Raw genomic sequence first — 67,470 nt, 5'->3', positions numbered from 1 at the left:
ATTATAAATTCCTTACGTAGCATGATGATGGCATGCTATTACCGCCAATTTGTTGTTCGATTTTTGCATTAAATGAGCATTTCCGAAGGCAACAATTGAGTCCAGGCTCTGGGTTAGTTGATGGGGATTCCTGCGAATTGCTCGTTGTGAGGGGTTTGTGTCGATGATGATGACAAGGAGACTTTCCAAGTCGGGATCTGAAACTGAAAATAAAGTGATTTTGATAGTAATTCACCGATAAAGTGAGGAAATTACCTCTTTCTTCGCCGGTATTAGCATCTTGTTGCTTGATTGACATGTTGGTTGTCATCGATTGTTGCGGGTTGTTATGAAAAGGTAATGCAGTTCATGTTTTGTATAACAGTTTCCTATTGTTGAAAGAGGAGCCAGAAGGGAGGATAAATTTTCTTACACACCCGCTACCGGTTGACTGCAACATTGCCGAGCAGCTGATTGGGCTTGGTTATATTTACTTCGTTCCTTGTGAGGATTCTACCTATGGAATTATGTTGAGACAGCGGTCAATATTTTACCTACCACGTCGATTTAAGCACAAGAAGGATCACTGGGTGAGATTCACAAAAAATTCTTCTCCCGAAACTCAGTTCGAATCCTTTCCAGTCAGTGGTTGAGAAGAAGAAACATCCCGTGGACCGGGCACTTAGTAATTTCGATGATTTTTACGGATCAGTATTTGGTAACCGATGGCGAGGGATCCGTGCAGCATTGCTTACAGAGCACAAGTACATCGCGTTAGTTAATAACTTCGGGGACACCGAGAAAACATGTGAAGAGTTGGAATTGGAAGGTGAGTCTGGATCAGTGTCTGGACTAGTAGTTTTATGATAATCCTTGCAATTCCCAGGAGCAATCAATGTCCGGCTATTGTACAATATAACAAAAGAGAGGCTGCCGAACGGACCATCAAGGGAAGTCCCCGAATTGGGTAAAGGAAGTGTTGATACGAAACTCAGAGGGTTCATCCGTCAGCAAGAGGAACAAGAAATTGCCTCGATCTATCCTAAGAGTGCAGAGGAGGTGGCTCCTTCGCTGGCGGAAATACAATTCCGAGATGAGCACCAGACTCAAAACATAGCCCAAGCCGGGGAGCATGTGGATCCGAAGAAATCTCTCACCGAGACTATCAAAGAAGACTCAGAAATCGATTTACAACGAATCGTCGACCCTGAATACGGATCAGGCGCTCTACACGACTTCGTCCCGGCGAATCGCATAAAAGGCATGGAGGACTGGATCCCGGAATCAGAGCACTACAAATACTACTCCAATACCACAGATTTCCCCTTGGCAATAGAACCGGAAGAAGAATTTATATTCCCCGAGAATCTGCAGCTTTACAGTTACGAAAAAGGCAACTGTTCCCTCTTTGCAAAACCAAAGAAAAGCCAAACTGGTGTCCTGACGCATTTTCTCATGGATGGCGCCTCGGTTCTGCCTGCACTCCTCCTCGATGTAAAGTATGGCGAGCGAGTGTTGGACGCCTGTGCAGCTCCTGGTGGGAAATCCTTGCTAATGCTACAAACCCTTCATCCGGACATTGTAATCTGCAACGACATTCAGGAGAGTCGCACGAATCGAATCAAACGAATTATGGACCAATATCTGTTCGACTACGAGGAGAAGTGGCATGGCAAACGCATCCTTATTACCCAAGGAGATGCGAGGGTTCTCGAAGACTATGAGCTCTACGACAAAATCCTAGTGGACGTCCCATGTACGACGGATCGACACTCTCTTATGGAAAACGACAATAATATTTTCAAGCCTTCGCGGGTGAAGGAGCGACTTCGATTACCAGAAATGCAATCAGCGATTTTGACCAATTGTTTGCGTCTTCTGAAACCTGGTGGAAGTTTGATGTATTCCACATGTAGCCTGAGCCCGATTCAGAATGATGGAGTTGTGCATATGTCACTGCAGAAGGTTTTCAGTGAGTACGGAATCACGACGACTGTGAAAGATTTGAGCCGACAGATGAAGTGTTTTGGCCATTTGTTCCGGTTTGAAAATCCAAAGAACTTGAAGTATGGACAAATGGTGCTTCCGTATCTCCCGGCCAATTTCGGTCCAATGTATTTTTGTAAGATAACAAGAAATGAATAGAAAATAAATAGAATTGAATAGTAATCTCTTTGATTTATATATTTTTATTCCATGTAATTAGCATTCACTAAACGGTGGCCGATTTCTTTGAGGGATGATTTTCGGCTTTATCCTCTACTTAATGTTCATCATTATCTCTCTCTGCGTTCACCAAGGAGGCATTGTGGACGCTGCCACGTCGGACATTTGATTTCCAGCGCACTACATACCGATTTGGGCAGATGACATCTTTCTAAAGTCCCACGACAAAGCTGATCTCGAATAACTCATCCAAAAATGGAAAAAACCCATCATGTAGCAGGGTCTGTGGATAAATCTCAAAATAAAAACAGGACTTTTAACGACCCCATTGGGACCGGTATAATTACTGTCACTAACAATGGCCTACCCAGAATTGAACGATTTAAGTATCTCGGATCGGTGTTCTCAGCCAATGATAATTTTTGTTATGAAACTGTTTCGTGTATCAGCGCAATCTGAGTGCACTAGTCCTTCACAACTGGAATCGATAGACGCCCAAAATCGAAAACTTATCGCGCAAACGTGGTTTGTTTCGTTTTCGGTTTTGGGTTATGAATTTCCAGATGACAGCTGATCTTGACTGATTCTGGGTTGACGATGAATTTGGACTATTGACATCGATTGGGGTGGTCGTACGTGGATTTGGCTGTTGTTTGGCAGCAACGAAAAATGACACTCTTATTCGTTGTTGATAAACGAAACTAGGAGGAAGGAAAACACCTTTGATGCTGTGCCATTCTAAACGCAAGATATAGTGGAAAATCCATTGAGGGTCAGCCTACGGAAATCCGAAGAAAACTCAAAATTTTCCTGAACCCCGAGTCGGAAAAATGGGGGAAAATCGAAAATCGTCGGATTTCCGTTGGGGGATATCTCGATCAAAAGGGGAGGCGCCCCAGATTCAGAAAACGCAATAATTTTGATGCTGTGCCATCGCAAACGGAAGATATGGTGGAAAATCCATTGAGGGTGAGCCTGCGGAAAATCGAAGAAAATTGAAAATTTTGCTAATCCCTGGTCGGAAAAATTGGGAAAAATCGAAAATCGTTGGATTTCCGTGGGAGATACCTCGATTGAAAGGGGAGTCGCCCCAGATTCAGAAAATGCAAAAATATTGATGCTGTGCGACCGCAAACAGAAGATATGGTGGAAAATCCTCACTAGGACACGCCACAGAGAAACTCATTATCGACTCAGTAGTTGTACGAACGTTTCATAGCGTCCCGCACACAATTGATTTCTGTCGTCTGTATCGCATTCCTTTTCTATTTTTCTTTTCCTTTTGCCTTTGCCAAAGTCTGATCTGGATGCAGTCCTGAGGCTTTTAAATCCCTATCCAGCGTATCAAGCTACCCTTGCTTCGGCCGGCCTTTTGGTTGTTTACCATCGACTAGAATGTTCAGACCAATTTAATAAAGTTTTTAACGACGGTAATGGCAGGGTGGTATACTACATTCTCAGCTCGTTCATTTGAGGGCCCCAAGGCCTCAGAAACTATCCGCATACTAAAAGGCATCTTCATCAGGTCAGTTATAATATACGGTCTCCCTCCATATTTCTTTTTGTTGGGCATAACGCGGCAACCATGCCTACACGCCATCGTATACGAATTCATCGAGAAACGTCTGAATAATCATCAAAATGAAAGGATCATGATAAGAGGTATCAGGTTGGTCTATGGCAAGGCCCAGAATGAAGGAGGAGTGAAGACGTCCGGCGAAAAAGTGAGTCAGGGGGCACAAGTGATGCCCATTTAAGACATGAGAGCGAAGAGCAGGTGAGAACGCTGAAACTACCAGCGAAACTTATGTCGCTGCAATTCCGAAGGATGAGAGTAGATTTCACAAGGATCATGTGTAAAAAGGGGCACTTCGGGAGGGAAGAGATCGCAGGGAGATAAGACTGGAGGTTATCGCCATCTCCAAACGTGGTGAAGGGCCCTATGCTGCATTCCCCGGTGCTTCCATGCGAAAACCTGGAGAAAGGGCGTACTCCGAAAAAGAAGAGATCACAGGAAGACAAGATGAGATAAACGAGGTCCTATGCTGACCACACCCGGAATTTACCAATTTGCGAGATAACGGATAAATTCTTGAGCCAAATTGGAAAGTCGGTAGGAAAGGAAGCCGACATAAGGGCTACCAGACCGGAGATCACTACAGTCTGAAGGGCAGTTCGACTTTATCAGACTACAAGAGTCAGCGGTAAAAACGCTATGGAAAGCTTACGGTGGAACACAAATTAGCTTGATCAGCCTATCAGTGGAGATAGCACTCAAATCCTTGGAAGCAGGGGGAATAAGCTGTTTTATATGTCTGTTTAGGAAGCAGGTGGTGCTGAAGCGGTGTTTAGATGCCTTGGCTTCGGCCACTTTGCGAGGGCATGCATTATTATTTAGGATAAGTGAGGGATCCTAAGTCCACATCTACTTGATGTTGGACCGGACCAAATGGAGAGCAACTTACTTTCACGACTTTTTGGTCCACGTATGCATGCATTAGTTCGACTGACTGGTTGGAGCAATGTAGGAAATTCTGAATGGAGGGTTATATCAGCAAGGGTTGTGGAGCTGACCCAAATAGCACACTGTGCAAAGGGAAAGAGGGTGCGAATCATAATGCCCGGGGTGTAGGAGACCCCTCAACGTAAACCGCAGATCAGATTATTACAATTCGATTTAAATCACTGCCAGCTGGTACAGGAACTAATCTCGTAAACCATTCACGAGACAGTTTTCGGTGTGGTCTTAATTAGTGAGCCGTATCGAAATCAAGTTGGTGACATTTGGATCAAACACGCCAAGCCTTGTTATGAGTTTACGGAGAAAAAGTCTTCCGTGAAATAATGAACTAATGAATTCATCAGAGCAAAAATGAGAGGAATCCATATATATAGCTGCTGTGCTTCACCAAGCGCAAAATTGGCCCAGTATGGACAGGTGATAAGCGCTCTAGTTCTGGACGCGAAAGGTCATCGAAAATCATGGCAGGAGATTTTAGCGCGTGGATAACGAATATGGGAGGATGGAGCTACGGAGCTAGATGCGGGAATATTGGGAGGATTGGTCCTGGGTTCTTTAGTGAACCTGGCAAACGTGAGCGCCGCTTTAGCCGGAAGATTTACTTGGCAAGTCAGTGAGGACTATACTTACAGTGACCACTGTGATTTTGAAGGAGATATGTTTTCCACAGCACTCGAGCCTCACATACCCCTGGGCGATACGGTCAGAGAAAAAATCACCCGAATCACCCAATGGATGAAGACCACTGCTCCCTAGTAGGCAATCCAACTACTGGCGGAACAATGAAATTGCAACTTTGTGAGTTGGCTGTTTACTCTCGGCCTTACCAGAGATTTAGGGTTCATCTAGGTATCGATCGAGAGGTCGTTTAAAATATATCATTCGGGAAAGCAAAAACAATTGCTTCAACCAGTTTAGCGAGTACGCCAATAGCAACAATTTTGGTGGAGCCTATAGGGTGGTAACGAAAAGGATGTAAATTTACCTCAGGAGACTTATCCGTGCCGTCTGGAAGAGATTGTTGCCACTTTGGTTCTTGACCACCAAAACACCGGAAAGCGAACGATGTCGATGTTGAAATGAGGGCATGGTACCTCGAGCAACCGAGGAGGAATTGGCTATAATTGTTACAAGAAAGCATCTAGAGGATGTGGTTTAGGCGAGGGAGAGCAGTAAAATCTTAGCTAGAAAGAACCGCATTGACTTTGGCGGATGAGAAAATGGAAGCGGTTTTTATTAGAGAATAAGTCAAGGTGGAGGCCTGTGGGCATACCATCGTGTCGAAGCTAGTTGTCAACTACCGAGCGGTGGCAGTTCATGCTGAACTGAGCTTTGGAGGACATCTAGATAATGCATGTTAAAAGGCAGCTAGTGTCACGGTGGTATTTCCAAAAATTTTGTCGAATGCTGGTAGGTTAATACACTGTCGGAGATTGTTTCTAGTTAGAGTGGTGCAAAACCATTCCGCTTGACGCGTGGGTGAAGGTGCAGTTTATCGACTGAGGGCTTTGAGGGTTTGGAGTGCTTTTAGAACCATATCAGATGAAGGAGTATTGGAGGGCATGGTCCCAGCTGACATTCCTGCAAAAGATATGATTGGGCTGACTTAAGGAAGACGTTTGGAGGGGCACACAGGACACAGGAATGCGTCAAGTTGAGTGCCGTATGATCTCTATCAACGCAGATCGGACGGGTATACGAAGGGTTGCTCCACGCACAGATTCATTCCCAACATTAGGGTCTGCTTGAGGGGAAACGCGGGGAGACCAACTATAACATTACACAGTCTCTCGCGGAAGACGGTGGTTAATACAGGCTGCGTAACTTGGAGCTGTGGCAGTGGCATAGCGGAGAATCCAGAGAATGTGAGGCGCAAGGTTCGCGATGGAGGAAGCGGATCTGAACAAAGCGTTGGAAAGGAGCGCGAGCCGGGGGAATATAGTCGCGGAGAAGATGAGGTCGAAGGAGAAGTGGCTTATGCTTTCCTTCGCAATGGTAAAAATACAGAAGGATATGCTGAAGTGATTAAGAAGGAGGAAAGCGAGAGGCGAACCTACTCTGCAAAGTTATAACGAAATGGTGATAGCGCGGGACTAATAATCAAAGTGAAACGTTAATACCGGAGCCCTGAATCAGGATGGGTCCTGTGCATTTCATATATTGTTTTAGTGTCCTTTTCATGTGTTTATACAAACTGGTCTTCAAAGTGAAGTCTTTATGAAAATTGTGCGTTTTGCGACAGTGTTTCACTTATTTCATTTAACATTAAGCTCCTGCAAATAAATGAAGTCAGCCATATAAGAAGCGTGGCATCCAAGGCCATTGTTTATTGTTGATATTAGGGAATTCCAGCCAAAAGTATCTCTAAATTATGCAATACAAAAACACGGATATATTTAGTTCTTCCATATCTGTTTTATTTGTCTTTTTCAGTGGACATAAAATCAGTATTTAAGTCGCTATATCCTACAATGCTTTTCTTCATTTTATTTCGAGACTTTGGTAAGCTTCCTGTACTTACACGTGTATTTATAAAGGTTAGTTCTTTGTTGGTTATTAATTGTAGAAGCACAGTCATATTTACTTTTAAATTCCTAAAATCTTGTTTCATCTTCCTCGAATGAAATTGCTCGTACAAAAAGCATCTTTATCTTTAGATAGTTGATCATCTACGTTGCCTTTGTAGTGAATGGTGATAATGAGTTTAAGGGGAGGGTTAAGTAATTACACCTTAAAATTAGTAATTTCCTTAATTGTACTTGATTTTTATCATTCAAGGGTTATGTTTTGCAGCTAAGCTCTACTGATGTTCAGTTATTCACTGAAAGTAGATAAAAATTCTATCTCAGCAATACGAAAATATTTCATCTCTGGAAACTCAACAAAACTCTTTATATAACCCGTAATACTTCTTTGTCGTTTATTTAATACAAAATGGAAAATTCGTAAAAAAATATAGAAAATTTGATAACGACACACACACGACCATCAATGAACATGTGAGGAACTGAAGAATTTTAATAAAAAAAGGGCTTAAAAGATAAAAACATTGCGACTAACAATGAGTAGCATTTTAAGTATCTGTAATAGTTTTACATATGTATACATATAAAAAAAATTAAGAACTCTGTGCGTTAGGGGTTAACAACTTATGGGCTTACTTCTGAATTTGGGTATTCAGTGGGGTATTCTCGGTGTGTTCTGGCTTTTCTGTGGAATTTAACTCTGTTTTCTCAGGCTCAATCGCTTGCCTGTTCCACGATTGCTCTTCTCCCGACCCAAAGATCATGTAGGCAAGAATTTCAATAACATAGAGTCCAATGGTTACGAAGAATATCACTCGCCAGGCTCCGATGGTTTGCTGCAAAGGATAATGCATATTAGTCCTTCGAAAAACCTCAGCAGAATTATTCTGAGCTAGCTCCCAAGGTCACTTACATTTCCGTGCGTCATGACACCGACAAACACAGGTACGATGATTCCAGGCAGAGTAGCTGAGGTATTTGTGATGGCCATTAGGGTTCCAGCATAGTTTGGTGCAATATCTATGTGATTTGAAAGGAAACCGCAGAACATTCCACCGATTGTTGTAATTCCAATAGCCATGACAGCAACAGCGGCCGCTCGGTTGCACCCGATGTAGCAAAGGATCAGGAGGCACACCATTGGTACTGCTGAAGCGAATAGGGTTCCAATTTTCCGAGCGATGGTTGTAGTGATTTTACCTATCAATAGAATTAGGAATTAGAATGCAGGATATACGCACTGGAACATGAATAACCTACCTTTACCCCTGAGAATGTCGAGGGTCTTACTCAATGCAATACTGAACAACCAGAGAGTGAAGAACGGGATGGCCGTAACGGCAGCGTTTTCTTTAATATTAAATTTGAGCACTTGCTTCATGTAGAATGGAAGTTCAATCAAAAGCATGTACCAGCCCCAGTTGCTGCATGTATGAGCAATCAAGATCGCCAGGAATGGCCCGGAAGTTAAGACTGCTTTCCATGGGATTGGAGGCTTCTTTTCTTCGGTTTCCTTGCCAGTACCCAGTTGTGAAGTGATTAGCTCTCGCTCCTCCAAACTGATCAACGCTTGTTTGCTGGGTGTATCCTGGATGAGCCATAGCCACAGTATGACCCAAGCGCAGCTCAAACCACCCATCACGTAGAACACAGACTCCCATCCTAAATTACCAGCCAATTGTCCTGCCATCAACATTGAAATCACACTACCCAATGCAGTGCCAGCATAAACAATAGCTGACATAATACTTCGTTCGTTTGGTGGGGCCCAGGCAGCTAACATGACATGCATAGCTGGGAATGTCACTCCACCGCCAATACCCTCTCCAATACGCATAGCGATGATGGCTACGTAATGAGCTCTAGCCATGACTGGAGTTAGGAGGGTGCACACAATGTTGATAGCCACCGAGAACAGCATTACCCATTTTGCTGAGAAAAGTTCAGCAATTCGAGCTCCGGGCAACTGCGAGAAGAAGTAGCCCCAGAAATAACAGCTGAGGATCGTGCCTTGAAGAGGTTCACTCCATGTGAATGGGCCGTCCTGGAAAATAAGAAGAAGTTAAATTAGTTTAGGGTGATGAAGGGAGTGAAAAAGTTACATTATGGGTAGGTAGGTAGGTAAATATCAGTGGCCGCTCCGAGGAGCCCAATTAGCGCATTGATGCGCCGTTTTGATGCCACAAACTCCTAAGACCGCGACTGTTGTTATAGGAACAGGGAAGCAAAGTCCAGCTGGCTCGGATCTTCAGAGCCAGCCCGTAGCATTCACGAAGGAAAGCAGCTCTCCGACCCTCTCACTGAGGTTCCCAAAGAATGGTTTACCCAGTGTCCGCAGCCTGTCTCGAGCTAGAGCTGGGCAATCGCAGAGAAAGTGCATGAGGGTTTCCCTTCCTTCTCCGCAGCTTTGGCAATGCGAGTTGTAGGGTAAGCCGAGCCTAGCGGCATGGTCCCCTATGGGCCAGTGCCCCGTGTAGACCGCCGTAATCTTGAATGCATTTGCACGCGTCTGGCACAGGAGCTCTCGTGATCGGGCTATGTTATAAGCGGGCCAAATTCTCCTTGATTTGGCACAGCTTGTAAGCCTTCGCCATCTCAGGCCCACGGCTGCTAGGTCGTGCGAGTATACTCGGCCCCCGACAGAAGGCAGCGGAACACCGACTGTATTCTCCGAGGGACTGCCAAGAGCAGAGCCTTGCCTGACCAATCCGTCAGCCCGCTCATTCCCCTCTATGTTCCTATGCCCGGGAACCCAGAGAAGAGTGATCTTGAGCGTGCCGCCCAGACGGTTGAGCGTGTCTCTGTACTGCCCCACCAACCGGGAAGATGTCGTCGTTGAGTACAAGGCTTTGATGGCCGCTTGGCTGTCGGTCAGAATGGCTATGTTACGCTTGGGGCTCGAATCACGCTCCAGCCATCGACAGACTTCCAATCCGCCTGGAATACACTGGTGAAACCTGGGAAACCATACGACTTGGATACACCGTGTGTATTCGAGAAAACCCCCGCGCCGACTCCATAGGCCATCTTTGATCCGTCCGTAAAGAATACCGTGTCATAGTCTTGCAACACGCCGCCGGTTTTCCACTTTGCCCTGGTTGGAAGGTCCACAGCAAAGTTTCTCGTGAAGTTCAGCTTGCGTGTAACATAGTCCGTGGGGGATGCCCAGATTTCTCGAGGTATTTCATCTAGAATGTTGCTGTGGTCGTAGGACTTCGGTGCCCAGCATCCGGACTCACGTAGTCTGACGGAACTGCACGCTGCAACATATTTGATGTAGAGGTATAGGGGGAGGAGATACAGGAGTACATTGAGAGCATCTGCCGGGCAGGACTGCAGAGCCCCCGTAGCACCTGCACACGCGGTTCTCTGAATCCTATTAAGCTTCGTTCTATTGTATTTCTTCTTCAAAGCCTGCCACCATACAATAGATCCGTACGTCAGGATCGGACGCACTACAGCGGTGTACATCCAGAGAACCATCCTCGGCCGGAGACCTCATTTCTTCGCAAATGTTCTCTTACAGGCATAGAAGGCTATACAGGCCTTCTTAACCCTCAGTTCTATGTTCAACCTCCAATTTAGCTTAGGATCCAGGATTACACCCAGATACTTTACATTAGAGAAAAGAACCAATCTTTGGTCATTCAGCCGTGGTAGTGAATAGCATCAGTTGCGTTTTGGTTGGGTTTATGCTGAGTTCGCATCTTGCGGCCAACAGGCACACCTTTCACAACGCTCTTTCCATGATATCGCTCATAATGGACAGAAACATCCCTGATACTAATATCACTAAGCCGTCGGCATACGCCACCACCTACACCCCGCTACTGTCCAATGTACGTAAAATTTTGTCCATTACTATTAACCAGAGCACCGGTGAGATGGCACCACCCTGGGGCGTGCCTCTGTTCACAGCTCTGGTCAAGTGGTTGCCTCCCAGATCGGACTGGATTATGCTGGTACTCAGCATGGATATAATCCAATGCGTGAGATACACCTCCAATCCAATACCGGTCAAGGCTTCCTTGATGGCGTTGGTACTGACGTTGTTGAAGGCAGCAAGGGTATACTGCTTGTACTGCAGCGACCGCTCAACCGTGCCAATTACCTCGTGGAGGGCGGTTTCTGTGGATTTTCCTTTGAGGTAGGCATGCTGGGACTTAGAGAAAGGCGTTCTCTCCATAATCGTCCTTAAGTGAATGTCCAGGACGCGTTCTAGGGTCTTCAGCACGAAAGAGGTCAGGCTGACTGGCCGAAAGTCCTTCGCGGACTCAAGACCTCGCCTGCCGGCTTTCGGTATGAAAACCACCCGTGCGCGCCTCCAGGACTGCGGTACGTATCCTAAAGTGATGCAGCTCCGGTAAATTTCAACAAGCCACGGCACAACCCTTTCCTGCTGCTTCTGTAGCATGACTGGCATTATGCCATCTGGGCCTGGAGATTTGTATGCGGAGAAGCTGTTTATAGCCCAGCCGATCCTATCCCCGGTAATTACCGATTTGATAGTCTCGCACAGCTGGGGTTGCCGCAAACCCTCCAAGCGAGGTTCTGACTCACAGTCCTCCTCGCTGGAGGGAAAGTGCGTTTGAACCAGCAGCTCCAAGGTTTCACTAGAAGATTCCGTCCAGGAGCCTTCCGACTTTTTAAGGAAGGATGGACTCTTATGTTCCTTGGACAAAATCTTATTGAGCTTCTCGGATTCACTAGTGCTTTCAATGCTCTGACAATAGTCTAGCCAAGACCGCCTCTTGGCGGTCCTGATGGCCGACTTGTGCTTCTTTAGGCAGTCCTTATATGGCTGCCAGTATTTTTGCCTGTAGCAGATGTTGAAGATTTCTCTGGTCAGCTTGCTGAGACTAGAGAGATCTTCGTTCCACCACGGTGGCAAGGTCTTTTTGCTGTACTTAGCAGGGCACGAGACTTTGAAGGCGGTATCAAAAGCCTTCTCCAGAGCCCCGACCTTTGACTCCAATTCGTCTGTCGTGCCAATCCTACCAATTTGCGCACCGGAGAGTTTGTTCTTAATTACCTGACCAAACTTTCTTCAGTCGATCCTCCGGGGGTCTCTAAATGGATTGGAGACCTCTGCGGCGAGATCTAGACTGAAGAGTATCCAACTGTGGTCAGAGTTACATTATAAACACCAAATTTATGCAAGCTTTAAGAGTCATAACAAGGATAAAAGAACTTATTAGTATAATAGTCCCATTTCAACTAGGAGAATGGTAACTATTTCACCTCCCGCGCATCTGAAGGTAGTAATTCTCTGCCGGCTCACGAATTCGTCAAACCCGCAGTTGCACAAGTTGTTCACTGAATTGAAGCTTGACAACAGGAAGCCCTCACATCTCCGCAGACAAATGTGTGCCCTCGTAGGTTGGGCTATCAGAGAAAGCATACCACCGGCGAAGTGGCTGGACTTGCTTCCACCTATTCTGCCCAGACTACTGGAAGTACTCAAGGCTTCCAACTTCGACGAGCAGTCAATAATCGCAGAATAGCTCGTTTTCTCCGAGCCTTCCTTCTTCGCCGTCTGTGCTTGCCAACCACACCCCTCATCCGTGTTTCTGGTAGATGTCTACCATATAGCAAAAGAATTAGCGACGATACGATTTATACTACACCAACTGACCTGACCAAGTAGCAAGGCCCAACTATCGACCAGCCAACCCTCACTAGTGCTGTAGGTCTGTCGTCAAGAGGAAGAAGTTCCAGCATCAACCACTAACTCTTCATGCAGCCAACGCTTCGCTGATCGCCATGTTTGGTACACACATTGATATTGAATCTTTGTACTCCTCACAGCTCAACATTGCAGACGTACATGGACGCTATAGCTATCATCGGCGCAAACTTCAGGACTCAACATAGACTTTATTCTTTGTGTTTCCATCATTTTGGAAGTTGCCATGCTTTTGGTAGGACTCAGACGTTGTCAAACGATTCTCCTAGAAGAATCCGAGGACATCTGCTCTTCACAGAGCATACCTATCTTATAAACTTCTCTATGATCTTTGGACACCCACCGGTCGGTCAACCTCCCCTCCCCACTCCGGCACGAAGCGATTTCGCGGTTTACAGGAAGAGGACACCATTTGACCATCCTAAAACCAGTGGACCAGCTTGCTCCTCTCGTCTCAAAAGCAGATGGCACATGGCAGATCACCAGCGGCTACAGGTGTCTGAAGGCTAAACTATCATCGAAGACTTACTACACGAGGGGAGCGGTAAGGTTTGTCTGTTTCGGCATTTGACGTGCACCGCATCGGTTGTCTTTTCCTTTAAGCATGTCCAAGAGGTTTTGGGTGTTTTCTTGAATCGGGCAGAGAGCAACAGGTATGCCCATCTGAAGGCAATAATATGCAACTACCTCATGGGTTCATCGAATTCGTCAGATAAATGTGCGCACTCGTAGGGTCGGCTATCAGGGATGACGCGTTACTGGTGAAGTGGCCGGACTTGATGCTAACGTGAGTGTATTGCCGAAAGTACCAAGGCTTCCAGTCTAGTCAAGCAGTCAATACTCGCAAACGAGTTCGTTTTTTTTCGAAACCGCTATTGGTATGGTAGAAAAAGAAGACGAGGCAGGCCCTGCCTAAGATGGAGCGATGGCATAGGTAAGGACACCAGACAGCTTTTGGTGGACCTCGGCGCAAAACCGGGGTGTCTGGAGTTCCTTATTAAGGCAGGCCTAGACCGGATACCGATTGTTGCGCCATTGATGATGATGCTATTGGTATGCACCCTTTATCCGCTTTTCCAGTAGATATCGGTCTTTTGGTATCTTCAACATTAGTAACCTTGGAAACTCGTAAATCCGCCTCCGACTTAGATGATAGAGAGCGGCGCTACTGCTTCCGCAGAAAACCGCAACACGTGCATCAAATGTTCAATCGACTCAGGTTCTGTAATTTCAAAGGCTGTCGGCAAGAAGAAGATGCTCCAGCGCTAGTCTTTAACTCTTCACGCAGTCAAGGTTTCGCCGACCTTCACGTTCGGCACATATACGATGATATTGAATCAGGGCTTGTTTTGGCCGTACTGCTGACAATTCATCGTCGCAGACGTGCAATTATCAATCATCGGTGGAAGTGACCATGTTTTCCGAAGAGCTTGGATGTCGTTACATGGCTTTCCCAGAAGAATCGCCTCCCTACAAAGCACAGTCATCTCGCTTTTGGATCTCCCAATGAATCATGAAATGTATACAACGGGCCGCCCTATTTTCGAAATTCCACGCAGGCTCGTTGGATCCTGCTTCGAAGTCGTCAAGCAAAAATTTCGTGACTTATAGGAGCGGTGCATCAGTGAGCTATCGTCCAGCCAGTGGGCCGGCCTGCTTCGCCTTGTTTTAAAGGCAGATAGTCCCGGCAAATCATCGGCCCCACTGGCATCTGAACTCTGGCACGATCGCGTATCATTACCCGCTACTTATCATCGAAGATTTGACAGGTATGGTCCTTTTTGTTATTGACCTTGGCAAGGCCTTTCACAACATTCCGATCGCAGAAAGGAGATTCCGATGACGGCGATTATAACCCGATTTTGCCCGTTCGAATTCATCCCCTTAAGCAAATATCACAAGGATTTTTGCTCTACTACAAGTAACCAGTACAACCGCCGAACCCTCTCGATTTCTAGGGATGGTTAATTAATTTTTCCTTATTTGTTAGCCCAACTAAAGGAGCTTCTAGAGGGACCTTCCACCAAGGATTAGAAGTCCCACCTAGTCTTTAAGTTGGAAATAGTAGTTGTATTTCGAAACAGCAAAATAACACTCGCCGATACGATGGCAACCTGGTTCTTTTCGCTGAACGCAACACTACTCGTGAGTATGGGCGTATCGAACATCGCCATTGACCCCTCCCTCGAGCTGGAATTTCCTTGTGGTACCTGTTGCCTTCTGGGTGTCTTCTCCAGCCGTTTGTTCGACAAATGGCTGCCAAAGACAATTCAGGTGATTACCATGCATTGTCTTCGACTTCCATTCATCGATCCGCTCTTGGTCTGACTTCACCCCATTCAAAGGATTAAAAAATCGATCCTTCAAGTTAAGTGGAGTCAGTCCACAGTCTGCCTAACAGACAGCCGCATGCAAGGGACTCGCCTATTCTCTGCTGTAAAAATAAGCGCACAGCGAGTCGACTTGGTGGTTATGTTGTGCCGTCACGTCAACCACGCCCCTACTTCCGATGTTACGAGACAGGTTCATCCGTTCCACGGCAGAGTTTGGATACTGCATTCGGAATTTGGACACAGTTGTCCATATCCGCCACTGGACGTTTTCCAGATCGGTTTTCGTTCACGACGATATCCCGAATGCATAAGCCAGTAAAGGGATAGCGAATACATTGCAAGAATGCATCAACCGAACACTTTGATAGAGCTTCTGTATTTGCGGACACACCTCAACGATCAATTACCCAATTTATTTTAGGTTTTGGTATAGCTCTCCCCTCTAGGTTGTCGTCGGTCACTCAGGATGGCTGTCTGATCCTAATCTCGTTAGTTCATTACAGATGTTTGCATTTCTAGATTTTAGACAGGGCAGCGAAAGCGGGTCTACCGGTAGGGCAACCTTCAGTTCAGTGCCACCGTCGGTAGAAATTATGCTTTCTAGATATACATATTGATCGAAGCCTTCGATGCTCCTCCCATTAATGCAGATAGGGACAGTAAGATGACTTATCAGATTGTTGGCGCTTATCTTCAGTCCAACTCTACTTGCCGCTCTTTCCAAATCCGGAGCTCTTTGGTCAAGGTCCTTGATCCGGTGAAAGAGCAAACAGATGTCATCAGTGTAGTAGAGGTGTTTGAGGGAAGATGTCAGAGTCCGTTGAATTCTTCCACGTCCTCCGGAACGCCACCGATAACAAGAATAAATATTATCGGTGACACGATGCAACTCTGGGGGACTCCGTTTTCTACCACAAAAACCTTCGAGATTTTACCTCGATGCAGAACATAATATTTTGCGTCATCATATGTCGCTCTGATAATAGCTAGTAGTTTCTCCGAAATGCCCTTCCTGCGTAGAACATCCGAGATACATTTTCTGTTCACGTTATCAGCTGTCTCGAAATCGATGAAGAGCAGGTGAAAGTAGGATCTAAACTCCGCTCACTACTCTAAGAGGAGGATCTGGAACGGAAATTAGCCCTTGCTCTCTGTCAATCAATCTTTTGAGATGTTCTTTGATGCGTTCCAGGATTTTTTATTGGTTTTGGAACGGCAGGGAGCACGCAGATTCCCCTCCAATTGTCACAGTCAAAACGGGCACCTTTCTTTGAAATCGTAATCCCCTTCTTCCACTCTCTGGGGAGGGTCTTGGATCACCAAGATTTCTGTACGAGTGGGAGTAGTAGATATGTAACAACAGCAGACAGGTGCAGCTGTAAATAACTTTGCGGGGAAAGTGTCAAGCCGAATGATTTCTCTTCTGCTTGGGGGAATAGTCCCTATCCGTATATTACGGTGATAAGTGATTTCATTTACAAGATTCGGAACTTCATCGGATGTGACACGGCTAGGGACCTTAGTAAAGTGTTCTTTCCATTCCTTCTGACGCTCTTCATAGTGGGTTAGAATTTGACCGTTGACGCTCTTCATAAGCAAACTCTTTCGTGATGCGATTCAATTTACCCAGTACCCAGCTACTATCAACATACATAGTTGGGTACCTAGTCCGAAAGCCATTTCAAGGTGATTCCCAATCAAATAACGAAACTGTCACCTTGAATACATTTATTTAGGAACAAAGAATTCCAAGTTTTATTGGCGTAAATTGGTCTCAAAATCTCAATACGTATCTGTACCGTTCCAATTAAATATCATTACTCAATCTAAAATTGGCTTTCGTAATAACTTGATTTTATGATATATAGATACCACAGATTTATCATAGATTCTACAGATACTTATATATTGGGTTGGGGAAAAAGTAATGTCGTATTTGTGATCGAATATTAACGCTTTATTTAACATACTTAGAATTACCCGATTCAAATATGCGCCGTTTTGTTCGCAAAATGGTTGCCATTTAGAAGGTAACTCCATTATCCCCCTCTTATAAAAACCCCTCTCCTTATTTGCAAAAAACTCAGACAGCCAGGTTTCGCAAGCCTCTTTTGAGGCGAACTTAGGAGCACCAAGAGCGTTTTGCATGAACCGGAAGAGATCGTAATCACTTGGTGCCGGATCCGGACTATACGGTGGGTGCGATAGGACATCCCATCCGAGCTCCCGTAGCTTCTGGCGGGTCATCAAAGATGTGAGAGGCCGAGCGTTGTCCTGGTGGAACACAACACGATTTCTATTGACCAATTCTGGCCGCTTCTGCTCAATCACCTGCTTCTAACGGTCGAGTTGCTCACAATAGAGCACCGAATTGAGGGTCTGGCCATAGTTGAGCAGCTCATCGTGGATGACTCCCTTCCAATCCCATCAAACACACAGAAAAACCGTTAATCCGGGCTTGGCGATGGTTTGGGCCGCGCTTCGACCACGAACTTTTTCGCTTGAGATGTTCGTGCGTGATGCACTTTCCGTCACCAGTCACCATCCGCTTCAAAAATGGGTCGAATTCGTTCCGCTTCAACAGTGCATCGCAGGCGTTGATTCGGTCCAAGAGATTTTTTTCGTGAACTCGTGTGGTACCCAAACCACAGTAGATTTACTATAGGCAGTACCCACACTAAAATGACCCCACTTGCGAATGTGCTTGCAGAAGCTTATCTGTACATATTAGAGACGCTAAACAAGGAGAAGGCATAATCTTCGGCAAATCGTATTGGTAAGTGAGAGATCGGTGAGCTTTTGCTATTCTGATACTACGGCGCGCTCACCCATATAGCAAAAAGTTGTTTCACGTATTCACTTATACATAAGCAAAAACTTGCCGATCTCACCAATACATTGGCAAGTCCGGGCGGTATGTCAAACACAGCTGATCGAATTTTCGTTACATCTCGCTCATGCTCAAAGGCAAAACAAAGGCCCCTTGAGGGGCGAGGGGGAGTGTGGTAGCTGTCTAGTATCTAACTGTGACCCAAACATCCAGCTTTTTTTGAAATCCAATCTTCTGCAAATGGTTCCAAACGGTTTTATGGTTCTTACCCAGTTCCTGGCCAATCCAGTAAATGCTCACATGCCGGTCTACTTGGATGATTTCGACGATTTTATCGGTTTCTACGACGATTGGCCTACCAATACGGGGTGTATCTTCGACATCCACTACACCAGAACGAAATCCGTCGAACCAACGCTGTGCTGTGTGAATCGTTACAGTATCGGACCCATAAACTTCACAAATTTTTTTGGCCGCCTTTGTTGCATTTTTACCTCTCAGGTGGTAAAAATGTAAAATATGACGAATTTCTTCCTTGGTGGACTCCATCTTTGACACGCTACAACTTGAGACTGAAACGTACAATCATAAAACTGTCAAAGAGACACCTGTAGCCCAGATTGTCGTCTTCAAATCGCTGTATAGTATGACCCGATGCGATACAGATACACAAGATATGTTTAAGTGCCTTTATTACTTTGTCATTACTTTTTACTCAACCTAATCTATCTTTAGATATGTATGTGTATAATTTATTATACATACACTGATCCGCTTTCCACTTTACATAAATGAATAATTATGCAAAATTTCTTATTCTTTTTTATTTTCAGATGAAGCGTGGTCATGGTTGTCTCTGAATTATTCTCAAATTTATTTTAGTCCTCCCGCTAAGTGAAGCTCACAATACAATCCTAATTTAGGATAATATCTTACCCAAACAATTTTTCAAAAATGCTAAAAATTTACCCAAATATACCCAAAAAGTTCTAATAAGTATCTTCTACCATTGTATGTATCTTGAAACAATTTAGATATTCCATCTATGACGTCTTAACCCTGCTAATCAAGGTATCTACATAATTTCCTCCCAAAAAACTGGCCCATCTTCAAATAGGCACTCACGAGTAGGAACCTCTGTCATGGTATCCACGCGACTTTGGCAAATTGCCTCCGCAAAATAGTATAAATTCCATAAAATGTCCATTATTCAATTAAAGTCGTCAAATTAAAATATTTAAATAATTCCAATGGAAAAGTATCATCAGAAACGGTTTAACTGAAATGTATGACGATGAAAAGAACAACCCGAATGGAGTCATGTAATTTGCGCGTGCACCAAACTATTAAATGGTCAAATTATTATTTGATGAAATTCTTTTTGATCGTTTGGTCATTGGCTGGGATCTTTCACGCTTGGTGTTGTTGGTTTTTTTGGGACTTGATCAATTTGAGGAATACACGAAACTATTAAGGCAACAATTTGGCGTTACTATGTGTGTTAGACGCCTGGCTCAATAATTGGTTCGTTGTATCTGAAATTGATATTAAATGGTTCATTAATGGGGAGAATAATAAATGTGGAAAGACCACAAAACCTGTTTCACAATAGTTGTAGGGTTCTATTGGAATTTCATTTTTTAGTCTGGTTACATATAGTTTAGCTCATTCTCCTGCAAGTATCTCTCAATTATTGAAGGTCAGAGGCCAGCCCCGTGCACACGAAGAGGTTTTGAGGCTCTCCCATTAGGGTCGCTCGCCCCTTTATTGATATGAGTAATGGGCTGGGAATTTGTAACTGCGAAAGTAGTGAATTGAGATTTAGAGCTCAATTTTGAATGTGTCAAAAGCTGTTAAAATGTTTGAACCAGATCCACTTGCGCTCCTACCGGTTGAAAGGTTTTCATAGACACTATACAACTTTTGAGTGCCTTTTTTGGGGGGTTGAAGTGAAAATCTTAAAAAGACACTGCTGCGCCAGCTTGCAGCATTGTATGGGGGCTGTGGTTTACACCAGCATGAATAAGGCACGGTTCCATCGTTGAGGACGTCGTTTAAACTTCCTCTTTCAATAACGAATCTCAGACAATGGAACATAACATGGTCCAGGTCCTCGTGTGTAGGAGCATATTTGGGACAGTGGGGGGGGGACCTATCTAGTTCGAAGCGATGCAAGTACTTCCTGTGTTCACCGTGTGCCGTAAGGATGTGAAACAGTGTTCCAAATTCGCTAGGAGACCCAAGGGAATCATCCCGTGATGACACACACTGTCCCGCCGGATACTATCCTATATGCGTTGCACACTTTCAGCACGATTGGTCAGTACGCCGATTTTAACCTACTTTGGTTCACCGTGTGATCCAATGCTCCCGCACAGACAAGAACCGTGTATAACAGAATGAGTTTTACCACCACTGCGACCACTAGATTTTGGCCCTCTGATATTAGGTATCATCCTTGCTTCGCGCGCATAGTCCAGGTGCGCCTTGAAGCTCAACTTGGCATCGATCGTTACCCCCAGGTATCTAACACATCGTTCAATAAGTCCCGGGACTAGCGTAGAGATGTCGCTAATAATGCCATTTATATACCAACGTTCAGAAGTACCAACCTTCAGATAAGATGTGTCAAAATTTGATGTAATTCGAAACATAACCAAGAAAGCTATAGTGGTTAAAGTGACGCTATCTTTGCAATCGTGAAAAAAATGGACCGTGTGTTGATAAAACATTGTTTTCTAATGGGAAAAAACACTGTTCAAGCTCAGCAATGGCTTGAAAAACGTTATCCGGACTCTACTCTGTCGAAAACAACCATTTGTCGGTGCTATGTTGACTTGAAACGCAGTCGTGCTGATACAAATGATGCGGAACGTTCGGGTCGGCCAAATGAGGCAGTAACTTCCGAAAACACCAAGCAAGTATTGCAAATCGTGATGGGTGACCGCATAATGAAAGTGCGCGAGATAGCTAAGATGGTGAACATATTTACTATTTTGCACCAAAAATTGGCTATGAAAAAGGTTTTTTCCAAATGGGTGCCGCGTTTGCTCGCAACGGAACAAAAGCAACAACGAATCAATGATTCGGAGAGCTGTTTGGCACTGTTTACTCGCAATAAACAGGATTTTTTGCGTCTATATGTGACAGTGGATGAAACATGGATTCACCATTTCATTCCGGAGTCAAGTCGGCAGTCAGCTGAATGGCGTACGACCGGTGAAAGCCGCACGAAGCGTGCCAAGACACAACAGTCGGCCACCAAAGTGATGGCGTCCGTATTCTGGGATGCGAATGGTATAATTTTCATTGACTACCTCAAAAAAGGAAAAACCATCAATAACGACGTCTACATAGTGTTATTGGATCGTTTGAAGGCCGAAATAGCGAAAAAACGCCCACACATGAAGAAGAAGAAAGTCATCTTTCATCAAGACAACGCACCGTGCCACAAGTCAATCAAAACGATGACCAAATTCAACGAATTAGGCTTCCAACTGCTTCCTCATCCTCCGTACTCGCCGGATCTGGCCCCCAGGCTGATGCATATCATCTACCCCATACCGTATAAAAGAGAGTTAGGGCAATATGAAGAAAGTGCGCCAGGTGGTTTTTGGAGCTTCGGTGGCAGAACCAACCTCTGCCTTTTATATTGAGAAACCTTCCTTGCACCATGCATTTTATTAGCCAACTTCAGGGCTTTGTTTGAAATCGCGTCCAATTCTGTTGCACTATTATCCCCAGTTCGTTCACAAATTTCTCGTTGTTTCTCCTCGGCCACCCCGGGGATTGAGAAGACGTCCTGTTGAACCGGTGGGTGAGGTCCACTTTCGGGAAAAAGATTGCGATTATTTTGAACAAGTGTTGCAGGCACTTCACTTGAGACGATTTTTCTCCACGAATCTTGCTCATTACCATTAACCTGAACGCACAACCGCTTGTAGCAATTTCGCTTACTTTTCCGTATAGCCTTCTTAAGGCTACTTCTAAGGTCTTCTTCTAAGACTACAAATATTCTGGCTTTTCTCCCGTCTTCTCCCAAAGCTTCCTCGCTCGCAGACACGATGTTCTCAACAGCGGGATTTCTTGGTTCCACCAGTAGTTTTGTTTGGCCCAGCTGTCTTCTTAACGAAGAGCCGCTTGGTGGGTACCAGGCCTTATGTTCAGAACGGGTTACCTGTGTCTCCCGCTCAACTTTGCTACATGGCGTTTGACGTTTTTCTCCTCCATCGCCATAATATAGGACAACTTAATGTCCGGTATCAGAGCCCTGATATTTTGGGGGATGCGTTCTCCAGTGAAACAAACGCTCTTGCAGTTTACTGCCTTCTAAGATCGTCTTTTACAACATCAGTAATTATTTCGTTCCTTTTCGATTCCACAACAAATCCCGACTGCCCAGGGGTAATTCGCCCTCGAGGTCGATCTTCCAGGTTTTGGGCTCTTGCAAAAGGATCCGGTGTGGATTTCTATTTCCACTCCTCTAAGATCTTTTGTAGCATTAGATGTTTCCCACTAAGGTATTGTGGTCGCTGGATAGTCGAAAGCTCGCTTGTCCACTCCCAAAAACCGCCGGTACTGGGTAGCCCTGTACCTTCCTTCCTTCCTTTCTCGCTCTCCATATTTGGTTTGATTTTTGGGTATCCCCCATAGTCAATTTTTATCCACATAAGTATGCCCGTTCACGCACGTCTCCTGATGTATGTATGCAGCATGTAATTGGGCAAGGACAATTAGAATTTCCTTGGTGAATCGTTCGAACAGAATCTCTAGGTATCACATAGTAAGAGCCTTAATACACTTCACATGTATTCAATGGCAACTCACTCGACAGTTTTACTTAATCAGTACCTTCAAACCCTAGAAGTGTCATATAAGCCTAATAACCTTATTCGATATACAGTCCAGGCCTCAAGCCAGTCCTATTCAACTGCAGATTTCTAGCAACTCGTCTTCCGTTACTGTGGAAATTATGATCGTAGCTAGAAATCCCTAATCATCGTAAATTCCGGCGATTTAAACTGCTTCAAAAACCTTGGTACCCCAAACTGCCATTTTCTTGTGAAAACGGTACGAATGGTACGAAGATAGAAGCAGGGGATTCCCTGCCTCAAGCCTCGTTGAAAAATTGCGACGCTCCCTTAAAAAGTAATGGCGCTTCGAATATGGGGTATTTTGATATCATCATGGTAAAGTTTGATTTGCCAGCACCATCCTTGGAGAAGGGTGTCAAGCCGGTTAGCGAAACAATGGCCCAGCAAACTTTTGTAGAGGTATGGATAAGTCAGGTGCCTGCGCAGGGAGAGCTCTCTCAGTACTGAGATGATGTACCTTCTTCAGCACAAAACCTATCTTTTAGTGAAACCCCTCAACGTGGTCTACTAACACCGGTTCAATGCACACTTCCCGACCAGGGTCCCGAAGGGGGCTGGCTCCTGATACACGTCGCAACTACCACCTTGGCAGAGCTACGCTCACATCACCCCGTCGACGCCGACAAAGAGTTGTCGACGACTCCGGAGACTCCCAGTGTGTCCCGAAGTGTACCGGTCATTCGCGGTTCGCTCTTCACCGAGAAGCTTTTTCGAGGTTACTACCTAGGACGCAGGTATGCTGCCAGCTAGGGGGCAGAACTACTTACTCGGGCACCTCGGGGACGTCACACCCCGTATCGTAAGCGACCCGTTTAAAAATCGCTAACGAACCCTGAGGGGGTGAACTGTCCAACCTTTATTCGGGTTGCCAGCGAATGGAACTATTCTTCAAAGGGTGATAGATAAGACTTATTAGGAAGAAAAAAAAAACAAGTTTGTAAAAAAGAAACGTCAGAATAGTTGCTTAGCGAAGTAAAGGAGGCTCTTAAAAGGAATGTGTTTAGAGACTATTTGATGGGTTTCTAGAGTGTTGTTAAAGGTTCACTCAAATTGCGTATTGCCTCAGTAAAGGGGGGATCTCAATTGCAAATTTTTAAGGTCGCGGTAATGACAAAGCCGGAGACGTTTGTTAGTTGCATTGAGCATGCGATGCAGAGGATATGCTCCCAGGATTTTGGAATTGACAGAAGGTTATATTGGTGTCGAAAAATCGAAAACCTTCCTTCGTTTGGTTTAAAATAAGTAGACGTGAAAAATGCATCTAAGTAGGCCAACTGCGGTCTAATTAAGAGGTCCTTGTTGTCTTGCTGCTTTTGTCGACAGCTGCTCAGAACAAAGACAGTTCAGGACCGACACTGATGATAGACTCGAAGGATATTACATACAACTATATTTTTTTGTTGTATACGGAGGTGGAAAATCTTAGAAAGACATGTGTGGGATTTGCACCCGCTAAAAGAAACCACCTCCGGTCTCTCCGGACCTAGCCCCGCGGGACCAATATTTTGGTATTACTTCGGAGGGTAGGTTTACCTTTAGGCACTTACGATCCTTGTGCTTTGAGCTTTCCTCCTCCTTCCTTCCTCCGCCAGCTCATTTTGTATTTTTATAATTGCGGGGGAAACCGTAAGCCAGTTCTTCTTTGACCTCAGGATCTCTGCAGATATACTTTCCCGGCTCACGTTTCTTCATAGCGGTTGGTTTAGGTTTCATCTTTCCATCGCTATGATGCTGGATCTCCAGGTGGCTTACCGGGTTTGGGAAGCAACACCAACTTTTACTTCCTCCACTGGTCAGGGAGTATTCCTTCTTTTTGGCATGCCTCGAAGGTGCTGGCGAAAAGATCGGGACTGGTCTTCAATGCCAGCTTCATAGCTCGATTAGGGATGCCATCCAAACCTGGGGCCCTATTATCACCGATCCTACCATGTACTTGCGTAGATTCTTCTCGATAACTGGAGGTATCAAGCACTCGTTGACCTGGGCCACCGTTTGTCTTCCGCTGTCTTCGTGGTGAGGAAATACAGTCGTAACAATTTGTTTCAGGAGGCGCGGACAGGTCGCCTGGGGTGATCTCCGTAGCTTTTTCATTACTACCCTGTGGGCCCCTCGCCTTCGCACAACTATTTGAAGTAGTTCCTTTTACTTTTACGAATTGTCTCCTTTAGTGGTCACGCAGTTGTCTATGCGTCCCCTCTGGATCTTCGCTACTGGGTTTTCCTTTGAGTTTCTGGTAGAGCCTCCTTGCCTGAAAATATGCGGCTCGCAAACTTGCTATTTCGTTGTTCTACCGGTAGTTGGGCTGCCTACTGGAAAGCAGTCGCCTTCTGGGCATAATGGCATCACATGCTTCCATCACCCGTTGGGTGTTCTGGGTGGATTTTTCTATGGTCGTACCAATCAGAGATATATCAGAATCCCGCAGAAAACGTGTCCCCCTCGAAAGCTTCCGCTGTCTAACTCGGCAATTTACCCGGCATTTTGTGGAGCTCTTCTGACTAAAGCGGCCCTCACGAATGTCCAGGTACCAGGCCCTTTCCCTTGAAAGTATATGAATTCGCAACATTCGCGAGTATCACGTCTAGTTCCGCGAATGCTTCGAGCAAAACACGTCCTTTCACATTCGTTGTCCGGTTGCTCCATTACAGAGCCCACGCATCTGGCATCCAGCATCAAAGCACTGAGCATTTGCTTATACTCGTCAAGTGTAGCGCTGGGTGAAGCATGGCAGCTCTATATGTGGACTCCTTTTATTTTCGCTCCGATGAAGCCTTCTTCCCGGTATTCCATTGTTTCCTCGAAGGCTCGTTCTCCGCAAGTCAATAACGCTGCTTGGCCCGCTTGATCCTTGACCCAAAAGCTACCACCGTGATTTCGATATGGCTCATTAATTATGGCCACATCGAGATTTTTTTCTCGCGGATGGTTTGCGAGAGTAGATCCTGCGCCACTTCGCAATGGTTGAGGTTGATTTGTATCAACTTCATCTGCGGCTTGTGTTGAGGGCTCTCCTGTATTCCGGGCACCAGTTGCTGACTGTAATGTGCCGATGGTCCACTCCCTCCTTCCGTGTGCACAGTAGGCAATTCGCTGCTTCGACCTGTCGTCTAAAGCACTGTTTCAGCGGAGGTGGTTCCACGTATTCGTGGAACACCATTCATCCTGCACATTGACGTGAATGCGGTGTTCCATATGTGGCACAGCAGTGTAGATCTTGTCACTGCGTGCAATACATATGGGAATAGTATTGTCTGAAACATTGTTGAAGGACGATTTGTTCTGTTTAAATTTCCCGTCAAATGTTTATACGTTCGAGAGCTCCAGGGGTGTCAGTGATATTGACCATACGTGTGTCAATTTTGCAGCAAAGGCGTTTGGCTAGTCATGGAGATTGTTGGATGTGAGTGACCATGCTCCGATTGAGGTTGCACTGGTGAAAAGGGGTGTAAATGTGAGCGTCCATCCCCCACTTACGCCGGCTCGTTGGAATATGCGTGGGTGTCAATGATTGAAATATTTTGTTTGGATGGACGAGCTAGCCGGTCGTTATCCCCTCTCTGAGTTTGTGCGGATGAGGATGCTAAATGAGACGGACGGACGTATTCCGTGAATGATGTTATGCTGAGGAAGCCCAAACGGAGGGCCTCAAATTATGTCACATGGTGGACGAATATTCCTGGTATTAACTAAAGAAGGAGGCACGCCGTTAATGTAAAATTGGTTGATGTTGACCAATTTAGACTCGTTAACATGCCTATCGTTTTACAAGGAGCTTTTTAGGCAGTTTAAGAACGATGATTGCAGGCATGATTCATCGATGAGCACAGCGATGACCCTTGGGGAAGGCTCTACCGGATATGCAAAGGGAAACGAAGTGTCGACATTGCCGGTATCAAGGTGAACGGCGAGCCTATGCTGACACGGCGTGATAGTGTTTTTTCCTTCCAGGGTGAATTATTTCCGCGATTTGTGTTTTCGGTGTCTCCCGACGATGGCGCTAAGAGGGAGGGGAGGGATTCCATCCCTGAGGTGTTGTGAGATTGAGGAGAGAATGACGAGGTTCAAGTCTCTGAAGTCGCCTGGCTGGGATGAGTTGAGATGACTGGCGAGATGTGAACTGGCCATCTCATCTTATGTCCACTGTTTATGCGACAACTCTCAGAGTCCTGCAGAGGATTATGGTCCAGCGATTGGGAGTGAAAACATCCCATTTGGTGTTTGACAGACAGTATGATTTCCTAATTCACAGGCATACCGACGACGCTTTAATGCATGTGAAAAACTTTAAATCTTTGTAGACTTCAAAGACACATTTGACTACCTGAGCCGGTCGTCTGTATTGTCGAAACTTCATGAGTATGACTGCCAGGAATTAGCTCGGTGGAAGAGATATTTCCATGGTAGGGAAGCATTGGTCCCATTCCATGGTAGGAAAGCATTCGTTGCCAACGAATGCCTGTGGGTGAATGTGAAGCGCGGCTGCACATAGGGATCTATCACAGGTCCATTTATATGAAACCTGATGATGGATGAATTGTTAGGTGAGCTAATTTATTTTTAGGGATTGAGTAGTCCTAAGTCCGCATCCATTTAATGGCGGACCGGACCAAATGGAGAGCAACTTGCTGCCACCCTTCATGGTCCACGAACTCCTTTTTTTGGTTTAACACCCAAAGTTCAGAACTGAAAAGATGGACGACGGCAGCTGCGGTTTCGTACGAGGGCAGAGGCAACTCATTAGACGCTGCCGCACCCCTGCCCTAGGAGCAGCGTGACCGAAGCGGCTGCAGGTGTTGTACGCTCCCTTTTATAATTCGTAAAACACAACAAGGGTACGAATTATATTCAGCAAGCCCTTTTGGTCACGCTGCTCTCTGCCTCTGTCCTGGTGCGAAACCGTAGCCGCCTTCGTCCATTTTTCCATGTTAGCTGAGGTTAACTCGGTGCTTGAATGCATTGCCTACGTGGATGATCTCCTTAATATTCTTGAAGGGAGCAGTGAAATTGGGCTTGAGCAGCGGGGTACTGAGTGTATGCGTATCGTAAACGTGCAGTCTCTTAAAGTCAGTGCCGTGGTCTCAACGGAGAAAACCGTGGCAGAGTTGCTGAAAGGCAAGTTACGTCGTCCGCCCGTAATAAAATCGAATGGAGTAAATTTGAAATGCCGGCAGAACGTGACATAATCCCAGAACACATGCGCTTAACCAAATTAGTGTTTATGTTGAGGCGTGCGATGAAGTGTGAATGGGGTCTCAACAGGAGAGCTGCTAGACCCATATATGAGACGAGACTTCTATGCATGTTCTACGAACGGGTCCTTTCTGTTGTATGAGTTTGTGATGATGGGACAGGACCGGAAACTTCCGTGTCTTCTTGTACGTCGCGGTCGTGGTGGACAGCCACCAGCCTATTTTTTTGTGTTAGTGTCATCTTGTGACGTTTTATGTGTGGAAAAGTTTCGTTGCGGTTCTTCGCATCCAGCTGATTCTGGCTAACTCATTGGGGAGTGCTGCCCCCATGTACTTGAGGAGGGTGATCAGACCCGAGCTTGCCAAGAGATATCACTTTCAGCCGAACTAGGTTCGATTATTTCAATCCTGTTGAAGCAAAAACGAGAAATAGTTACAAGATTAGCTATGCATATTCATTTTACATTCCTGACACTAGACACATTCATTTTCCATTAAGTTTCTACTTCATCATCATCATCATCATCATCATCAATGGCGCAACAACCGGTATCCGGTCTAGGCCTGCCTTAATAAGGAACTCTAGACATCCCGCTTTTGCGCCGAGGTCCACCAATTCGATATCCCTAAAAGCTGTCTGGAGTCCTGACCTACGCCATCGCTCCATCTTAGGCAGGGTCTGCCTCGTCTTCTTTTTCTACCATAGATATTGCCCTTATAGATTTTCCGGGTGGGATCATCCTCATCCATACGGATTAAGTGACCCGCCCACCGTAACCTATTGAGCCGGATTTTATCCACAACCGGACGGTCATGGTATGCTCATAGATTTCGTCATTGTGTAGGCTACGGAATCGTCCATCCTCATGTAGGGGGCCAAAAATTCTTCGGAGGATTCTTCTCTCGAACGCGGCCAAGAGTTCGCAATTTTTCTTGCTAAGAACCCAGTGTGTGAATTTTGCAGCAAAGGCGTTTGTCTAGTCATGGAGATTGTTGGATAGATACAATGTGAGTGACCCCACTCCTATTGAGGTCGTGCTGGTCAAAAGGGGTGTGAATGTGAGTGTTGATCCCCAACTAACGCCAACTCGTTGGAATACGCATAGGTATAACTGGGTGGAATATGTTGCTCGAATGGACGAGCTAGCCGGCCGCTATCCCCTCTCTGAGTTTGGACTTTTGTCAGAGCTAGAACCGTGCAAGTAGGGGACGAATATTAAGCAGAGGGAAGTCCGTCGCCTAAGGACGATCCCCTTGTTCACGTCGACCAATTTAAACTCGCTTACAGCCGAGGTGTATCGTCTTATTAGGTACTTTTGAGGCAGTTTAAGGAAGATGGAAGCATTTTGTCGGTGAGCATAGCGATGAGCTTTGGGGAAAGGTCTATCATATATGAAAAGGGAAACGAAGTCACGAGTGCGGGTATCAAAGTGAACGGGTGAGCCTATTCTGACCCGGCATGATAGTGTTTTTGCCTCGGTGGGTAAATTATTTCCGAGATCCGAGCCTTCAGTGTCCTCCGACGATGGCGCTGAGGAAGGGGGGGGGGGGCGGAATTCCATCCCTGAGGTGTTGTGAGATCGGGGAGAGCATGGCGAGGCTCAGGTCTCAGAAGTCGTCTGGCTGGGATGGGATGACTGGCGAGATATGTAAAGCCATCTGGCCAATCATCCTATCTTATGTCCAGTGTTTGTATCATTATTTTCTACGGGAGGGCTATGTCTCTGTTTTCTGAAAGACTGTCAAAGAAGGATAAGTCACCAGAGAAAGATAAGAGTAATCCTCGGTCATACAGAGCCATATTTATTCCCCCGGCCCTTGGCAAGGTTCTGGGAAGAATTATTGTCCAGCGATTGGGGGTAAAAACATCCCAGCTGGCGTCTGACCGGCAGTATGCCTTCCGAATTAACAGGTGAAAAACTTTATTATGCGTCCTTGGAATCTATGTAGATTCAAAGGCACGTTTGACTACTTGAGTTTGTCATCTGTGTTGTAGAATCTTCGTGTGTGTGACTGCCAGGAATTAGCTCTTTGGAAAAGATACTTCATGGTAGGACAACATTCACTCCATTCCATGGTAGGAAAGCATTCGTTGCGGCTGCCCACAGGGGTCTATCGTAGGTCCACTTTTATGAAACCTGGTGACTGTTAGGTGAGCTTAATTCATTGGTTGAATGTGTTGCTTATTTGGATGACCTCCTCATTATTGTTGAGGGGAACAGTCAGCTTGAGCTTGCGTAGCGGGGTACTGTGTGCATGCTTGTGATAAGGTGTGAATGGGGTTTAAGCAGGAGAGCGGCTAGATCTACATGAGTATATATGGGACACTTCCCAGCATGTTCTACGTACGGGTTTTTTCTGTCGTATGAGGACTTTCGATGACGGGACAGAGCCGGAAACTGCCATACGCTTGTCAGGGAGTGGTGTTGTTAGCATGTCTTCCTGTATGTCGCACGCTTTCGACCGACTGTATCTATGATTTTAGCCAATGCATTGCTAGCAGTGATACGATACGATGTGCCAATGGATACTCGCGTACCGCCTTTCGACGAAGGAAAGGGTTCCTTGACGCTGCTTCATCAGCATTTTAGTTGGCAAATAGCCATAGTGGGCGTGGGGGATAGTTAAGATCCTCATCTGTTTTGTGTTAGTGTCATCCTGTGGAGTCTTATGGGTTGTATTGTACGCAGAGCGGTGGTTGACTGGTGGAAAGGTTTCGTTGCGGTTCTTCACATTGAACTGATTCCAGCTAATCCATTGGGGAGTCCTGTAAGTACGATACATGGTACTTGAGGAGGGTGATCAGATCCGAACCTGTATGTTCAAGGAGGTACTTCTAGATGACACATTATTATCGGGAAGCGCACAAGAAAAAGCTTTACAGCTCGCGGAAAAATTGCAGCGGGCATGCGATGCCTCTATGCCACGGCGTAGCGCTTTCCGAAAACGAAATCCCAATTTCTGGTGGAATTCAGAAATTGAGGAATGTCGGAAAAACTGCCTCAGAGCTAGGAGATGCTCCCAGCGCAGGAGAAATCAACCTGAATTCGTTGACTACACATGCAATACAAGAACGCGAGGAAAAAATTGCAAGTAGCTATCACGAAGAGCAAATCCGAACATTTCAAGCGGATGTGTACCGAAGCTCATTCTGATCCATGGGGTGGCGCCTACAGGTCTCTAATGTCATCACTGAAAGGCAAGCGCTTCCCACCGATTACCTGTCCAAAATTACTACAAAACATAGCGGACACTCTCTTCCCAGAGGATGTGAACTACACAAATCTGCCTAAAGTTCATGTAAACCCCGACGAAATTCCTGAAGTGTTAGAAGAGGAAATTTTTGATGCAGCAAGGAAGTTCGCTGAAAATAAGACCCCAGGACCAGATGGAATCCCGAATATCGCCCTGAAAGTGGCAGTCAGGTCAGTACCAGGTATGTTTGCCAAAGTTTTTACGGCATGCCTTAGAGAAGGAGAATTCCCCGAGAAATGGAAACTGCAAAAGTTGATACTTGTTCCGAAGCCAGGTAAACCATTGGGAGACCCCTCCTCATATCGACCGATATGTTTGGTCAATACCATTGGTAAACTATTTGAACGACTATTATACAACAGGCTGCTCGCTGTTGCGGAAAAGGAAGGAGGCCTATCCGATAAGCAATTCGGGTTTCGTAAGGGGAGATCAACCATCGATGCAATCAAAATGGTGACTGGCCTGGCACGCGCTGCAATACAAGATGACAAATGCTGTGCAGTGGTGACACTCGATGTAAAAAATGCATTCAACACTGCAAAGTGGACGAAAATCGTAGAGGCTCTAACCAAACTACAGGCTCCAAAGTACATTGTACGCATCGTTGTTGCATTTCTTCTTGGAAGAAGATTAGACGTGCGGCGTACCACAGGGGTCTGTCTTAGGTCCCCTACTGTGGTTAATTATGTACAATATCGGGGTAACAATAGTGGCAAAACGCTTAGACGAGATCGAAATCTATGCAAATGAAGCGATATGGGAGATCAATTCCTGGTTGAAAAAGTCCGGTCTATCACTTGAAGAAGGAAAGACAGGACCGCGAAAATTAAAGTTGGTGAAAAAACAATTTACTCCCAGGAGTCCCAGGAGTGATTGACAAAAGACTCAATTTTAAAAAACACATTGAGTGCGCTGCAACTAAAGCATCTTCCATCGCTGTAACGATCTCGAGGATACTACCGAACATTGGTGGACCAAGACAAAGTCAACGTCGTCTTATTTCAAGGGTAGTTAGTTCCGTGTTACTCTACGCAGCTCCAGTTTGGGCAACCGTTCTGGAAAACAAATCAAACTGCGGAAAACTAGGAATGGCGTATCGACTAAGTGCACTCCGGGTATGCAGTGCTTATCGAACGACATCAGGAGAAGCAGCATATGTACTGGCAGGGACAATCCCCATAGACATCTTGGCGGATGAAGGTCGGCGTCTCTACGACAATATGTATGCAATCGGTGAGTCTATTGTACTTCGACGGTAACTAGCATGGCGAGAATCCATCGCAAAATGGCAAAAGAGATGGAACGAGGCACAAACTGGCCGTAGGACCTACCGTATCATTCCACACATTCGAAGATGGATGGAAAGGAATCACGGGGAACTAAGCTACGAGCTAACACAGTTTTTAAGTGGACATGGAGGTTATCGGGCTTATCTTTATCGATTTGGACACGACGAGTCACCATGGTGCCCAAGATGTGGTAACGTGGCTGAGAATGCGGAGCATGTTGTATTTGAGTGTCCAAGGTTTACAGCACACCGAACTAGGCTGGAGGCGATAGCAGACAGGCGCTTAATACCAGGAAACATAACGAGGTTTATGTTGGAATCAACGGAGGCTTGGAATCAAGTGGTAATTGAGCTGAAAATGATTCATCAACAGCTAACGCATGAAGAACTGCGAAGAAAGCAAGAAAGGGAGCGAACAATAATGCGCCGCAGTTAAGAACTGATCCAGCCCCACGATGCAATGCTTATGGCAGTCCCGTGGGGAGAGTGGAAGAAGAAGGAGGTGGTTTTAGTGAGTAGAAATCTCACATAACTGTATGGCAGGAGCCAGCAGTAGGTTTCCACCTTCCAACGATGAAAAAAAAATCCGAACCTGTACACGAGAGTCTCATGGTGATTGCGCCTATATAGCGTTCAGAGATTCTTGTGGGCGGTACAATTTGGGCGCCTTAGATAGGTCCCGAATCCACTGATATGAACGCGGAGTTTTCACTTAGCATAAACCAGTGCCACTGTCCCGGTCAATATGGGTCTTTTCAGAATAATAGGACTATCAGTTATCATTATCCTGATAATGAAATTCTTTTAGCGTAATCGCATCTTGTGTATTTTGATTGAAATTTATGAGCCCTGGTCGAACCAAATAAATAACTAAGTGTCTACTTCAAAGATCATAATTAATTCTTAGTAGGGTCAGACAGACCCACAGCACAGGACTCTTTTCTACTCTTTAGTTAGTTAGTTTAGTTAAATGGGGGGAGTCGTAGCTCCGAGCACTCAGGCCATTATTAGGCCCATTGTACTATCCCCGTAAGCCGCCTATTAAATGGCTTCCCGCCTAAGGTGTTCGCAGGCTTTAGCGAATCTGAGAATATTCTCAAGAGGCAGAGAGTGTGCAGATTCGTCATTGAAGAAAATCTTGCCAAGGTGTCTTCGTCTGAGATCTGAGGATGCCGGGCAGCTGCATAAAAAGTGCAGGACTGTCTCCTCCTCCTCCTCAAATTGGCTGCACACAGCCGAAACCACTACCCCAATCTTTTCCATATGGTAGTTTAAGGGGCAGTGTCCCGTCAAAAGCCCTACTAGGGTTTTCATGTCCCACTTCCTAAGGGACAACAAAAATGCCGCTCTCGTGGCCCTAGGCTCTTTCACAAGGATTTTCGCTTGCCGGCAAGAGTCCAAATTTCTCCACTCGGTTGCGTGAATCCTTGCAATTTCACCCTTCAGAGTAGACTTGACAGTAGATGGTCGGATTCCAAGAGCTGGTTCTGGCCCCACCATTGTGGATCCAGACACTCGGCGAGCCAGTCTATCAGCCTCCTCATTACCGGCGATGTTAGAATGCCCCGCCACCCACATCAGGAATGTTTCGTTCAGTCGGCCAAGTTTCAGCAGCACCTGATGACAACTCCACACCAACTGGCTTGATATGTTGTTGCCATCTAGCGCTGATAATGCCGCCCGACTGTCGGAACAGATTCGAATGGTGTGACCCCTCCATTTTTGTGGCAGACATTCTTCTGCTGCCAATGAAATGGCATATATCTCCGCCTGGAATATGGTCGTCATTTTTCCGAGGGGTCGGGCCAGTTCTATAATCGGATTCTCCGAGAACACACCTGCACCCGATCCATCCTCCGTGAGTGACCTGTCGGTGAAGATTATTAGGTCTGTAATCTGAAAAGACTCATGGCCACTTGTCGACCATTCTTCTCTTTCGGTGATTACGACAGTGTATGTCTTTTCAAAGACGAATCTGGCAACCATATGATCGGTCGGCATCAGGGCTACCGGATGTTTTTCAAGGAATTTCCAGATAGACGCATGCCCGTTGGATTGGCCGCCTTTCCACGCCCTAATGGTATCGAGCCTATATGCGTCGCTGGCTGCTTTCCGTTTCACCTCCAAGTGAATGGGGGTAAATTTAGGATAGCTTCAAGTGTCGCAGTCGGCGTAGTACTCATTGTTCCAGTAATACTTAGGCAACCAAGTCTCTGAATCCGCGTTAGCAGCTTCCTGCTGTTAGCAAAGTTCAGTCTTGGCCACCAGACGATGCATGCATACATCAAAATGGGTTTTATTATGGATGTATACATCCAGTACACCCATTTGCGTGAAAGTCCTCAGGTCTTACCTATCGAATTTCTACAGCACCAGAGCAATCAGCAGGATTTCTGGTATTGTTCCTGGATATGATGCTTCCACGTTAACTTGGAGTCGAAATGTACTCCTAAGTACGTGACTGTTTGTGCCAGCTGGATTTCCGCCCCTGCTAAGGTGGGTAGCGTATAGCTGCCCCACCTGACGTTCCTAGTGAACATAACTAGTCCAGTCTTCCTAGCGTTCACCGTGAGTCCGTTGCGGAGGCACCAGCTGTGGATTACATGCAGAGTTGCATTCAAGCGGTCACATACTGTGTCCGCAAACTTGCCGGTAATTATTACGGCTAGGTCGTCCGCAAATGATTGCGCGAAGACTTTTTTGTCCTCTGGGAGCCACAGCAGGGTATCCATCACCAAGAGCCATAACAATGGAGAGAGAACCCCTCCCTGTGGACAGCCCCTGAGACATCCTGCTTCAATAGACTTCTGGCCGACCGATATGTGGATTTTTCTCCACTCTAGCATGTGAAGGATCCAACTGATTAGCAGCGGTTCGATTCCATGCTGTCTTGCCGCATCACAAATTGCCGCAAATGAGGCATAATTGAAGGCACCTTCGATGTCAATGAATGCACCTAAGGCGTATTCTTTATCGGACATCGCCTTTTCAATTTTTGCCGTAAGTTCATGGAGTGCTGTCTCCGTGGATTTGCCTTTCTGGTAGGCGTGTTGCCTATGGTCAAGTGGCCATTTAGGAATGTGTGTATCCCTTATGAACCGATCTACTAATCTTTCTAGTCCTTTTAGCAGAAAGGACGTTAGGCTGATCGGTCGAAAGCTTTTTCCGTCTGTGTAGGTGGGTTTTCCTGGTTTGGGAATGAACAACACCTTCACATCCCGCCATTTAATTGGAATATAACCGTGTGCTAGGCATGCACGATATATATTCCGAATGTGTAGACCCAGGGCATCCATTCCTTCTATTACTAGCGCAGGGATGATGCCATCCGGACCTGCAGACTTTTATCTATGGAACGAGTTAAATGCCCATTTCACTCGCTCCAGTGATACTACTTTGCATGCCAGATTCCAGTCTCTCGGTTGAGGGCTGTATGCACCTGTTGGCCCCGAGATTAGATTTTGGATGCTGCCTGGGAAGTGTACTTCAAGCAAATGATTTGCCGTTTCTTCATCGCTTTCTGTGTACTTCCCATTCTGTAAACGTAAATAACCCAGTTTCTGGATATGTTCTTTGACCAGAATCCGCTTCAGCTTTGAGGTTGCCTCAAGAGAGTTAGTCTCTTCGCAAAAGCGTCTCCAAGATGATCGTTATGTCGATCTTGTGCTCTTCTTAAGAGCCTTCTGTGCCTCTTTATAGCGATTCCAGCTAGTGCTTGATTCACCCTTCAGAGCACGATTAAGGAGCATCCTTGTCGTTCTCCTCTGTTTTACCAAATCCGAGTTCCACCATGGTGTTTTACCCTTCTTTGGGATCTTGAGTGGACGGCTTTCTTCGAAAGCTTCTCTCATGCTAGTTGTGATCATCTGGGTTGTCTTCTCAATTCCAGCAATGGATTTGGTGCGCTTCCCAGGGATCGTGTCTTGGGCGCTCAATTCTGTTTGATACATTACCCAATCTGTCTTCCTCAGATTCCGAAATGGAGTGGGTGGAGGTGGATCCATGCCCATAACGAAATCAATGCGTCTGTGATCCGAGAGTGTGATATCGTTTGATACTCTCCACTCTTCGATCAGAGCCGCGGTGTCAGGAGATGCCACCGTGATGTCGATGACCTCTCGCCTGATCACGTTGAAGAAAGTGGGTTCATTACCCACATTTAGGATCTGCAAATCGGTTCCTACTAGATCCTCTTTTGACTTTTTATGATTAGCTTAGCCGATGTGGTGTCGCCAGCACATAGGTCGTTAACCAGGTTAGCCTGGAAGTCTTTGGAGACTACCATGCAGGTGCGGGGTCGATCGCTTCCATTTGCATACAATAGGTCAGCATGTTGGAAGTTTAGGCCCCTGACTGCCCCACCAACAACCCACGGTTCTTGTATGAGGTATATATATTTCTACTCTTACTCTTCGGTGTAAAACTTTTTCATTAATCCAACCTTTTGGATTTCCTGAATTATTATATTAGAAAATAATTGTTGCTTTCGACATCTCAATTCTTAACTTATTTTTTTTTACTTTTCACTATTCACTTACCTCCAACATTTCCGGTCCTCCACTTCCTTGACAAACTTCATCCTGTGGAGCACTGGCCGTTGCATTACTGCTTGTATCGGCATGATGTTCACCTAATTGCCCAATGGCAGTGTGATTCAGCATAGCAACCATAGCAACACTCAAATTCACCTTTAGGCCGTAAATAATGGCCATAGCTATGGAGCCCATAACGGCCAGAATATATCGTGCCGGGACCAGGCCTGAAACAAAGAAAGAACAATATTTGTTATCGAAATTCACACGAACCGATCTGAAGGGAATGCGTTAAGTCATGGTTCAAAGAAGTAGCACTTGTCCGTGGTCCCCTAGTCTAATCAAAGGACTGCGCTCCAGGAAGTGTAGCGATGCGTAAGACAAGCCGGAAGGTGATGTATTCGTTGACGCTGGTCAGTGGCTCTTATCATGATCATTATGATCTTTCATACGTAACGATGGGTAAACTTCAACATGTTTCCTTTAGGACTCTAAACAATAAACTCAACACGCCGTGACCGACTTGTTAGTCATACCCATCATGGCCTATCGGAATATGATACCACCAGGACCATTCCCCTTACATCTGTTAACACTTTTCTGTGTAAACAGCAGAATTTTACCAACAATTTATTCACTCATAACTGGTGAGGGTTTTGCGATGTTTGCTTGCTAAACTTGGCCCAATATTGATCTTTCTTCATAGTCACTCGTATCTTTTACAAATACGTATGTCTGGGCGTGATAAGCGCTGGGACGTTAGCCATTCACCAAAATAACGAAGTAAAGCGTAAACAACGGGGGGGTTAGCAAAATATGTAGATTTCGCTCGCCTGCTTGTTCGGTTGAATTGGTTTTGGTTTAATTTCCATTTAATTATTCAGATAATGTCGCGATCATCGCAATCGATTATGTATATCAGCCGAGAAAATTGGCCAACTACACGTAAATTGAGGTGATAAGTGGATTCCCCCGAAAATCTGGTGAATTATGTTTATGACGCAGACTATCTGAAAGGTCTTCTGGTCTATCTGAAACTTGTTTCGTTTTGATTTCATTAAATGCAATTGGCTATTGTTGTCTTGATGATACCAGAACAATGGGAATTGGACAGGGGTGATGGCTGCACTCTGCGTTTTCAGACAAAATAACAAATTGATTGACTAAATGCAAGAATCATACGCCTAATAATTTTGGACTCAATTCAGTTTGCAGACCCGGTTCAATGCCTTAGCGGACTGAATTTCAGGTCAACACTCAATTTTAGCTGGATCGACATTTCATTCTTTTTATTGCAACACATCAAATCCACTATAAATAGAAGAAATTTAGATACAAACGCACTGGATGTGTGGACATGATATTGGGAGATGGCGTCTATGGCGCTCCAAAAGCACTGGCTTGTGCTTTACTGGTCTAAATAAAAACGAATTTATTGAGTTTTGAATAATTTGCAGTTCAATTTGGATAATATGAATATTTGGCGAAAACAGAGAAAACTGACTTATTCTATCGACATACATATATCACGTTTATTACCCGGTAACAGTGAGAATTGTTCTCATCTCCTCACTCGAAAATGTCCCCTCTAAGAACACTTAATTAATTATCTTAAATTACTTGAAATTTTCTGTGAAATGCTAGCGGTCTTCATTTTTAACCGAGCGAAACGGCATGAACCGTTCCTGATTGGTCCCTGATCTGCCCTTCAACCGTATCCTTCCGGTACATATCGCCGACAATTCTGCCCCCGCAAGCTGCTGCTGCATCGAGCACCAGCGTAGTCTCAGCTCCTGAGATGCCGCTGACTGGCTTTGCTTATACCTCGCCGGCGACTGCAGCCAACAAAACTGGCGCCATACCTAAGTCGCCCCGGTTGACTAATTCTAATTCTCTGCCTCTATCTGCCACGCACTATTCCAGTGTGTCCATAAAAGATGGTATCAACCCGATGACGTCCGCTAGCCAACTGAAAAATCGTCCTCCATCCGAGGGACAAGTTCCCTAGCGTACTTCACCACACCCGACGAAATTCTGGCCTATATCAGAAGCAAAACCAACTCAACTTTGTCACCACTTTCCTGTGTGAAGCTGACGAAGGATGGCTCTCCTGACCGAGTGATAGCTTCCTTCAAAGTGACATATCCCCATGACTTCCTTTTGGCCACAGGGGGTCTCCGTTAAGCCTTATCGGAGGTCTAAGCTTCGTGAAAATTTCCGGCCCGCCCGCCGGCCTCGCCGAACTTGAATGATTCCAATAACTATACGCTATTTTATCAAAATGTAAAGCTGTCGGATTTCAAACTGTCTGCCTTAGCATTCCAACATCATGTCATCTGCATTTCTGAAACCTGGCTGGATGACAGGATTTTAGATTTTGAGCTCCTCGAAGGTTACTTTATATTTCGTCGTGACAGAGACTGCGTTGCGCTTGGCAAGACAACTGGCGGAGGTGCCCTAATAGCTGTTAAGTCCCCTCTCCGTGCCGAAATCATCTTTTCCTCCTCCTCCTACGATTCAGTTACCATACGTGTCCTTCCGCCTAACGTATGTTCCTTTATCATATCGTGTGTATATTTTCCCTGCCTAAGCCCGCCTTCTCTGCACGAGGATTTTTTCGACAGATTATCAGAGGCCCTAATCGTTTTGTTTCCCTCACTTCCTTTCATCCTCTGTGGCGACTTTAATCTTCCTATGCTTTCCTGGCCTTCTCTCCCTCCCTAATAACTCGACCCAACTGTCCCTTCCTCTATCCACTTTCATGTACACTTAGATCGCACTCTTGACCATGTCCTCTCTAATCTTCCTGTACGTTATCTTTCCCAATCCCTTCATGCTCCGTCTTACGTTGCCCCTGACGCCCATCATCCTGCTCTCGAATTCGATGTTCAGATATCCCGACTCCGCTCTCCTGTCGCTAACAAGCCTACCAAGTTCAACTTTCGTAAGGCGAACTTCGAAGGTCTGAACTCAGCCCTGGCGTCAATCAACTGGGTCCCCCTCCTCTCGCCATTTACGTGTGACCAAGCTACTTTCTATACTATTTTATTTGATCTTCCTCCTTGTTACGTTCCCTCCTCTCCTAAGCGCTTACGCTCTTACCCCGTCTGATTCACCACTGAAATTCACAAAAAACTACGTCAAAAAGAGACTGCGAGAAAGAAGTTCCTGTCTTCTAGAATCGTTGCTGACTTAGTTTTTTTCAAATCCCTTCGTTCCTCGGTCAAATCCTTAATACGTAAGTCCAGAAACGAATATTTGTCAAGCGTGGAAGACTCATTAAAGCGCGGAAACCTGAAACCTTTCTGGTTCCACATTCACAACTCCCGCTGCCCTGCCCAGTTATCCCCTCCGTCCATTAAATTCTCTGGCTTCTCAGCTAACTCCCCCCATCTCCCTTCTCCTATCTCTTATTTTCAACAAAAGCCTCGAAGAGAATCATTTTCCCAGCTTGTGGAAAGAGGCTCTCATTATCCCCTTTCACAAAAGTGGCGATCGTTCGCTTGCCGAGAATTACCGTCCCATTTCCCTCATCTCCTCCTGTTCCAAAATCCTGGCAAGATATGTCAGCGACTGGTTGTCCGCCCACTTTGGCCAACACATAGTGAAAGAGCAACACGGTTTCGTTAAACGTAGGTCCACTGCCTCCAAATTGCTTGACTTTACCAACTTTGTCGCTAAATTCACGGCAAAAAGTGCATACCATTTACACTGACTTCGCGAAAGCCTTCGACACTGTAAATCACAAGATACTTCTATCCAAACTCTCGTCCCTAAACGTTCCCATACCACTTGTTTTATGGCTTGACTCTTACCTTTCCAACCGATCCTGCCGCATCTCTTTTGACGGCTGTACTTCCCGCTTCTTTTCCCCTTCTTCTGGCGTCCCACAGGGGTCTATTCTGGGTCGTTTACTATTTTTATTTTTTATTAATGACCTTCCTCCCCTCCTTACTTGTCCCTGTTTGCTCTATGCAGACAACCTTAAGCTGTTTTCCGCTATATCGTCGCCTATGGATTGTGTTTCCCTTCAATCTAACTTAGATACTCTGGTTCGTTGGTGCTCGACTAATGGTTTAGCGCTAAACGTCAGAAAGTGTCACTCTATGTGCTACTCCCTAAAATCCTCACCCACTTCTTTCTCCTACTCGCTTAACGGACATTCCTTATCCTGCTTAAATTCAACTCAAGACCTTGGAGTCACTTTCGACAATAAGCTTCGCTTTGACACCCATTGCCTCGATGTCATCAATCGAGCAGCAAAATTGTCAGGTTTTATTCTTCGCTCTTCCTCTGATTTTGACTCCATCCAACCCTCCTTAGCTCTCTTCAATTCCCTCGTGAGGAATATCCTCGAGTATTGCTCCGTGATCTGGTGACCCTCCCGTAACTGTGATTGTCTTGCCCTTGAAAATGTGTAACGTAAATTCACCCGTTCCCTCTTCTTTAAGAAAAGCTTCCCTCGTGTGGATTACCCCTTCCGCCTCCGCTTTCTGAACCTTCCCTTCCTACAACAGCGTAGATCCTACCTGGATCTATGCACATTCTTTAAACTTTCCTCGGGTCTGATGGACTGCTCTGCCGCTGACGAGATCACCTGCCGTCCTGCCTCTTATAACACACGTAACGCAGACATTTTCAACGTGCGCTTCGCAGAGCTCGAAGTCTACTTTCATTCCCCGATTCCTAGGCTTTGCCGAAATTATAATGCAGAACAGCTTGGTCCTTTTAACTTCCCTACTTTAAGTAGTTTTAAACGTAGGATAAGTTTTTTGCTTTCTCCTCCTCCTGAGGACAATAATTAATTGGAATTTTCTCTCATTGTTGTCCGTAAATTAAATAAATAAATAAATAAACATCAACGGCGCAACACCCGATATCCGGTCCAGGTCTGCTTTAGTAGGGGTCTCGAGATATCCCGGTTTTGCGCCGAGGTTCACCAATTCGATATCCCTAAAAGCTTTCTGATGTTCTTGCCTACACCATCCTCCATCTGAGGCAGTGGCTTCCATATCATCTTTTTCTACTATAGATATTGCCTTGATAGACTTTCCGGGCTGCATCATCCTCATCCATAGAGATTAAGTGCCCCCCCCATCGTAACCTGTTGAGACGGACTTTATACATAACAAGGCGGTCGCAGTAACGCTCATCGGTATAGTGGGTACTGCGTTGTCTATCCTTAAGTGGGGGGGTCAAAAATTCTTCGGCGGATTCTTCTCTTGAACATGATGTGCCTTGAGGTCGTCGACGAGGAGCAACAATCCAGATTCTTTCAACTTCATCTGTCGGCGGAGAAACCCCAAAAAGCAACAGGTGACGGCTAAAAGTGTAAGTGTTCCCCAAGTGGCTAATCTGCTACTGCCTGAAAGCCCAAAAAGCCAAATTTTTTTTCGCTTATTAAAGAACAGGGGCTTAGTCACCACAAGAACCCCTCCATCCCTTAGAACTCAGTCCATAATTATCTGCGGTCTCTACAGGGAAATTATAGCCGAATTCACTCCAGAGTACCGATTTCTGAAAGTTCGCTCGGTTGCACACTTTGCGACTAAACAAGATAAGGTCCACCACAAGATGAATCCTTCGCTCCCTATCAAATTACAATCTGGTCTTTTTGTAGCCAACTTTGAGTCCTCCCAAGAGCTAAGTGAAGTTTTCAAGACGAAGTACATTCTTCATCAAAAGATTACCTCCGAAAAGGTCAAACCAGTGGAGGAAGTGTAGCGTTACAACTGCCAAAACTTCGGGCATATTGCCTAAAATTTCTCGATAGTGCCATCCGCGGGGGGAACGCTCAAGACCCATGATGGAAGTTCTGCACTGCTGTAACTGTGACCTAACTGAGCACCTTGCAAGTTATCGTGGGTGTCCAGCTTATAAAGAGTCTGGCTACCATCAGACGCGAAGTTGTCAAAACCCGGAAAGTAACTGAGAAATCTTCAATCAAGCAACCAGTTACTAAACTTTCACAGAGTTTGACCAGTCCAGGCGGGTCATACGCGCAAGCTTCTAAGAAATATCTTCCCAAAGCAGCGAATCAAACAAATGTCAAGCAGAAAAACAAGGGTTTGCGAGAATTAGTGGGAGCTCTCGCTTCTTCGCCTAGCAACGAGCAGCGTTAATTTGCTGCGATTAAACTTATCCTTAACTTAAAACATTAGTATTATCACATTCAACTCCACGTCCTTGATCTTACAGGCACAACGTGCCACTGCCCAATTGTTAATCGACACTCTGAGGGCAGATTTTTAATGCATTTCGGAGACTTACCTTAAAAGCAGGCATAACATAAACTAGTTCTTACTTGCCAGTCTTGCAAGAAAAATTGCGAACTCCTGGTCGCGTTCGAGAGAAGAATCCTTTGAAGAATTTTAAGCCCCCCTACATGAAGATGGACGATTCCGTAGCCTACATAATGACGAAATCGATGAGCTAAACCATGACCGTCAAGTTGTGGATAAAATCCGGCTCAATAGGTTCATCCGTATGGATGAGGATGATCCAGCGCGAAAAGTGTATAAGGGCAATATCTACGGTAGAAAAAGAAGACGTGGCAGACCCTGCCTGAGATGAAGCGACGGTATAGGTCAGGACGCTAGACAGCTTTTAGGGATATCGAATTGGGGGACCTCGGCGTAAAACCAGGATGTCTGGGGTTCCTTATTAAGGCCGGCCTGGACCGGATACCGGTTGTTGCGCCGTTGATGATAGTGAAAAACCCTATATACCTATTGCCAATGAGATAAGTTTCTTTGGTCAAAAGTACCCAGGAAAATTCATCAGATACTTTTAAATCACCCAATGAGAAAATGTCTATTCTGACCATAACTGTTGCCAATATCGCGTCTTTAGCCGGGAAACACAGTACTATGCCCTTTAGGAGAGTACAACAACTAGAAAATACGATTTAAACAAAAGTTTGAGCATTCTAATGAGCAAAGGTCAATAGAAATTGGAGACCAGTCTTTATCTTACAGTGAAGGAAATGGTATCCATAGCTCCAATTAAGAGTTGCTTGATATCATCATACCCCCGCGGTAGCCTAAAAAAATCAATTTCAAAGGATGCAGCTTGGCGTCAGTGACTTTCGAAAAATCAGTTTTCTGGCTCCAGCCTATTTGGGCCTAGATAGCTACTAAAGAGGTATCAAAGTTCAACCGTCGACCATTTGGGCTACCAAGATATCATCTACGAGGAAACTTCTCTTGCTTTTCCATAGTTCCACTGTCCGTTCAGAGAATGAAGACTACACGCAGGAGCTTCGTTCGTTGCATGGTAGAAAAAAAACCATTGCGCATGCTACGGTACGTGCGCGAGAAAAATTTCGTGCATTAGCTCTGGTGTTAGTGCCGCGTATGCGATGCAGTGCATTGGTGTGTGGCCACGTGGTTGCGGGCACATGGCTGGAAGCATGTGGTATTACACAGCTGTTTATGGCTTGCTGCATGAGATGGGGAAATACATACAAGAAATCCATCTAAGCGCCATCGATACGCTCTAGTCTGAGCATCGTCATTGAAGCTAGAAGCAAATTGGAGAAAAACGCAGTCCCACATCGATTGAGTGCACTGCGAACGTCGTGCGCTTACTGTATGACATCAGACGAACCAGCATGGGTGATAGCAGGCATGGTCCCCATCGACATCTTGGTGAACGAGGGTCGACGTCTCTAAGACCCATCATATGCAATTGGCGAGTCCTGTAACTAACGTCGGCAATTAACATGAAGTGAAACTATTTTGAAGTGGCAAAAAGGATGGGAGGTGTCTCAAAAGGAGGGTACCGTGCATACCTTTATCGCTTCCGGCGTGACGACCCCATATTGCCCGACATGCGAGATAATTCCGAAGGAAGGAAATTGACGCCGGGATGAGGTTGTCACCCGAGAATATCATGGACCAAATGCTAGCTTCTGAGATAGCTTGGAGGGCGACGGAAAAATTAATGAAGGCAATACACCTTCGGAGGAAAGTAGCAAATAACAACACGAGCTGCAGTATATAACTGATCCTGCCCCGCGACGTAATACCGAAATGGCAGACCCGGAGGCTAAACGAAGGAGGTGGTTTTAATGAGTAAAAGTCCCGCATGGTAGGAACCAGCGGTGGGTTTTGAAGGTTTTGAACCTTTTCACCTTCTAGAGAGTGACGAGCTCTATACTGCTAGATACAGCACCAGTTCGGGAATTGCAGTGCATACAATATACAACGCTTAAAAAATTGGTGCGGTTTACAATAGGACCACCTTAAGAGTGTGCTATGGCTTTAGAACTGTCTACGGCCTACGCGGTAACCGTAAATATGCCAAACGACATTTTGGTGGACGAGTTGATGCGTATCTACGATGGGCTCTGTTCCTTCTTGGATCGGCGTGTGAATAACACTGAAAGGCGGGAGTCATTAAGCAACGATGAGAATTGGGGAAAAGGGGTCGATAGCGTCCTAGGTACGACGATATTTCGGAGGACCCATGTCTTCTTCCATTGAAGAATTCAGAGGAGACATTGGGAAGAACAGGGGCGTCAAATAAAAAGGTTTTCTGGTCCTAGCGTCTGATGTTGCGTTCATGCGTGGGGAGTCTGCCTGTCCGGTGGTTGGTCCGGATGGGACGTAAGCCTCACGTGTTTCTTCGGATGTTAGTTCGGTTTTGGCAGCTGAACTTTTTGCCATGCTTCAGGCTATCAAGGATGGGTAAGGAGAAGGTTGCTATCATTACAGACTTTCTCCATACTTGTAAATTGCTCAAACAAACTACGCCATCGCATCACCTAGCGGGTAAAATACATGCCCTTGCTTCAGACTCCGTTTTTAAGTCTTTAAAAGTTCTATATTGCCCGGCGCATGCGGGACACTCATTGAAGGTATTCGCCAATGCAGAGTAAGGACAAATGTAACACTTGCATGGACTAACGAACACATACAGAAACGCCAGCCAGTGACTTCCAATCATTGATTTTGATTAACGTGAACCTCATTCATCTGTAAGGTTTTCTGATCTCCCATATACCAACCATTTGTTTGCACTTTCTTCCAGAGAGTGTGAGCGGTTCTGCAGGACTCAGTAACATTTTGATCAAAGATACTTTTCTTGAAAAATCAGAGGGTACCTGAACGGAATCTTCTGGCGAGGCCATTGAGCTGCGAATCCAAACATACTCTCCTACTAGCGTACCTAACTTGGAGGTTATGTAACCGCCCATGTCTGGGAATATCGAATGAGAAATCACCGAGGGTATTATACAAATCTCAGATATGTTCCAGAGGCAGCCAGAAAGGGTTGGTCCGTGGTTTGTAGGGATTTGTAGCAACTTTCATATCGAAAACGGACAGGAACCTTGACCTCTTTCGTGTTGAAGAAACTAAAGCACCTGCGTTTAAACATCATAATGGAGAGTCGCCCCTTTCTAAATCTAGCGCATTTCAAGGGTAACTCGAAAGAGATCGTTATTAACGAGGTAATTAGAACAGCCGAGTGGTCGTTACACTACAAGGACCATACCTTAGTTACCTTTTCGGACCAAAGGCATTACATATCGAGTAAATCTTTTTGGCTTATCAAGGTTTATCCAAATAAACCTCAATGATTGCAGAGTTGCTCGGTATTTACTTGAGCAAACCACGTTTGAATCTGAGATGGAAATCGCCATCATGAATGAACCACATAGAAGCCGTCACGGTGGCATATGGGTCACTGATTCGACTGATGGAGTGGTTTCGTGTGGGCGAAAATAAGTGGTGGATATGTGTATACAGCTGCTACGCCCTACCAAGTTTGACACTGTTAGAATTCGAGCAAATGCTTGATAATCTTGTTCTCGACGCAAGGGAACGAAGTCCAAAGGTGATTGCTGGTGATTTTACCGCTTGGGCTCTTGAGTGGAGTAGCAGAGAATCAAATACAAGGGGGCGGAGTTTCTTAGAAGCTTTTGTGCAAATGGACATAGTTTTGGCTAACGAAGGTAAGTTGTCAACACTTTTCAGAAAGGGAGGTCAGACTCGATTGTAGACCTGATCTTTGTGAGCCCTGCGCTGGCGCATGGTATGCTCTGGTGCGTCAGCGAACACTACACTCACAGCGACCAAGAAAGATTTCAGGCTGATCTGTGAAAGCTTTGGATGAGCAGACCTTCATAGAGGTGTGGTTAGATCAACTTGATAAGGCAGGCACCTTTACGGAAAGAGCCGTCCATGCATCACCAAATCATGTAACGCGTCCGTGCCTAGGAGGTGCTCATTCCCAGGTAGAAGATCAAACTACTGGTGGAATGATGACCTGATCAGCCTTTGATCAGCCTTCCACCGAGCCAGAAGAGCGGCTCAAAGGGTGGTAGGTAGAGTCGATCAGAGGCAAAAAGGGTGCAAAACCCTCAAGTCCGTCATCTAGCGAAGCAAAACGGGATGCTTTAAGGAGCTCTACTCAGAAGTAAACGTAAACCCGTGGGGGAGTGCTTATGCAATCGTGATGGGACGGCTCAGAGGCTGTTCATCTCTGCAGATCACATGTCCTACCCTCTTGCTGAATATTATCTAGGGGTTATTCCCCCAGCAAGAGGAAGGCATCGACACATTCCAGCCACCTCTGAATGTGACGGCAATTCCGCCAGTCACCAGGGGCGAGATGCTGCAGATCTGTGGTAGATTAGGAGACAATAAAACGCCGGGCCAGGACGGAGTACCGAATGTGGCCTTTAAGTTTGCCGTGAAATCCACACCGGACATGTTCGCTGAGTTGTTCGAAGCGTGCGTGTCCGAGGGGATATTACCAGTTGGTACTTCTGGCTAAGCCTGGTAAACCGCCAGGAGAACCATATTTATACAGACCCATATGTCTTTTGGACACTGTGGAGATAATGTTAGAGGAAGATTACTCCGGGTTGTTGAGAGCCAAGGTAGCCTTTCAGAATGGTAGTGTGGGTTCCGTAAACCCAGATCAACGATTGATGCCATCAAATTGGTTACTGGCTTGGCCGAAGAAGCAATTCACAGAAAGGCAGAAAATATTGCGTGCTAATAACCTTGAACGTGAAAAATGCAGTCAATTCGGCCAATTTGAACCTAATACGGAAATTCCTAGCAAAGGTTGGTATTCCCGCATAACTCGCTGCTATCGTTGATAGTTATTTAGCTGAAAGGAGGGTCTGGTATGACACCGATGACGGACCCCGGGAGTACTTTGTTTCTGCGGACGATGCTGAACGTGGGAGGGCTACGTTATACTTCTAGGTTGCGTGGTGACTTCGATCATGATCTATGCGACCCTAGTTTCGAAGGAGCCATTGCGGATGTCAGTTAACAAAAACACACTGAGTGCAGTCTACAGGAGAACAGCCCTGAGGGTGAGTTCGGGAATGATACCGATTGATATCTTGGCAGATAAGATGATGATGATGAAGAACGCTGAGAGGAAGAGATCTATAAATAGATGGCAAGAGCAGTGGGAGCGATTGGGAAAGGGTCGGTGAGCTCACAGGCTCATTTCTGCCATTAAGGAGTGGTTGGAGAGACGACACGGTGGGATTAATTATAATTTCACCCAGTTTCTCACGGGGCACGGAGGATACCGTGAATACCTGTGCAGGTTTAAATACCCGACTGTCCAAATTGCGATGGCGTCCCAGAGGTCTCAAACCATGTATTCTTTCACTGTCTGCGATTTGTGGAAGAAACGGGGAATCTAGAGGAGACTCTAGGAGAGGTGTTGGTACCAGGAAATCTGATCTGATTGGGAGTCGACTTTAATAAGGTTTTGCTTTACACAAAAAAAGGGTTTGCAGCACTAAGACTCGAATAAAATTTTTGGGATATTGATTGAGCTCTTTAGTTGATAATTCAATATGTAGTTTGGAATCAGAAAATGAGCCCACGTTGGGCGCCATTTGTAAAAAGCTGAAGTTTGTAAGGGTTTGTGGTTCCAGTTTTTGAAGAGATGATCTAAAGACTTGGCGTTTGATTATACACTGTCAATATTACAGTATAATGGGTCATCAGTTTACCCAACGACATCAGGCTCAGTTTTTCATGACAATTCCAAGAATCTTTTCCTTTCTTTTTTCATCGAATTAATGCGGGACCACAAGGGTCTTTTGATAGCTACAAGCATAAGGAGGTGAGAGTTAATCCTAGTTAATATTATTATACCGTGGCTTCTATGTCCTAGATGTTTATCTAGTTGGGTTCTACCGCTGCAAGGTTTTGGACGAATATGAAGACTGAGCGTGTGTCAACACTTTTGGTATGGTTGCGCAGTACCAAATAGTCGTAGGATCCCTGTCGCATTCGGAGACTTCACGGGGGCCCGAAATAGAAATTTCAATGAAAAAAAAATAACGCCGGGCCGGGATTTTCTTCTACAGCCCTGAGAATAAGATGAGGGAACTCACAGTTGATCTCTCATACAGAGACGTTGTCTTAGTAGATCGTTCGTACTCAAAACGGTGGAGAAGGTCATAGACAACTATATTAGAACTAACGTTCTAAAGCGTAATCCTCTACATTACTGTCAGCACGCTTACCGCACAGGACGGTCAACTGAAACTGCTCTGTATCAGCTGACAGAGGTACTACGGGACAGATACAGTATGCCCTGAGCCGCAAAGGAGTGGGGAACACCCTGGCATTCTGGATGGGCAAAATGTTAGAAAGCAGGCAAATGGAAGTACCCACAGGTAGAAATTCTATTGTCATGAACACTACTCAAGGCTGTCCACAGGGTGGGGTACTATCGCCGCTGATGTGGAGTATGATAGTGGATGAACTCCTGGATGTGTTAACAAATACTGGAATACAAGTCCAGGATTACGCGGACGACATTGTTTTAATCTGTAGGGGCAAATATGAAGATAAACTATGTGATAGAATACAAACTGGACTAAGGGTTACTAGTGCCTGGTGCAGGAAGGTGGGACTGCGGATCAACCCAGCCAAAACCACCATAGTACCATTCACTAGGAGGCGTAAGCTTGAACACCTGAGAGCCATAACATTACATGATATGGAGGTGAAACGAGAAACAGAGGTCAAATATTTGGGAATTACACTAGACCAAAAATTACTCTGGAAGACACATGTCGGAAACACTTGTCGGTAAGCCACGAGGGCTCCGGTGACTTGCAGGAAAAAATGGGGTTGCAGCCCGAAGATACTACTTTGGATATATACTGCAATAGTAAGGCCAATGATTACCTATGGAGCGGTAATCTGGGTAGAAAGAACCGAACTCAGCACACAAGTCAGGGAATTACATAAGCTCCAAACGCTGGCTTGCGTCTGTATCAGTGGGGCAATGAGGACATGCCCAACGGCATCCCTGGAGGTCCTTCTGGAATTAAGCCCTCTCCATCTGCACATACAGATGCAGGCAAGGAGGGCAATATTCAGGATGGCCGGTAGTATGAGTGAGGCGGGGAGCTGCCTTAATCGAAGGAAGATTGATATTCTTTCTAGGCGGTATCCCGAATTACTGATACCAAGGGATAACCTGACAACGGGGTTTCGATAAGAAGTTTGTAACACGTTGGAGTAACAAGACAAACTGGGAGAGCGTGGCTGCGTCATACGGCTTAAACCATCAACTGATTACTTGGTGCGCTGACGGATCCCTCACCACAGAGGGAGCGGGTGCCGATGTCATTGATCCAAAGAAAATGTACTTTGAGCCAATGGGCAGGTACACTAGCATATTTCAGGCGGAAATATACACCATAGACTAATGTGCCTCCTTTAATCTGCAAAGAAACTACAAGGGGCAGAACATAACTATTCTCACCGATAGCCAAACAACGATCAAGGCACTTAGGTCCAACCAGGTGAACTATAAATTGGTGTGGGAATGCCTTGAGAGACTGAATACACTCGGCTTGTCCAACAAGGTCTGGATACTTTGGGTTCCAGGCCATGCTGGGTTGGAAGACAAAGAGGCAGCGGACGTACTAGCCGAGAAGGGAGCAGGGACGCCTTTATACGGGCCAGAACCCTTCTGTGGAATCGGAAACGGTTTTATGACTATGAATCTAAAAAATGAAGAGGAACGGTTGAGGGAACTACACTGGGCGGGCCTACCAGGCATAGAGCAGTCCAGGGTGCTTATTGGGGGATACGAACTCATACGCACAAAGGATTGCTTAAACCTCACCAAAAAGAACCTCCGAATCATAGTGAGAATTCTCACTGGTCATTGTTGGCTGAACTATCACCTAGGGAAGCTAGGGATATTTACGGACACTGCCTGCATGTTTTGTGAGGAGGAGGACGAAATCTCTATACACGTCCTGGGACAATGTCTGGCACTGGTGCAGAGTAGGTCGAGGCATCTGGGAGAACACTTAGACCAACCAACTGTCCTAGGTAAGGCGATATTTCGGGAGACCCGGAGCATGTCTTCTTCTATTGAAGAGTTCAGAGGAGACATCGGGGAGAACAGTAGAATTGGAAACTCTAATTGAAGAAATGCTTGTGTGCCAGGAGAACTGGAATACAGTTAATGACCTGATGAGCGAATTCAGTGTAGGTTGAGAAAGGCAGAGAGGGATTGATGGGCAAAAATCATGTCTACCCTGCGATGTAGTTAGGGGGTAGTTTCAGTAAGTAAAAATCCCACATGCTGGAACATGGACCAGTGTCTTTTGAAGATTTTGTTTTCCACAAAATGTTAAAAAGGAGCTTGGGGAGCTAAGACTTGAACAAAATTTTGGGATATGGGTTGAGATTTTTATTTGATAGTTCAAAATGAACCAGAGTAGATTACCTTCATAAGCCCACATTGGGCGCCATTTGTAAAGAGGTGGAATTTGTAATGGTTTTTGGTTACGATTTTTAAATAACTGAACAAAGGACTTGGTGTTTGACTATGCACTGCCTCTATTACAGCATAATATGTGATTTTCAGTTTGAGAACTTTCTGACGTATACACATTCTTTCTAGCCCCCTGAGAAGCCCATTGGTATTGGAGATATCATCAGTTTGCCCGATGACGTTATGCTCAGTTTTTGATGACAACTTCAGGAATCGTTTCCTTCAAACTTCTTCAAATTAATGTAGGACCACATGGGTCTTTTGATAGCTACAAGTATAACCAGGTGAGAGCTAAGCCTAGTCAATATTATTGTACCGTGGGGCTGGACTTCTATGTCCTAGATGTTTGTCTAGTTGGGTTCACCCACTGCAAGGTTTTGTACGAATATGAAGACTGAGCGGGAGTTAAGGCTTCTGGTATGGTTACGCGGTTCCAAATAGTTATAGGCATCCGTTTTATACACCCTTGATTCTGAAGGGTAAAACATATTAGAGTAGAAATTTTCTATTAAGGATAAGCAGGTCTGATGAGAGCTGGGTCGAAGGCGATTCCTACCGGACCTGGAGTTTTCAGGGGGGCTCGGAATATAAATTTCAATGAGAAAAAGAGAGATAACAGATGGACTTGCCTAATTTTCACTCTAGACTTGCATGATCTCCACCCTGGGCCCGGTTTTCCACATAATTTTCACGCCTGGCGGAGATTTTCTCCCTACGGCCTTGAGAATAAGATGAGGGAATTCATAGTTGATCTCTTATACAGAGACGTTGTCTTAGTAGATAGTGACTAGTCTGCACACTTTTTACCAATGCCGTGGGGATATTTCTGTTAAAGGAAGTGAGTTCTTGAGATAAGAACATTTTTCTTGCAATTTTCCCAGCAATTAATATCAAATTCAATAAAATATGTCTGGGGCGCCTGTGAATAATGGGTTGAGTATCTTTTTGTGAATTGTAAAACGCGCCAGCTATATGTATGTGCATGTTTGAGAACAATCGTTGTTTTGGTCATCGATCACCATTAAGAGTATGATAAACATGAGTTTCTATCAGTTTTTCCAAATGCTATCTTCGCACTCAACTCACTATCCACGGGTGACACAGATATGATCCCAACTGAGTACTCAATCGGCTCCACACATGTTTCCATGAAATAATTAAACGCAAAACCAGCTATGTCCATAGTAATACGCATAAAGCACCCCCATGTAATATGCAACAGGTGGTGCAAATCCTCCTCGGAAGATAGGTAGTCCCCCAGCGTTGCCCCCAACAACACAAACTGACCCGCATTCCAGACGCACTCGCAAAAAGCCCCGATGAAAGTCGCGGGAATAAACACAAATTCTGAGGCACATTGCCCACTTTCAATGCTCGTTTGATCACAAATTAATGCCGCGAATCTATTATTACATTTGTGAAAATCCAGCAGCAGCCATTTCTCATTTGTTGACAAAAAGCATTCCTTCCATATGATGAAGACTGAGCTCAGTGTGTCGTGACTTCTATTCGACCTTGTCGCCGGTCGCCGCCACCCGGGAGGGTGGGTGATGCTTGGTACACGCAATTCAGGATTTGCGATGTGCAAGAAGGAATTGTAAAGGTCACTGAGCCTGTTTGCAAATAAATAGATGTCCGACAGGAATCCCTAGTTTTCTGGTGTAACATATGCTTTGTATCTGAAACGGAGAAGATAGGATGGGCATGGGGTACTTACTTCCTAGGACATTTCCCTTGGCGGGCACTGCTTCGACCATCTTGAACACCGGATTTTACAGGAACTCTTGATATCTTTAGATTGAATAGTTCGGATAGTAACAGTCGCACTTTAAGTTTTCACATTTAACACCTTAACTGCCTCAACTTCGCGGTTATCCGGAGGAATTCCAGGAGAACCTCCTTAGACTGAATTTTATCTGCGATTCTCGTCGTTACTTCGCGAAAACTCCAGGAAAATCCTAATACGAAATGGAATTGCTTCCTCTTTTATCCTTAACTTCTCCACGCACTTGTATCTTTGCGAAACGGCAGAACGAGCCGAGAGCCGGTTGAAAGCTTGGAGCTAGTGCTCGCTTCTAGCTTCCGCCTTGGGTGTCTGTAAATTGTGGACTATCGCAACTGAAACGGATGGCGGGCCTCGATGGCTGCTTCAGTTGATATCGTACTGCGAATACGTTTTTTGGGTGGAAGAAGACTTTCCCGTGTAAGCACGGTGGAAATGTAAAGGTCTTTTGGATTGTGCGGCGTCTATTTGCGATGGGGTTGCCGCTCACACAAAACGCGCAACTGAGGCATTGTTGGGAAAAGCCTAAATTCAACAAAGTTTTCATTGTGACGTGAAAAATGAGTGAGGAGTTGAGTACTTACGGAGTCGTACTTATTTAGAGCTATCGTATCTATTTAGAGATATCACATCTTTAGTTTGAATGTTTGTTGAGATGGATTGGTCTTTAACAGGCGCCACTTTAGTAAGCTTACATCCAATACATTGGATGGGGTCGTTGAAGATAAGTGTTTCAGTACACATGGAAAGTGGCAGAAGATATGAGGAAGGGTTTAAAAATTAGCAGCATTGCATGACTTTTGTTAGTAAATAAAGTAACTATGAAGGTGACTGGTTTCACTAGAAAATAATGTAAAGAAAAGCTTTGATAGTTACTATAGTGTTCTAAAATTAGTATCTTCTGTTAATACTCCAATAGATACTTATATAAATAAACAAATTTACATTTTGGAGGACAGACGTGCCCCAGCCCACACCCATTAGGAATAGCTTCATTGCTCCATTTATAGATGATGGAACGAATTGAATAATAATTAGTGCGGAATAGTTGAAAAGTATACGAATGAGTTCTAACGCTACTGGAAGTCCGATAATACGGTAAGGTAATCGAACTTGGGACTATGTAGAGCTGATCCTCTATCTCTAATTTATTTTTTCGAGAGGTTGTAATGACAAAATATAATTGTCGATGGTCAAACCAAAAAAAAAAAAAAGAAGTCGGGAAACCGGAAGCTGGACGCTTCAGGTATGAAAGGTTTTGTGTATTTCTTAGTACGTAGCACGTAATATATCCATATATTATGTGAGAGTATCCACTTTCGGGTGATATTGACATTCATAGTCTTCAATTTTCAAAGAAGCAACAAATTTGAGGTATTGTAACTTTGTTAGTAATAGCGCGATTCCCACCAAACTTGGTGAGATCATGCTCTATATTATAGCCTATATCACTTTCATGGTACTAGGATGAACTTAAGGGAGGTTTCTAACTAATTACAAAAAATTGTAGTAATATACTATTATTAACTTTATTTAAATAGATATCGGCATGGACGGTATTTCGGAGCCCAGGCACCATATAGTGGCAGCCTCCTGATTTTTTTCAGATTTTTCGGTTCGGTAGTTTCTGAGAATGGCCCCCTTAAAGAAGTGATCACTTTCAACCCCCCGCACTCCCCACCCTTCCAACGAATGTCAAAACTAAGATCGGCTTTGAAAAGTACTAATCGAGACCTTTAATTTGGTACCCCACATGACTATATTTGATGAAAAAAAATTTTACACCCCCCTTTTGTATGTATGGGGACCCCCCCCCCTTAAATTCGGCGTAAAAGGATGTAATTCACTGTATGCGTGAGCGTTCACAGTTCCTACTTTCTACCAAATTTGGTGTCAATCGCTATAACCGTCTCCGCGAAAAATGCGTGTGACGGACAGACCGACAGACGGACTGCCGGGACTTATAGGAAGTAGAGTCCCGATCCGGAGGAATTACCCTTCACCCAGCTTGGGGCAAAAATAGTTGAGCTGTCCGAGTTTATCAAGGACAAGCACAACGTGCACCAAGCCATAAAGAATATGGTGAGGGCTATTAGAGTCCTCTATAATAGATCACAGATGGAGGAAAAGAATAATAAGGTCACGCCGAACCCCGCTGTTCCAACAGTATCACAAGCGACCCAAGTGACGCTTAACCGTACTACCATCGAATCCCAGCGAAATAAGCGAGTACATGAAAAAGAGGGGGAGCCTTTCCATAATCAGCAGGCGACTAAGAGAAAAAAAGGCGGACAGGACATCCTGAAAACCAACACCAACAGCTCAGAAGGAGGAAAGCATACAGCGAATCTAGGAAACTCGACCAGCGTTGCGAAGCCCAAGGTGAACGAAAACGATGGATGGACTAAAGTTACCAACAAAAAAGCGAAACGAAAAGTAAAAGTGCGAACTCGTCCAGATGTGATTGTTATCTCCAGTAAGGGCAATCTGTCCTACGCGAAGATACTCAAAAAGGTCAAAGCTGATCCCGACCTAAAAGATCTGAGCGGAAATGTGAACAGAATCCAAAGAACCCAGAAAGGGGATCTCATGTTCGAGCTGAAAAGATCCAGCGGTGGCAAAACTGATAACTTTCGAACTCAAGTTAAAAACTCACTTGGAGAGAATGCCGCAGTGCGTGCCCAAAAACATACATATACAATGTAAGGATCTCGATGAAGTTACATCGAAAGGAGAAATTTGGACTGCTCTGAAGGAGCAATTCAAGTTGAAAGAACTTACAGAGGAGTCTGTTGTCGGTTTACGGAAAGCCTATGGTGGTACTCATACGAGTACCAGCGGAGGCAGCACAGATGTTGTTAGCTGCCGGAAGGGTTCGGATTGGATGGGTTGTCTGCCGCTTAACGGAGCAAACTTCACTGAAGAGGTGCTTTAAATGCCTCATGTTTGGGCACTTCGCGAAGGCATGCACCAGCAGCATTGATCAATCCGATCGATGCAGAAGGTGTGGGGAGAAGGGCCATATTGCCAGAGAGTGCAGTAGGGACCCCAAATGCCTATTGTGCGAAGCAAAAGAGGGACAGGATAACCGGCACATTGCCGGAAGTTTCAAATGTCTGGAATTTAGGAAGGCGCTGACTGCAATGAGAAAATGAGGTTTATTCAAATAAACCTCAATCTTTGCAGGGTCGCTCAGGATTTACTTGAGCAGGCCACGTTCGAATCTGAGATGGAAATCGCCATCATAAGCGAACCGTATAGACACCGTCACGGTGGCATATGGGTCACAGATTCGACTGGTGGAGCGGCGATATGGGCTTGTGGTCGACAGGCCATACAATGTACTGCAAGTCAGGCAGCCAGTGGCGTTGTGTGGGCGAAAATAAGTGGTGTATATGTATACAGCTGCTACGCCCCACCAAGTTTGATACTGTCTGAATACAGCTGCTACGCCCCACCAAGTTTGATACTGTCTGAATTCGAGCAAATGCTTGATAATCTTGTTCTCGACGCAAGGGGACGAAGTCCGAAGGTGATTGCTGGTGATTTCAATGCTTGGGCCCTAGAGTGGGGTAGCAGAGAATCAAATGCTAAGGGGCGCAGTTTATTAGAAGCTTTTGCGTAGATGGACATAGTTTTGGCTAACGAAGGTGCTGTAAACACCTTTCAGAAAGGGGGGTCAGGCTCGGTTGTAGACCTGACCTTTATCAGTCCTTCCCTGGCGCGTGGTATGTCCTGGTGCGTCAGCGAATGCTACACCCACAGCGATCACCAGACAATCTTCTTTGAGGCATGTGTCGAGCTACAGGGCAAAGAGCTATCATGCCCGAAACCGAAAAAGGTTTCAGGCTGGTCTGCAAAATCTTTGGATGAGCAGACCTTCATACAGGTGTGGTTAGATCAACCTGATAAAGCAGGCGCCTCTACGGAAAGAGCCATCCATCTGGCTCAATGCATCGCCAAAGCATGTGACGCGTCCATGCCTAGGAGGTGCTCATTCCCCAGTAGAAGACCAAACTACTGGTGGAATGATGAACTGACCGGTCTTCGATCAGCCTGCCACGGAGCCAGAAGAGCGGCTCAGAGGGCGGTAGGTAGAGTCGATCAGGGGCAGAAAGAGTGCGCCTATAAGGCGGCCCGCAAAACCCTCAAGCTCGCCATCCAGCGAAGCAAGACGAAATGCTTTAAGGAGCTCTGCTCAGAAGCGGACATAAATCCGTGGGGGAGTGCTTATAGAATAGTGATGGGACGATTCAGAGGCCGCTCCTCTCCGCAGATCACGTGTCCCACCCTCTTGCTGAAAATCATCCAGGGGTTATTCCCCCAGCAAGAAGAGAGCACCGACATATTCCAACCACCTCTGAATGTGACGGCAATTCCTCCAGTCACCAGAGACGAACTGCTGGAGATCTGCAGCACAATAGGAGACAATAACGCGCCGGGCCCTTAAGCTTGCCGTGAAATCCAGGCCGGACATGTTCGCTGCATTGTTCGAAGCGTGCATGTCCGAAGGAATATTTCCGGCGGCTTGGAAGCGACAGAAGTTGGTACTTCTGCCTAAGCCTAGTAAACCTCCAGGTGAACCATCGTCATACCGACCCATATGTCTTTTGGACACGGTGGGGAAAATGTTGGAGCGGGTAATCTATAATAGATTACTCCCGGTTGTTGAGAGGCCAGGCGGGCTTTCAGATCGGCAGTATGGGTTCCGAAAAGCCAGATCAACCATGCACGGAAAGAGTAGTATCAGCAAATATTGCGTGGTAGTAACCCTGGATGTGAAAAATGCATTCAATTCGGCCAATTGGAATCTAATACGGAAATCCCTAGCGAAGGTTGGTATTCCCGCCTATCTTGCTGCTATCGTCGAGTTACTTAACTGAAAGGAGGCTCTGGTATGACACTGATGACGGACCTCAGGAGTATGTTGTTTCCGCGGGTGTCCCACAGGGCTCCGTATTGATCCCACTACTGTGGAACATCAAGTACAACGATGTACTTAATTTTCCCCTTCCGGTGGAAGCCACAGTGGTGGGTTACGCTGACGACATAGCACTGGTTGTTGTCGCAAAGCATCTCGAAGATGCTGAGTTATACTCAAGCGAGGCAATCAGTGCTGTCAAATGCTGGTTAGAGAGCTCTGATCTGACGCTTGCAGAGGAAAAACGGAAGCGGCCCTCATTACGAAGCGCCGGAAGAGAAATTACGCCTGTGTTAGAATCGGGAATCATATCATCACTTCCAAGCCGACCATCAAATACTTGGGGGTGGTGATAGAGAAGAAGCTCAGCTATAAGCAACACGTAATCATCCACTGCTAGTGTGGCCCTGGCGAGGATGATGCCGAATGTGCGAGGGCCACGGCATACCTCTAGGTTGCTTATAGCCAGGGTGGTGACCTCAGTCATGCTCTATGCGACCCCAGTTTGGAGCGAGGCATTGCGGATGTCAGTTAACACTAGCAAACTGAATGCAGTCTACAGGAGGACAGTTCTGAGGGTATGCTCTGCCTTCAGGACTGTCTCAGATGATGCAGCATTCGTCATCTCTGGATTGATGCCGATTGACATCTTGGCAGATGAGATGGCGAATATATACCATGCGAAGCCAATCTTTCCCTTATCGCAGACGAAAAACGCTGAGAGGGAGAGATCCATAAATAGATGGCAAGAGCGGTGGGAACGCTCGGGAAAGGGTCGGTGGACTCACAGGCTCATTCCTGCCATCAAGGAGTGGTTGAAGAGACGACAGGGTGAGATTAATTATAATCTCACCCAGTTTCTCACGGGACATGGAGGATATCTCCAATACCTTCACAGGTTTAAATTGGAGACCTCATCCGACTGTCCAAATTGTGATGGAGTCCTAGAAGACCCAGAGCATGTATTCTTTCACTGTCCGAGATTTGTGGAAGAAAGGAGGAATCTAGAGGAGACTCTAGGAGCGGTGCTGGTACCAGAAAATCTGGTGCCGAAAATGCTAGGACATGAAGAGAATTGGGATGCGGTCAACTCCATGGTCGCATCTATTCAAGATAAATTGCGAAAAGCAGAGGAAAGGAGAAAAGCGCGATCACGTGCGCCGCGTATAGAAGAAATGGGATTAAGCTAGAGTGAGCTGACTCCGCCCCGTGATGTAATACCTTATGGTGGTTCCGCGGGGCAGGGAGTGAGTTGGGGGTAGTTTTAGTGGGTAAAAATCCCACACGCTGGTGTATCCAGACCAGTGTCTTTTGAAGATTTTCACCTCCTCAAAAAAAAAAATGACAGACAGACGGACAGACAGACAGACAGTAAACCGATTTTAAAAACGTAAAACTCCGGACCCGAGTGCCGCGATTTAAAAGGAGGATCCACGACGGATCATATCCTCGATCATTGTTCCTCCTGCATCAGATGTTTAGTGAGGACAGAGGATGTCCCTCTTGTGAGAGTTTTTCGGTGCTAAGGAGGAGGAGATAAGAAGGGAGTACTCAAATTAAAGAAATTTGGTTAAAATTCATGATATCGTATATTTCAAATCATGTAAAAAGAAAAAAAATAATTCGTAGGAAAATAAATAAAAACATTGAGAAGAAAAAAAAAAAACAAATAGAAAAATAAAAATAAAATAAAAACAAACAAATAAAAATAAAATAAAAAATAAACTTTGCCGTAGCCGGTCCCAAGCCCGGTTGTGAAAGGAGGAGGGATAGATGTCTCCGGGGGTGGGTGAGAAAAGTGCAGGAACTTTGCAGTCTTCTAGATCACCCACTAAGGAAACTATCACTACATCTGGAAGTTAGGTATAAAATCTAAATCTATATATGAGAAGAAGACGAAATTTAAGGTCCGATACGGATAACCGGCGGAAGTCGCCTGACTTGGTGACTGAGTCGGGCTCCCGTAATAAACAGCACGGCGTTGAAACGGCGGAGCATTGCTCCGTCTGCTGCAGCTGTTTCGTCACAATCTGTGGCGACTACTTCAGCAGGTTCTCGTAGGCAGCGGATGAAGTGGACTGAGGAAGTGAACCTCTTCATTATCCGCTCCTACTACGAAATAACGGCGGCGGCGGGTACAGCATCTTACCGCCCCTTGTTGCCCCAGAGATACGTGGAGCGTTTCCCGCAATTCGCGCACGTGACTGTGCAGCGAGTCGCAGACCAGTACCGCTTCATTACTCGCAGCGACACAATCCCGGCCATCATCTGGAAGCGTGTTCGACTTGAGGCCGATGAGGGCAGAGACGGTGACATCAACAACACCACGCCGCACTGCAGGCAACAGTTTCAGCACTCGCCGAAGCATTCTTCTCCACCGTCCCGCTGAGGTTCGGGACGAACTCCAAAGAGCGTGTATAGAATTCTCGGAAATGGCTCCTTTGCATAGATCAGGTATTTTCAGGCTCTATGCATCTCCAGCAACTCCGAGAATTTTATCTCAAATCAATGATGAGATTGCATCTCGACTGTTTGCTGATATGTGGCTGCTGCAACTACAATCATTTGTGTATTGTGGTGCAGTTGCGGCTGTCAGATTGAACGGTCAGAAGATTCGTTTTCGCGTTATTGGCTTGAGTGATCGAAGAAACAAATTCCGACAGAGCATCCAGACAGTACAGTTTTTGGTAACGGAAGCAAAGGAATACTGGGGTGGACTTTGCGTATCAATGATAACGTTCTTCAGGTGATTGTGAAGATCATTTGTTGATGCTTCATCCTCAGGTTCTCTGTTGATTGCGGTTCTTGCGGCATCCATTTCACTCTTATAGGTGTCACGGAGGGCTGTGTTGTGGATGGCTTGAGTATTTACTCTCACCTGATTGTCAGAGGGTAGGTGGGGTAGCTCTTCTTCTGGAAACTGGTTCTTGTCCATCGCATCTTTTGTAACGTTGTTACATCAGCCCTATATTGGGACAGGGTATCGGCTAGCTGCTCAGCACCATTCGGTCTGTACAGCGAGCGCACGTTCCTTGAGAAAATGCGCAAATCGTTAATCCGTTGTCGCTGCCGGGTTCGTCGTTGTAAGATCCACCCTGTCCGAGGCTCCTTTCGTGGCTTCGTAACATCGGTTTTCAGTGTAGGGTTGTCAGCCCTACCCAACCCCCAACCTGGAAGACCAGTTGGTACATTTTGTCCCGTTTTTAGGCGCGGGAGACTCGCCTTCATCCTTCTCCGTCTGCAGTTTTTCATGAAGAAAGAACTCCCAGCGATCACCACGTGGAGGTAGAGATAGGGTTTGGTAGTAGAGCTGTTGGTGTTGGTTCAGCAGGCATTTTGATTTTGATGTATTTTGAAGCCTGAATTTTATATAGGCACACCACTGTGATTTTTTCAAAGATTTTTCGCTTCAGTAGGTTCTGGGAACGAGACCTGCTTCACTTCACACACATTTTGAGCCCTCGCCCTCCTATATTTCGCTCAATATAAAAAGTAAGATGGTTTTCGAAAAGTACTAATGAAGTCCTTTCATTGGATACCCGACATGACCATGTTCCGTGAAAAAAAGTTTTACACCCCCCTTTCGCTTGTATGGGGAGCCCCTGTCAGACCCAAAACAAAAATGAATGGATATACAGGCAAATGTAAAGAGTTTAATCGCCTCATCAACACACGGCAACCCAAATCCATATGACAATAACCTGTATTACTTCTAAAATGGTCGAAGTTACTCAATCGTCAGCCATGGGTAAAATATGGACACTCCGCACTCTTAGGGGTAAGAAATAGCTACGTCTTTTAGAAAGGATTTTTGTTTATTGCGGGGATAACACATATGCATCTGGTTACAAAAAGATGGATTTTATGGAACTAGTTTTAAAAGCCAAGGGGACATGAGTACGTGGGATTGGATACTACGTCTTTAATTTGTGGTTGGGATGCATATATATGTATGTATGGTTATATAGGTTTTAAGGACTAGACAGCTTTCATATTGAGTAAAAATTATGTTGTGCGTCCTTACACGTGGTGCGGAGTGTGGAATGTTTCGTGATATATATTCGTAAATATAGGAAGTGGTGTATTTTTGGATTTGTGTTGGCCAATTGATTTTTCGAACATTTGTATATGTTTATTAGATACGCATACAAGGAAAGATGTATCTGAATTATGGAAATAAACATTCGTCAGTGAAAAGTTATCGCCAAAGATACTTTTGACTATCTAAAAGGATGTTTTCCGTCCTTAATTCCAAGCAAAATAATAACACAGTTCAATCCTTTTATTTTATTAAGGATTGTGAAACCAAAACATGGCATACCAGTACAGAGCCTTATAGAAGCTGTCACCGCCAAAAAAAGCTGGATCCGTGTTCTACTCAAAAAATTCGTTGGTTTGCATATCGATTTGCATATAATGCTCATTTGATGCAGATTGGGGTGAAATGAAACTGCAGACTAACACGTGTTGATAACAGCTGCCTCTGGGTCAGAGCAAATAAACAGTGAAAAATATTGTATTTTAGGAAACTGGTTGGAGCGTGTGGGTTATCGGAATTTCTGTAAAGTTCCAGACCTACCTAAGCAAACCTGTTTGATCCTAGTTAAGTAAAATACTTGTATTCACTCCATTATCATAAGTTTTGGACTTTGTCACTCTGTTTACTAAGAACGTTGTGGGATTTACGTATCTTTTGTATAATATTATGCAATCATAGTATCTTTCATTCTGGAGATATTATTGAAACTATTTTCCGTATTCACGTTAATAATAAACGTGTTCTCATTTATTTGATTTTTGATTAAATTTGAATATGCATGTAATTGCCTATTAAATTCGTGATATGCAGGATTTGCACGAAAATAAAATGACTTAAATTTGCAGCCTTCCTGAGTGGCATCGCTAAATAGTTTGATTATTCTGAATTTATCGACAAATCAAACATCACTCATTCCATTAATCGATTTCTCCTTAGTCGACCCCTGGTTTTGGCAACTCTATTATTTCCAATTTCGGTTATTAACATTCAGAACATGATAGTAGCCTCAGAATCATGAGTACTGGGGCATCCACAGATACTGAATCATTCACACAATTGACTCTACGTGCAAGAAGTGTGGCGAGAGTTCAGCATAATGATCCAAAGCAACCGGTTTATCTGAAATTCGACGTCACATTTCCCTCGCAGTCATGCCAGGTCGCACGTTGCCTATTACACTCGATCTTGGGAAAATTGCATCGAGCTTTCCTCGAACTTCGAGACGATGGAGTCATCATTCATAAACTATTTATGTACATACGCCAGAGTGGGTGCACTTTTAGACTGAACCAACTCAGATGCCAACTCATGTACACAAGTATCTGAATTTGTAGCGCACCATGTACATGATTTGTATCTATAATTATAAAAGTTGTAAAAAGTTCATAGAATTCAGTTCGTTTGAGCGGAAGTATGACTATATTCGTATATGGGAACGCAATGAACATGAGCAATCACCGTTAGTACATTACGAGCGCACGATAATTCCTCTAGTCGGAAAGATAAGAAGGGAAACTTCTTTAGATACTTATCAATAGGGAAAGCTTTCCGATAAGCAAGCAAGAAACTAACCGGAGAAGTCGACATTCTTGAAGTGTGTATCGAAACGTAATAAGCATGCGTGCGCCCTAGTAATAGAGGCGCTTGCCATTTTCGTGGGTTGAATATAAACATTTTCCGGGCAAACGAAAGTGAAAGGATAGCACGTGTTGCTTGGAAGTTTTCAGAGATGGATTTAGGGGTATGCATCTAAAGTCCTGTGATTTATGAGTGAATATCTTTTTTAATTGAAAAGGGTTTTGTGATTTTTATGTTAAAATTTTTAAGTTGTAGTGGCTCGGCAGAAGGGAACTTCAGCGACTAAGGATGGGGGGCTACAGACTGAATCCTGCCTGTCAGAACCTTCTCCTTTACCTTTGCCGGGAGGAGTGGAAGAAAGGCAAGCTGGTGACGTGGACGCTACTGGGTTAACGCCTGTATGTCGAAATGGACCCAAGCGGGCGGGACACCGTGAACCTGGAAAGACTCCAAGCCTGCGGCAGCAGAGCGGAAGTGTCTTCCATACGTAAAACGAAGGGTGGTGGAGTCTCAGCCGAACTAGGCCCGAAGACTATAAATAAAGTCACGTTCTGTGAAGCAGTCAAGGGGCTTCTAGGAAAAAAAGCTTTGGTTTCTAGCCTGGAACCCACGTGTGCTTTAGAAATCCGAGACCTTCACTGTCTCACGGAAAAGAACGAGGTAGAAGAGGCCATCAAACGCGAATGCCCGGAGGTAACCAACATCCGGATTGGTATCACCTCCGCAAACACCCGAGGCCAAAAACTCGCTGTGGTGGAAGTTGCCGAGCAATACGCGAGGAAGCTTCTAAACAGCGAACAGCTGCAATGAAAAGGAAAGCTGCGTCCTATGCAGGGACCGTGGCGCGACTGATGAGAGCATTGCGCACACTGCGGGATCGGGACGGTGTCCAGTTTTCAGAGCAGAACTGGAAAGAGCTAGGATACGGTCAACATGATTCGCATCCTACAAATCAATATGCACCGGAGTGCAACCGCTCACGAGTTGCTAGCGCAGTTCGCTGCGGAGACCAAAGCTGATTTAGTACTCATCAGTGAGCAGTACCGAAACAAGGGCCCAGTTTCATGGCACCCAGACATATCAGGTACCGTTGCCATCTATGTTCGGGACGGCACCCTCCTGGGGGTTCCTGCCCAAGGCCGAGGGGACGGCTTTGTCTGGATTTGGTGTTCAGGGATAACGTTTTTTATTGTCTATTTTACGCCGAATGAGACGATGCCGGACTTTCGTCGGAAGCTTGATGCTTTGGAGGACGCTATCTTAAGCACGGATGGGCGGATCCTGCTCGGGGGTGACTTCAATGCTAGGGCACTTGAATGGGGCATGCCTCACACAGATTCCAGAGGGAAACGAATTCTGGAAATGGCGGCGAGAACAGGACTGGTAGTTCTAAACACCGGATCTACCCCAACGTTCCGGCGCCCGGGCTGCGAAGGAAGCATTCCAGACGTAAACTTCGCGTCGGAATCGCTGGTGTCGCTGGTGGACGGCTGGCGAGTTCTGGAAGACTTCTCCGCAAGTGACCACCAATACATTGCTTTCGAAGTGGTGGACACAAACTCTCGGTGTGCGCCACTCCAGCGATCTACATGTACATGGAACGTCGCGAAAGTGAACACCGGGAAGTTTGTCGAAACTCTGGGAACGGGTGGGGCCACGCTGGAGGGTACTCCTCGGGGCGGTGGCGCCGCAGCTGACACTATCGTAAATTCAGTTATGAACCTGATAACGACGGTCTGCGGAACCTCCATGCCCAGGAAGACATCGAGGCGCGGCAAACCTTCCATGTATTGGTGGACAGTGGAAATGGCAGAGCTCCGGAAGGAGCGTCACAGGCTCCGCCGCTTAACACAACGTTTAGGCGACCGGGAGGAGGCATGTACCATAATGATGGAGTACAAATCAGCCAAAAGGAGACTCCGCAGCGCAATAAACAAGAGCAAAGCTTGCTGCTGGCAAGATTTGGTCGACGAGGTGAATGGGGATCCGTGGGGACTCGGTTACAAAGTGGTAACCCGAAAAATCGGGGCTCTGCGGAAACCCTGTTCACTTAAGGCCCAGCAGATGGACCGCATTGTGGGGGCACTCTTCCCTGCCCACCCCGTGTGGGATGGTGACGTCGGTGCGGAGAGCGCAGAGGACTGTCTACTTTTCTCTATAAAAGAGTTGGAATAGGCAGTCCTCTCTATGAAAAACAAGAAGGCGCCAGGACCCGATGGTATTCCAGCAGAGGTATACAAACTGGTATTCCAACACCGGCCAGACCTACTGCTCGGCGCATTCAACGCTTGCTTGAAAGAGGACATTTTCTCTGCACTTTGGAAGGTTGCAAGGCTTGTGCTGATCCATAAAGGGAAAGGCGACCCCGAATCGCCGTCTTCATACCGCCCACTATGTATGCTTGACACTGTTGAAAGTGCTCGAAAAGCTCATCAGAAGTAGACTCGCTGAAGCGATACGCGCTGCCGGAGATTTATCTTCCCGGCAGTTTGGTTTTAGAGCAGGCAGATCGACAATTGATGCTGTCATGCAAGTCGTGGACGCCGTTCGACGAGCAGAGGCCCATAGCCGCCGAACTCGACGGGTGGTGCTCCTCGTAACGCTTGACGTCCGAAACGCCTTCAATTCCGTAAGATGGAAAGACATTCTAGGCACACTAGACAATACCTTCCACGTGCCGAACTATCTCTTACGGATTTTGAGGGACTATCTGAAGAACCGCTCCCTGCTCTATGAAACACTAGAGGGTCAAAGGTGGATGGAGGTCACGTCGGGGGTAGCACAGGGATCCATCCTAGGGCCGGACCTCTGGAACGCTACCTATGACAGTCTGCTTAAACTCGATATGCCAGAGGAGTCGTGCCTGGTCGGCTACGCAGATGATGTCGCAGCGCTTGTTGCTGGTCACACTGTCGAACAGGCGCAAAGCAGACTCGGCATATTGATGCGACGGGTAAGCGGATGGATGACTACTCATGGTTTCAACCTTTCACTGGAAAAAACCTAAGTAGTCATCCTGACGAAAAAGAGAATTCCGACCCTGCGTCCCATATCGCTCGGCGAGTCGATAATCGAGTCAAAATCAGCGGTAAAGTACCTCGGGTTGACTCTTGATTCAAAGATGAGCTTTTCTGAGAAAATCCAAGCAGCAGCGAACAATGCTGCAGCTGGAGTTTCGGCG

The 67,470-nt window shown here is 45.6% G+C and overlaps 3 protein-coding genes and 1 long non-coding RNA gene across 5 annotated transcripts in view; 1 reads left to right on the top strand and 3 right to left on the bottom strand.

Moving 5' to 3' along the window:
- The window catches only part of LOC119659245 (general transcription factor IIH subunit 3), a 7,305-nt gene extending 6,990 nt beyond the window's left edge, over positions 1-315 (bottom strand). Inside the window, exons 1-2 of the mRNA XM_038067228.1 lie at positions 256-315; positions 17-203 (exon numbers count right to left, since the gene is read on the bottom strand). Coding sequence (XP_037923156.1) covers positions 17-203; positions 256-310 — 242 coding nt within the window. The 5' untranslated portion in view covers positions 311-315. The remainder of the gene's footprint in view (positions 1-16; positions 204-255) is intronic.
- A 93-nt stretch (positions 316-408) lies between these two features.
- Positions 409-2,148, top strand: LOC119646587 (5-methylcytosine rRNA methyltransferase NSUN4). Its single transcript, XM_038047081.1, has 3 exons — positions 409-569; positions 622-808; positions 866-2,148. Exons 1-3 carry the CDS (start codon positions 507-509, stop codon positions 2,122-2,124), a joined length of 1,509 nt encoding a protein of 502 aa, XP_037903009.1. The 5' UTR covers positions 409-506; the 3' UTR covers positions 2,125-2,148.
- Positions 2,133-2,741, bottom strand: LOC119646588. Of its 2 annotated transcripts, none has more exons than XR_005248754.1 (2): positions 2,503-2,741; positions 2,133-2,428 (listed from the first exon to the last, which is right to left on the bottom strand). It is a non-coding gene; the product is annotated as an uncharacterized LOC119646588 (long non-coding RNA). The 2 variants fall into 2 exon arrangements; XR_005248755.1 differs by having other exon boundaries at positions 2,513-2,741.
- Positions 2,742-7,059: 4,318 nt separating this feature from the next.
- On the bottom strand, positions 7,060-54,160 carry LOC119661282 (putative inorganic phosphate cotransporter). The gene is made up of 6 exons (XM_038070558.1): positions 53,686-54,160; positions 37,185-37,405; positions 8,452-9,235; positions 8,105-8,391; positions 7,828-8,027; positions 7,060-7,487 (listed from the first exon to the last, which is right to left on the bottom strand). Exons 1-6 carry the CDS (start codon positions 53,723-53,725, stop codon positions 7,481-7,483), a joined length of 1,539 nt encoding a protein of 512 aa, XP_037926486.1. The 5' UTR covers positions 53,726-54,160; the 3' UTR covers positions 7,060-7,480.
- Positions 54,161-67,470: the final 13,310 nt, after the last annotated feature.

Source organism: Hermetia illucens, chromosome 1, assembly GCF_905115235.1.
Source record: "Hermetia illucens chromosome 1, iHerIll2.2.curated.20191125, whole genome shotgun sequence".
NCBI classification, from domain to species: domain Eukaryota; kingdom Metazoa; phylum Arthropoda; class Insecta; order Diptera; family Stratiomyidae; genus Hermetia; species Hermetia illucens.
Note: the sequence above shows the minus strand (reverse complement) of the source record. Positions and strands in the feature narration are given on the sequence as shown.

Coding starts and splice junctions, on each gene's coding strand:
- LOC119646587 (XM_038047081.1), top strand. CDS start 507: ATGTTGAGACAGCGGTCAATATTTTACCTACCACGTCGATTTAAGCAC. Junction 570..621: donor AGCACAAGAAGGATCACTGG/GTGAGATTCACA, acceptor AATCCTTTCCAG/TCAGTGGTTGAGAAGAAGAA. Junction 809..865: donor TGAAGAGTTGGAATTGGAAG/GTGAGTCTGGAT, acceptor TGCAATTCCCAG/GAGCAATCAATGTCCGGCTA.
- LOC119661282 (XM_038070558.1), bottom strand. CDS start 53,725: ATGGTCGAAGCAGTGCCCGCCAAGGGAAATGTCCTAGGAA. Junction 9,236..37,184: donor GAGGACCGGAAATGTTGGAG/GTAAGTGAATAG, acceptor CTTATTTTCCAG/GACGGCCCATTCACATGGAG. Junction 8,028..8,104: donor GTGTCATGACGCACGGAAAT/GTAAGTGACCTT, acceptor TATCCTTTGCAG/CAAACCATCGGAGCCTGGCG.